The sequence below is a fragment of the Strigops habroptila genome, chromosome W (assembly GCF_004027225.2).
Source record: "Strigops habroptila isolate Jane chromosome W, bStrHab1.2.pri, whole genome shotgun sequence".
Lineage (NCBI taxonomy): Eukaryota > Metazoa > Chordata > Aves > Psittaciformes > Psittacidae > Strigops > Strigops habroptila.
In genome coordinates this window covers 20,298,387-20,360,149 of record NC_044301.2, presented here as the reverse complement: position 1 = coordinate 20,360,149, position 61,763 = coordinate 20,298,387, and the positions used below count along the sequence as shown (strand labels likewise).

Below are 61,763 nucleotides of genomic sequence, written 5' to 3'. Positions count from 1 at the left end.
GGGCAAAGATTTTAGGATGTCACCAGAAGAGGAGGTGATGTGTGCTGAAGAGGCCCCACCATATAATGAACTGTCAGAGAGTGAAAAGCAATATGCCTTGTTTACTGATGGGTCCTGCTGTATTGTGGGAAAGCATCAGAGATGGAAGGCAGCTGTGTGGAGTCCCCTGTGACAAGTTGCAGAAACTGCTGAAGGAGAGGGTGAATCAAGTCAGTTTGCAGAGGTGAAAGCCATCCAGCTGGCCTTGGACATTACTGAATGAGAAAAATGGCCAGTACTTTATCTCTCCACTGACTCATGGATGGTGGCAAATGCCCTGTGGGGGTGGTTGCAGCAATGGAAGCAGAGCAACTGGCAACGCAGAAGTAAACCCATGTGGGCTGCTGCATTGTGGCAAGATATCGCTGCCTGGGTGCAGAACCTGGTGGTGAAGGTATGCCACGTAGTTGCTCATGTACACAAGAGTCGGGCCACTGAGGAACACCAGAACAACCAGGAAGTGGATAAAGCTGCTAAGACTGAAGTGGCTCAGATGGACTTAGATTGGCAACATAAGGGTGAATTATTTTTAGCCCGGTGGGCCCATGACACCTCAGCCCATCAAGGCAGAGATAAAACATATAGATGGGCTTGTGATCAAGGGGTGGACTTAAGAATGGACACTCTTGCCCAGGTTATTCATGAATGTGAAACGTGCTACAATTAAACAATCCAAGCGATTAAAGCCTCTCTGGTATGGAGGATGATGGCTGAAGTACAAGTATGGGGAGGCCTGGCAGATTGACTATATCACACTCCCACCAACCCACCAAGGCAAGCGCCATGTGCTTACCATGGTGGAAGCAACCACCGGCTGGCTGGAAACATATGCTGTGCCCCACGCCACTGCCCAGAACACTATCCTGGGCCTTGGGAAACAAGTCTTGTGGTGACACAGCACCCCAGAGAGAATTGAGTCAGACAATGGGACTCATTTCCGGAACAACCTCATAGACACTTGGGCCAAAGAGCATGGCATTGAGTGGGTATATCACATCCCCTACCATGCACCAGCCTCTGGGAAAATCGAACGGTACAATGGGCTGTTAAAAACTACACTGAGGGCAATGGGTGGTGGGACTTTCAAACACTGGGATACACATTTACCAAAAGCTACCTGGTTGGTCAACACTAGGGGATCTGCCAACAGGGCTGGCCCAGCCCAATCAGAACTTTTACGTACTGTAGAGGGGGATAAAGTTCCTGTGGTGCACCTAAAGAATTTGTTGGGGAAGACAGTCTGGGTTATTCCTGCTTCAGGTAAAGGCAAACCCACTCGTGGGGTTGCTTTTGCTCAGGGACCTGGATATACTTGGTGGTAATGCGGGAAGATGGCAAAGTCCAGTGCATACCTCAAGGTGATTTAATCTTGGGGGAAAACAGCCAATGAACTCAATTATATGCTGCTGCCTGTTATATAACATTTCTCTAGCCCATTAGCTAGATGCCCATCTCTGCCATTCTGGGCTTTGAAAAGAAGATACGTGCTGTCATGATCATCAGCAGAGAATAAAGTCATGGGAAAAGCCGGCAGCAGCAGCGTGAGTCTCCCAGAACTGTCAGCCACCATTGGCTGACCCTGACTTCCATCCGATCATCACCCCAACAAAGAATGAACTTTGATGAGACCAGACGAGTTTGGCGGTGGCATCAGCAGGCAACAATCCAACACTACACACCGTCTCTCCTGCCCTGAAAGACTGTTGTGACAGATGAAGTCTGACATCATGGCCTGAAGGAACTCAGCAACCTTTATAGGGATGGTCCATGGACTAAACAATGATATCTGTCTGTGTATATATCTCAATAGACAAAAAGAGATTGTTTATTGAAAAATGTGGGACCTGAGCATAACATATATGCTATGGAATAAGGGGTGGATACTGTCCCGAGTTCAGCTATAACAGTTATTTTTCTCCTTCCTAGTAGCTGGTGCAGTGCTACATTTCAGCTTTAGCCTGAAAACAATGCTGATATCACACCAATGTTTTAGTTGTTGCTAAGTAATGCTTACTCTGATCAAGGACTTTTTAGTCTCATGCTCTGCCAGTGAGGAGGGGCACAAGAAGCCGGGAGGAAGCAGAGACAGGACACCTGACACAAACTAGCCAAAGGGGTATTCCATACCACAGCATGTCTGGGGGGAGTTACCTGGAAGGCCCAGATCGCTGCTTGGGTCAGGCTGGGTATCAGTCAGTGGGTGGTGAGCAATTGCATTGTGCATCACTTGTGTTTACTGGTTTCTTTTCCTTTTCCCCTTTTAGTTTCATATTCTCTCCTCTTATTATTTCCCTTTTCATTATTGGTGGTAGCAGTAGTGGTTTTGTATTATACCTTAGTTATTGGACTGTTCTTATCTCAACCTGTGGGGTTTATGGGGTTTACATTCTTTCAATTCTCCTCCTCATCCCGCCAGTAGTGGGGGGGGGGGGAAGAAGAGGGGGGCGCGAGCGAGTGGCTACCTAGTTCTGAGTTACTGACTGGGCTTAAATCATGACATCCACTCAGTTAAACTGCCCACCACATCAGACGGCACAGCAGTCTTTGGCCTAGGAAGTTTTAAGTAGTGCAATGGAACAAGTAAACGGAATATTTTCTTACAGTCACAACAGTACTGCAATCAAAGACATGCTTATCCATAGTTCATATTTTCTTTGATGTCCACCTCCCTATACTTTTTCAAACAAGAAAAAGGGATTCATGAACTAGACATTTCCATATGTCCTAAGACAGTCCTGAAAGCACTTATTAATATGCCAGCTGCACCACCAGTGGTTAGTTTGCTGCAAGGTGTCAATCTGTGCAATAAGGGGGGTGTGTGTGCATGAAAACACCGTTTTAGAGTTTACAGCAGCAGCATCTTAACTTTTGCCTTTACGCACAATCAAGATAGTTTAATGCCACAATCTACTTATACATAAAGGTGCTTGAATTTTCATTAATTCCATTTGTTTGATTACTTGTTTAATACTGGCAACATGCAAAAGTGTTTTTTCTTGACTATATGAAAAACAATAAGTCCTGTACCTAACACAATTCCTACATTAGTAAGGCAGTGGCATAGAACTACTAGAACACTGATGCTAGTTTCCATATACAGTCATAAAATAAAGATCCTGTACTATCAAACCCACAGAGCACTGGTTATCTGTCTCAGGTGCAATTGAAAGCCTTCTCAGAGGAACAGAAGATCAAGATACAGATCTATTTCCAACCTAGGGAAAAATTAATATGGAGCAACTGTTTTTTTCAGGCTGCAGAACTGAGTACGTAGCTTCTTTTTTAAAATGGGGAAAAAAAATACACTCCACAGCAAATCAAAGAACAAAAGTTTAACCCACTCCTTATTAATTTTCAGAGGTTTGGGTTTGTTTTTTTTTTTTTTTCAATTCACTCACTCTAAAATAGACAGAACCAAGCCTTGCAAACACTTCTCTCTGAGTGGAAATATTTCCATAGTCTATAAGTGTAGGAAGAACAGAAGATGTACGAGCAAGAGAAACAGATTCACCTGTATTCCTGCAGAGTACAAGCCCCTCTCTCAAAAAAATCTTTTTCCATTTGATTTCTTGGCTCGAGAAGCACTAAGCAAGTTTCCCAGAGCTGACTGATTCAACCTTGCACCTTCTCCTGCCTGCTCTCAGTTCTAACAGGAGTTTGTCTCAAGTCTCCAACATTTTATGTTTCACCTCCTTAAAAAAAACAATCACCTAGACACTTAAGTTTAGTGTGTTTGTTTTGGCCTAGGCTATGCCCTGGCAGCTAACAGATTTGCTTTCTGACCATTGTCTTACTCAGCAGTTTATCTGGGACTGGTCAAGATGTTTAAGACCAGCTGCTGTGCCAATGCCCTTGCAAATAAACACCCAGCTGGTCGAGACAGTACAACTGCTGCCCTGAAGCTCTTGGACCTTGAGCATACTCCAACTTTGCAGCCTCAGCTTTAGCATTTTAAAACTCTCATGGGTTGGAATAAGAAAACCAAGAGGAAAAACAGTTGGAAGAATGTACTGGAGTGACACAGGCAATGCACAACTAGACAGTGTCCTTGAAGGACCTGTGTGCCAACGACATTGAAGGCAGAAAGGTTTAGCGACAACTATAAAGGAAGGTAGTGTTGAACTGGAGTGAGTGGAGGCAGCTCAAGTTTTTAACTGGTGGACATACTGCTTAATGGAAGTTGTTTCCATTTTCTGAGGTGAGCATTCCTCTAATTTGGAGGAACAAGTTAACTGAAGACTGCCATCCTGCACTACATTTCCCCCCATCTATTCCATGTAGCAAAACCAAGACTGCATCTTACGCTGGATCTCTGATGTCTCTGGTGATGCAGTAATTCCAGTCGCGGAAGAACTCGTTTTCTTTGTCAAATTCACGCTCGTCTTCTCCAATAGTCACAGTGAACCTCTTTTCCTCAAAGTCAGGCTCCTGTTCTTTTCTCATAGTTGCCTTTTTTAATACCTGCCATAATATAAAAACATTGTAAAGAGAGAACATTTCCAAGACCCAGAGAAACTGCAGTCTTAAAAATCCTTCACTTGGGAGAAACCTGCCCTTCAACTAAAACACCCTTCTTTTGCCCAGGTCTCATGAATGCACAGGACACTGGACTTTCCTTGATGTACAAAGTAGAACTATTCCATCAGCTCAGAACAACAGCAGACAGGCAATAAGTTTCACACATGCTAACCCCATTTTCTACAATGATCAGACATGTGGATCCAATACGTGCTAGAGAAACAGGTACTGAAATAAGGGAAATTGGATCAGGTTAGAAAGGTTTGCTTTGTGGAGGGCTTGACTTCAGGGCCACAAACTCCCCCTAGCTCATGTTAATATAAAACCAAAAAACCAAAAAACCCAACCCAAAACAAAACAAAAAACCAAACCTGGGCATCAGCTCCTCTTGACTGTGCAACAACTGTGATATACAACAAGACACAGTTAATAGGTTAAAAGGCAAAAGGAAGGTTGCTCAGAAAGAGCAAGACACTACATGCTCCAAAGAGAGCTCCCTGCTCCCAGTGAAACAGGCCACCGGATTTTGGAGACATCAGCATGCTTCCTGAGGATGGCGCTTACCTCTTTAGCATGCCGGAGTCCTCTCTCCCAGGCACTTTCTGTTGGAGGGTCTGGAGGAGGCGGAGGTAAGATTTCATCAACGACTGGCCCTCCCTGTTGGAAAGGTGAGAAGAGGAAGGAGACGGACACTTGACATTAGTTTTAAGTAACAAACTCATGCTTTGTTACCCCAGAGTACCTCCAGACACTCTGGAGATATATCAGCAGGACATAAGCTGAGACACACAAGGAAAATTATTCCCCTCTACTAGCAACTACAAGACCACCCTTTAAAATATCACATATCCAAGTAATGAATTGGATAGTGACTAATGTTGCTAAAGTACTAAAAAACCCAAACCATCTTCACTTCTCTCAGAACAGGAGACAAAAGCTATGTGCAGAAGCCATAAATCCACAGAACAGATATCCATACCCAAGGGTTGGCCGGCATCAGTGGGTGAGGGCCAATGGGAGGAGCACCATTTGGGGAAAAGGGCTCAGGCTTGGAGATCAAGGAGTAGTTTCCTTTGTCATTCACACCAGGGTGAATAAATCGACAGTTCATGCCCCAGGTACAGTGACCTGTGGAAACACAGTTCTGTTAGACCCCTGTATGCCTACAGAAAACGTGTTCAGCCCTACAACTGTTTAAAACACAGCAAGGAACAACACTGTTTGAGACATGTGACTTTTCTTCTCTCCAACTCTGTTGAGATTTACCCGTTTTCATACACATGGAAAGACACTCACCACCTTCCCAGAGAGGACAAATAAATCCAGTCACAGATGGATGAATGTACAAGAACCTCATTATGGTGAGGAGAAGGGAGGGATGGATGCATACACACCATTAGGCAAATGCAGTAATAAGCCTATGAGCTCTTCGAGTCTTATTAATGACAAATACTCCAAGTTAGAAGCTTTACCTTTTACAGAAAACAATGAATGCATATAACCTGACAGTAAAGAAAGCATCACAGGGCATTCAAAATAAACAGTGCTCTGGTGAGGCATGAAGTACATCAAAGCTTTTTCCCTCCAGCTGAATCCACAAGCTTGCCAGCACAAAGCAGGAAAGGGGGCATCACTGTGGAGTGCGGCAGACAAGCCTGAAAGCTGCTCATTAGCTTCAGGTACCACTCCTAAGGAAATTGTAACACTCAGGGGTCTCTAACAGGATACGAAGCTAATTCTCAACTTTAATTTAGCTTGCCTCAGAAACAAACCCCTTTTTTTCTTTTTTTCCAGCAATCCACTCAACATCAGGCAAGAGATATTTTGCAGATCTCCCAGCAGGCAACTGCACCACAAGGTTATTGCTAATTCTGCAGTAGCTCAGGTGTTAGTGCACTGGCTGGAGGGGCAAGGGAACTGTTAACACTGCTGGGGCCCAGGGAAGAAACCTGGATCTTGGCTGGCAGGGCAACATGTCAGAAATTCACACCTCACCTGGGTCCCTGGAAATGCTCCTCATCAGTCTCAGATTAACCACAAGCTGGTGTCAGAGGTAACACTGGATGCTTTTGTACTGTCAATCATAACAAGAGCACAAATCCCTTTGCACAGCAGCTTATCCTTTCTCAGTGCCTGAGCACTGGGTGTAGGGGCTGCCAGACACCTATGCCAACGCTTACTATTCCTACTGAGGTGTCAAGGGGAATGGTCACCCTGACAAATAATGAGTCCTGCTATATATATCAAGGTGGCTATACAGCAAGTTTGCTGGAAGGCTTTGCAAGCTGGTCATTCACACCACTGGATAGATGCAGCCACATGAGTGCTCCTCTGACACAGCAAGGAGAAAAACCTGAATGTCTTGAAGGTCCCACATGAGCAGCGCCTGATCTTCTTGGTGGCAGTAAAGCCTTTATGAGGTAAGCAGGAACAAGTGTCAATGTTAACTGACACCAAATCAAAGAACAACTACTACAGCAGGAGATCCTGCAGTCTCAACTTTGACTCTGAAAAATATTTCCATGCTGCATGGAGGTGTGCGTCACGCTAAGGATTCAGGAACAAATAGCTCTCCTTGCTGAGGGACTTCCCTGTTCCACCATCATCATCACTAACACCTTTGTGTCTCAGCACATGAAGAAAATTTGATACCGGAAGACATTCAGGAAGCAGAATATGCAATACGTGATGGTCACGTCTCCGGAAACCTCCTAAGCAGCTCCCTACGTTGCATTACGCCACTGATGCAAGGAGTATCCACCCTGTTCTCCACCCTTCTTTTAATTTCAGATTTTCATAAACTGTTTCAAGGGTGATTGTAAATAAAACCAAATAAATGAGCAAACATTAAGTGAGATGAAGCTGAAGGAAGTGAAAGATTATATTATTAAGATATAATCAGTTTAAATAAGAAAACTTTTATAAAACCTAACTCTCTACACTAAAAAAAAAAAAATGGGATAGTCTAAGATAGCTGTTGTGGAGTTGCCCAAACTTTGGGGAATGTCCTATTAAGAATTACAACAAAAAATTTACAATAAGACAAAGCAGGTTTATTCCATGCTGTTTTAAAAACACTAGCAAGTCTGAGGCCCCCAACACAAGAAGGACGTGGAGCTGTTGGAGTCCAGAGGAGGCCATGAAGATGCTCCAAGGGCTGGAGGACCTCTGCTATGGAGACAGGCTGAGAGAGCTGGGCTTGTTCAACCTGGAGAAGTGAAGGCTCCAGGGAGACCTTAGAGCACCTTCCAGTGCCTAAAGGGGCTGACAAGAAAGCTAGAGAGGGGCTTTTGACAAGGGCCTGTAGGGACAGGACAAGGGGGGAAAGCTTTAAACTGACAGAGGGGAGCTGAGATGAGATCTTAGGCAGAAGTTCTTCCCTGTGAGGGTGGTGAGGCGCTGGTACAGGGTGCCCAGAGAAGCTGTGGCTGCCCCATCCCTGGCAGTGTTCAAGGCCAGGTTGGACGGGGCTTGGAGCAACCTGCTCTAGTGGAAATTGTCCCTGCCCATCGCAGGAGGTTGGAACTAAATGAGCTTTAAGGTCCCTTCCAACTCAAACCATTCTATGATTCTAAGTTTTCCCTTATTTGCTTCCACGGGCTCACCACACTTAGGGCAAAGCCACTTTTGCATATTGGCTCTATGTAAATTCAGCATCTGGCTGCCAAGGAACAGAAAGGTGATACTGGGGATGCCTAGGGTAGAGTTTATCATGCAGACAGCAGCTTAATGGGTACAAAATCAAGCAAGAAAAATTACAGTACCTTTGGTTTTCTTCTACCATTACAGTTTGTCATTACCTTTCATGAAGAATCGGCAGGTGGGACGTGGCCTCACTTTTCTGTCGCTGGGGTCTTTAACTTCTCCTTCTTCTAAGTCATCATCCTGGAACAGACAGACAAGCTGACATTTCATGTGGTGCATTTTCTGCAGCAACTTGACATTTCACAATATAGTCAAATATCAGTCACTGAAAACATACCCTGGAGCAAAACAGAAGAGAAAAACAATATAAAGTTACAATAAATACCCCACGGCATCTTTGCAATGTGCTGCTACAAACAGAAAGATGCATCAACCTCAGTGTTTCAAAAGTGATTGCCAAACCCTTCAGGTGTCATGGACATCTTGGTGCCACACCACAGGCCAAGGTTTCAAGCTTCATCATTTTACCCGATATATACTGGACTGTCCCCTGCTTGGCACTCATGTCATCCCTATTTAAGCTCAAGCCAATTCCTTCTATTTAAAATACACAGTGGTATTCCTGCATTAATGTAATAACCCAGCAGCATCTATCCAGTTCTGAAGGACAACTGCTATTACAATAACTATTTCCAACATGCTTCCCCACAGTGCTGAGTGACAACTTCACACACATCCATATTTCTTCCAGTCCTCCCTGGCAACAACTCGACACCTTCCCTTCTACTCCTCAGCTCCAGTCAAGAGTTCTGAATCAGCTCAAATAAGACTCTACATCACCCCCAGGCACTGCAGCCCCAGGAAGAAAGTCTGGGAGATGGAGGTTGTTTTGAAGATTAAGCACCACAGGGGATGAGCATGAAATAATAGTCATGAAGCACTTCAAGAAGTTGAAGGTTATTGTGCATTGAACAAAAATGTTGAAACTTTTGTTCAAAAGTGTTGAAACTTTTAAAGTACCAGCCTTTGCCTTTGTTCTCCAGGGAAAAAAAAAAAAAACAAACCCTCAACCTTCCCTGACTTCATGAGGCTGCAGCTGAAAAGTCAAAAGGAGGCAATGCAGAAGGCAAAGACATACGTGACCAGAGAGTTGTCAGAGGTATCTGGCAAGGAAATCAAGCTATTTAATCTAATAGGCACCCTGGCCTTCCCTCACTCTGCCTCCATTCGCCACCACAGAAGTTTTCAGCATCTGAAACATCTGAAGAGGGAGCATCTGGTGGAGGCCTTCCCTTTGTGTGGCAATTGCAACAACCTTGTTGCAGAGACAGCAGTTGTCTACATGGAGAAGGTTAGGAAAGTTATGTACTTTGATCAATTTAGCAGCTGAGAAGGAAGAAAAAAAAACCATTGCTTGGCTGTAAATAAACAGAGGATCTCTAGAGAGATGGGTTAACAGCTTCTGCTGCTACATTCCTCTGAGGGCAATACAAGGAGAGCTCTCCTGAACAAGAAGGGATTTTAAAGACCACATATATTCAAATTAAAATTTGCATTAATATTCTCCTCCAAGACAGAAGTCTGAAAGCAGAATGAAATGTAGAGGTTTAACAGTTTCCCCCAAAGCTAGGAATGGCATTCAGTGACGTGTGAATGGCATAACCAGCTCAGCTCTACTTCTTTCAAAGGAACTATGTGAAGTCTTTGCAAATGCTATACTTGAACAAAAGGAAAAGTGTTTATTTCTGTGAGGTCTCCTTGGAATTGGGCAGCTGGGAGCCCTGTTATGAGATGATGTATGAAAACCAGAGTACAGATTCATCTTGTGCTTTGTAAGGAGAGCACTTCCAAGAATGCCTTAGACCTTAAAGGAAAGCATTCATATTTTAAATCAAGAAGCAGGCATAGAGTCAGGACTCCAGGAATTTTTTTCTCCCCCTACCTGGACTCTCCCACAGCACACTGGAATTCCTTCCAAGCAAATCAGAAACACACAAAACTTTTGGAAAATACGCGTTTAACAAAATCACCTGCCAGAATAGGCATGAAGAAGAAAAATTATGTCACCTTTTTTAAGCAACAGAAGTTGTCAAAGCACCATTGAAGCAAAAACCACACAATATATGACTCTTCAGTGAAAAGGGAGGAAGGTCTCTTCAGCGAAAAGGGAGGAAGGTCTCTTCAGCGAAAAGGGAGGAAGGTCTCTTCAGCAAGGCTCCATGAGCTTCCCAAGCACATGGCCAGGGCAGCTACACAGCTACAGGGACTGGAAGGCAACACCACCTCTTCAGTCTGAACCCTCCCCTCCTCAGCTGAGGAGCCCCGCACCAGTGACCCCATCCACAGCCCATTGCTTCCTTGTCTGGTCACCAGGACACTCTCACAATGGTGCCCCAACCTAGCCTAGCTGTGCAGGACCCCTTCTGGCACGGAGAGCCAGAAGCAGAGCCAGTCAGGTGCTCTGGGCCAGCAACTTCTCTTTGCGGTGCTTTGCGCTCCCACTATTCAGATTCAAGCGAGGTGCCCACCAGACCAGGAACCCACAAGGAGGGTTTTTACTCTACTGCTAGAATTGCTTCGTCCTGTTCTTCTGCCTGCAAGAGGGAAACTGGTATTAAGCTGTATTAAACAACTGCTGTATCACAGTGCTTCCCACCTAAAGACAAATATGGATAAAGAGTGGTGATTAGGGCAAATAGGAATGCAATTAAAGCCAGTTTTTGATTTTTCTAAATAGCTGCATTTGTCCTCAGCTGTGAAACAGCAGCTACTGGGACTACACATCCCTGAACACATCAGCCAAACCACATGCAGGGGCTTCCTGGTTAGGCACTTTCCAGAAAGCCCAGCACTTTCTGCTCCTCTTCCATGCATCCAGATACTGCTAGAGCCCGAGAACCAGCTCAGGGGCACAAGCTTCCTGCACATGCCTGGTGCCTCAAGCACGGCAGCCACTCCCCAGGCACCAGCCTCTCAACCTCAACCAATGAGACATCTTATGAACACCTAATCCATAGTTAAGTAATTTGCTGTCAGCAGCACTCAAAAGTCCTCCAAGAGCTGAGGCAGCACTGGAGCCCTTCCGTGTTCAATGGGAACAAAGCTTATTTGTGATGGCTCTGACAATATTTGGCACAAAGCTTTTCTACAGTATGTAGCATTAGACATTCTAGCCACTGAGTTTAGGATTTGGTACACACTATGGTCTCACCTCCAAAGAGAAAGTGTGTTACTTGCACACTGGGGACTCAGCTAACAGCTAATTCATGTCAAAGAAGGGAGGCATGGCAGTCTAAGAGCCAAACAGTTTGGAAACACAAGGACAGGTCTCTCCCTGCAGGACTCTGCCCACCTCAGACCAGCTCCTACTTACATCAATTTCTCCATCATCAATTTCTCCATCATCATCATCTTTCTTCTTCTCCTTGAGGGGATCCTGGCTATCCTTTTCATCATCACTTTTGCTGCTGGATTTTTTCTCATCTTCACAGGCATCGTCTCCTTTCTCCTCTTCCTCGTCATCCTCGCCAGCAGCTTTCTCACCATCCTCCTCTGCAGCAGCAGCACTTGGTTCCTCAGGAACTTCCTCGTCATAGTCCAACTCATGCTCATCTAGTTCACGGGTGACAGAGGATGCTTCATCACCAAGGTCATTTGTCTGGTCTTCCTCCTCTCCTTTGCGAGGCAGAGGGCTCTTCAGCTCCCCACTCTGCTTGTTGTTGTCAGACTCGTGAGACTTAGGTTCACTTAAGCGGTCCTCTTCATCTGAGTGGTTCTCCTCTTCACCATGACTCACTCCCCTGGCTGCATCCTCCTCCACTCCCATAATGCTGCCTTGCCCACACTCTCCATCAAGTTCCTGGTCTGAACGACTCTCCTTCAGGACTTCATCATTGGAAAGCTGCTGGTCCTCTTCATCAGGAGAGCAGGGGTTTTGCTTAGAGCTGTCGGAAACATCCATCAGTACACCTGATAGTCTGCAGAGGGTAGAAAATGACACTTGTTATGGGGAGCAAGATGGGAGATCAAGGCTCACCTTGCAGAATTTGTACTCTTGTATTTCACCTCCTAAAGAAGAAAATGTTGCTCGAATTCATGAACATGGTTTATCATAGTACCTTCAAGAAGGAAATACAGAATTTAAGCTGCATAAGGAACTGATTCTGATACAGTCCCAGACTAGACAAGAGTGTGCTATCCTTCACACACAACAATGGAGCCTGAGGTTGGAATTTCATCTCCAAGCTCTAACACTCTCACCAAATCACTATTTGAAACACCAAGGTGTATTTTGTAACTATAAGCACATGGCCCTGCAGACTGCACAGACTCCTGAAGAAGCACAGGAGCATAACTTACAGTGATGCTGGAAAAACAGCCTGTATCTTTACAGGACCTTTTACACTGCACGCAGAATAGATATGAAAGCAAAGACAGTATGCATTCATGAAAACACTTGGATTTTTAATCAGGTTTAATTTAGGCAGTGCGTATATTGCCATCTAATCTCCAACTGCTTTACAGACTAAAGATTCAAAATTCCTTCAAAGAAGATCAACTTCATAACTGCCTGTACCATGCACTTTTGCTAGAAGCTCAGTATGAACATGTGTTCAATACAAATAAGTTAAAAATTAGATGTCTGCTTAGAATAAGCACAATAAATGCAACAGGAAGAGACAAGATGTAAAGCTGGAAAAAAAACCCCATAAGCTGCTTATTTTACTCCAGAAAACAAAAAATCCCATAAATTACAGAACTGCCTGACCCAAGGAACTGGTTGAGCTGTCTGTTACTAGGAAGATTACTGGTTTACATCTAGGCAAAAGCTCTTGGTGATTAAGAACTCTTACCCTTTGGCTGTGGTCTCTTGCTGCAGCATGTCTTTAGCCCTATAAACGACAGCAGCAACTCCTGCCTTGCCCCCCTCAACAATAACCAATAGTGCTTGGCTACCCCAGAAGAGCCCAAGCTGAGAAAGGTGCCCCAGCAGGTTTTCCAGCACCAAGGCAGCCAATGCTCAGAGAGATAAAAGCACCCACTGCAGCTCTCTGGTTGTACCAGTGGAACTGTTCAACAGAGGCATTGGCTCCTCTCAAGGTGGCACCTTTCCAGGGGACTAAATTCACTATTTCAGTATATGCCACCGCCTCCTCCAAACCCAAAGGTTTGTACAGGAACAAGCTTGGGCAGCCATCAGACAGAAATGAAAAGCTAAAGAAAAACCCCAAGGCTTACAGAAGCATATTTAGGGCTAAGAAAAAAAAAAGCCACAGGGTTACAAATCAATAGGACTTCATCTTAATATGTTTCACGTTTTACTTCAGCTGCTCCTAGCTACAACCTCCTTGCAAGCACATTTACTGCTGATGCAACAAAACCCATGGCATAAATTACCAGATTTTTACCTGTTATTGTCAAGACCCTTGGAGCAGAAAGGCTACAAGATTCTGGTAGCTCCTTTAAACACACCCAACAATCCTTTATGAAATAGAAGTTATTAACACCAGGCAGCTCTGTGCTACTTAACCTTTTCCTGACCCATGCTGTCACTTCTGACATGCTCCTCTGACTGGTTCTGCATAGTAAAGGTTGTTATTTACCATCAAAGAGTAAGAACAGACAGACAGAAGGCAGACGGAGCCACAGCATCCAAACAGACTGTCACGTGCTGTGACCACCACCAAAGCAAATCCAAGCCTTCACAGCGTATGAAGCCCAAAACATTTTGGTAGCAACAGAATTGGGGATCTCTGTGCTGAAATACAGCAGGAGGGTAAGCACGGGAAACATGCAGCATCTCTTCTGTGTGTCAAGAGCCCGTGCCTGGAAATCAGGAAGGCACAACTTTGTTACCCGTGCTACTCGGCTGCTTCTTCATGAACTTGCTAGGAGCAGGGCTGTTGTATTTATGTCCTGTACACTGCCAGATGTACTGTCATCACTGAGATAATATTTCTTGCCTTCACCCTCATGAAGACATGATGAGCTGGTATTTGCAGCAAACTCTTAAGATGAAAGTCACACCCAAGAAAATGCTGCTTGTTATACTGTGGGAGGTCTGCAGAGAAGGAGCTAAAAAAAAACAACAAACCAACAATTAAAAACACTCTCAGCAGCAGTAAGAAGTAGTAAGAAGTCTGTATGTCAGTACATGCTCTGCTTTATGTCTTCAAAGCCCCACACAGATATTAGATAATCAATAAAGGATGATCTAAACATTTGAGCAGAAGAGTAATATTTTGAGTTTCCTACCAGCTACTCCAGTTTCTCTGCACTTTTGAAGAAGTTGGTTCTTGCTTATAACCAAAGTTTTGATTTTACTGAAAAGTTAAAAGCTAAATTAAAAGACAGCAATTGCCTCCTGGTGATAACAGCTCTGGGCAGTTAAACAGGATGCAATCCAAAACAAATTATATTCTTACTGGGTATAAAAGAGTTGATGCTGAGTTCATAAATGCTTTCACAAATTATTACTGGCTTTAAGAGCAAGTTTATGGCAGCGATTTTAATTGCCTGAGAAGTTACACTTTGCGTGCATGTAGAACAACTTAGCATATTACATGTGAAAGGTCAGCCTTAAGAGGCCAGGAGAAATATAGAAGTTGTCAAGGGCAGATGTACTCAGGAAATCTGTTTTCTGATTTCTTGCAAATAAGCAGCACCAAAGAAAAAGCACTGAAGTGAACCAAATGCCTTCCTGCATTTGACACCAAGACTTTTAGAGGGATGAGGGGAAATAAATGAGTGAATTCTCACCACCAGCTAAGGTGATAAGTATAAAACATTCACCTCTACCAGCAGCTATTAAAGTTATTATAAAACCCCAGTGCATCTGTCAGTTACAATAACTTCCTATTAATTTCCACTAGCAGAAATTATAAGAAACACAATAAATGACAACCCAATTGAAAAGGGATCACAGGCAGGCTGGTTTTGGTGTGGATTTCCCCAGATTCAAGTAACAGCAAGTTTCCCTTCAGCAAGAGGTGCTACGTCCTCCCCGGTGCCTCTATCTGTGCCAGCAGTGATACAGTGCACAGAAGGAACTTCATCAAAAAGTCCTCATCAGAGAGTTCCTCTGCCACCTTTTATGCTGAATTATTTCTGTGAGAGACACAGTTCAGCCAGTCTTCAAGGGCTGTTGCTCCAAGTTTACCAGTAGCCAAGAGAACATACCCCAAAACCCAAAGAACCAGATTTTTGCTTCAATCTTAAGTGCAACCACATGGAAATGCCTCAGAGCAAACCCAGGATATGCAAAGGTGAAATCAGAAGCAGGAAAGAAATAGGGAGATGGAAATTTAAAGATAACTGTCAGGCTAATGATGGAACATGACTAGATAACATTTCTGCTGCACGATGGCAAGATACTGCTCTAGCAGCCATTCAAAAGTTCAGCTGGACTCTCACTAACTCACAGCCACAGTGGCTCTTCCTGTAAAAGGGGAGGTAAAGACAAAAAAGTGTCCTCCAGCCATTCCTTAGATCTGCACAGCCCAGAGGCTCTGAGCCCAGGAGGAGAGAGAGGGAAGAAGGCACAGCATTCTAACAAGCAGCTTATAGGTAACAGCAACATCGCAGAAGTGGGATCAGAGATGGGAGAATGACTTATTACTGAGCTAGCTAGTGTTACTTGTAGTCACCGGGGTTTGTAGAAAAAAGAATTGAATATTAGGAAAGGCAAGAGCACCACAGCAAGGTTTTTGTGAAGTGCTGGCATACTTGCTTGGCCACTTACGCTTCCTTTCAAGCCCCGATGGATTTATTCTTTGCATAGTAGCAAATTTCACTCCAGTTTAAAGTGCATGTTCCAAGCGCTGTCTCAGAATAATCTGCAAATCACAGTTTATACTAAATCTCTGGAAGCCTGCAGGGTTTTTTGATTTTCTTTAGAATGGGGGTGTGTGTTTGGGTTTTTTTGCTTTCTACTTTCATTCAATTACACATACAGACAAATACAAGAAAAACTTAAGAAAAATGACTACGTGGAAGTATTTCAAACTGACCAACACAGTGGAGCAGAAACATTAGAGCAGAAATGCACAGCTTTCATCCCTCATCATAAAGGTAGAATTTCTGTACCTTAAAAACAAGCAAGTTCCTTAGTGTGTTCAAAACCAGTTATAAAAATAAATAAATAAATAAAATTCTTTGACTTGTAGCTTAAGATAATGCGACAAGAACCAGGTATATAGCAATACTTTTTACTTCAGTGTTATATCTTCAGAAGTATCTTTAAAACTACAGACAGTTGAGGCAAAGCCATGCAACCCATTCTATTCCAAAACTGACTTAATTTGCTCAAAGGGTGTCAAGCGTTCATTTTCTGCATGTCGGAAGCAGACTAGTTCAGAACAGATACTAAACATTTCAGATAAGACTTAGAAAACCCTCCCTTTGCCAAGGTAAATAAGTTGGTACAGTCTTTCCACAAAGAGAATTTAGAGCAAATGCTATAACAGGGTGCACTTTAAGCCCAAAGTATGTTTTTGACTTTCTCTAGAATCACTTGTGCATTCCTCATCAAGTGGAAAGTCCCTTAAAAAAAACAGCTCACGTGTTCTCACTGAAGAAACTGAGGATTTGGAAGCTCAACTTTGGAACCATCTGGTTACTCCAGAAATGAGTCCCATTGTCTGACTCAACATTTCTGGGGTGCCATGTCGCCACAAGACTTGTTTCTCAAGGCCCAGGACAGTGTTCTGGGCAGTGGCATGGGGCACAGCGCATGTTTCCAGCCATCCGGTGGTTGCTTCCACCATGGTAAGCACATAGCGCTTGCCCTGGCGGGTTGGTGGGAGTGTGATATAGTCAATCTGCCAGGCCTCCCCATACTTGTACTTCAGCCATCGTCCTCCATACCAGAGAGGCTTTAACTGTTTGGCTTGCTTAAATGCAGCACGTTTCACATTCATGAATAACCTGGGCAAAAGTGTCCACTGTTAAGTACACCCCTTGATCAAGAGTCCATCTATATACTTGGATTATTTTCCTCCCTTTCTCAAAAACTTCTTCCACTGTATCACCCCACACAATAATGTCATTAATGTATTGCAGGTGTTCTGGAGCTTGCCCCTGTTCCAGTGCAGTCTGGATCAATCCATGGCAGATGGTAGGGCTGTGTTTCCACCCCTGGGGCAGTCAATTACAAGTGTACCAGACGCCCCTCCAAGTAAAAGCGAACTGTGGCCTGCATTCTGCTGCCAAAGGGATTGAGAAAAATGCATTGGCAACATCAATTGTGGCATCCTCCTTGGCTGCCTTTGACTCCAGTTCATATTGAAGTTCTAGCATGTCCGGTACGGCAGCACTCAATGGTGGTGTGACTTCACTCAGGCCATCATAGTCTCCCAGTTTGTCTCCCCTCTCCATTAGACTTTTGCACTGGCCATATGGGGCTATTAAAGGGTGAGCGGGTCCTGCTGATCACTCCTTGGCTCTCCAGTCCACGAATCAGCTTATGGATGGGAATCAGGGAGTCTTGGTTAGTGCGATATTGCTGCGATATTGCTGCCGGTGCACTGTTGTGGTCGCAATTGGCACTTGTTGTTCTTCGACCTCCAGCAACCCCACAACAAAAGGATCCTCTGAGAGACCAGGCAAAGTGGACAGCTGCTTAATTTCCTCTGTCTCCAAGGCAGCGATACCAAAAGCCCATCGATACCCTTTTGGGTCTTTGAAGTACCCTCTCCTGAGATAGTCTATGCCAAGGATACATGAAGCCCCTGGACCAGTCACAATGGGGTGCTTTTGCCACTTCCTCCCAGTCAGGCTGATTTCAGCTTCCAGTACAGTCAACTCTTGGGATCCTCCTGTCACTCCAGAAATACAAATGGGTTCCACCCCTTGATACCTTGATGGCATCAGGGTACACTGTGCACCGGTATCTACTAGAGCCTTATACTCCTGTGGGACTGATGTGCCAGGCCATCTGATCCACACAGTCCAGTAAACCCGATTATCCCTCTCCTCCACCTGGCTGGAGGCAGGGCCCCTCTAATAGTGATCATAAGATTCTCCACTTATGTCTTGTAGAAAGGGATTAGTATTCCTTATCACAGGAGCTGGAGTAAAATCAGCTCTTCCACTCCATCTGGGAAACTGCTCACCAGAGACTGGAGCAGCAACTTTCATGGGAGGATCATCCTTGACCATTGTTCTCCTCTTCAGTTCACACACCTGTTGCTCCAGATCTGAGGTAGGTTTTCCATCCCACTTTCTCATGTCCTCTCCGTGATCCCGCAGATAAAGCCATAAGGTGGCCTGTGGTGTGTACGTCTGTCATGGTTTAAGCCCAGCTAGTAACTCCGAACTAGGTAGCCGCTCACTCACTCCTCCCCTTCTTCCTCTATCCGCTCCTGGAGCGATCAGGAGGAGAATCAAAAGAATATAACTCCCACAGGTTGAGATAAGAGCAGTCCAGTAACTAAGGTCTAATACAAAACCACTACTGCTACCACCAATAATGATAATGATAAGGGAAATAACAAGGGGAGAGGATACAATTGCTCACCACTAGCCTGACCCAAGCAGCGATTTGGGCCTTCTGGGCAACTCCCCCCAGTTTCTATACTGGGCATGACATGCTGTGGGATGGAATACCCCTTTGGCCAGTTTCAGTCAGGTGTCCTGTCTCTGCTTCCTCCTGGCTTCTTGTGCCTCTCCTCACTGGCAGAGCATGAGACTGAAACATCCTTGATCAGAGTAAGCATTACTTAGCAACAACTAAAAACATCAGTGTGTTATCAGCACTGTTCTCAGACTGAAGTCAAAAACACAGCACTGCACCAGCTACTAAGAAGGAGAAAAATGACTGCTACAGCTGAACCCAGGACAACATCTTATATTTTTCTTCTTGGGCAATAAAGCACCTTCTCTTAATAGTAGAGACTGTGCTTGGTACACATGGGGAGCTGGTGTCCTGGGTTCAGTGCTCAAAACACGACAGCTGGATAGCTCATCTTTCAATTGTTTGATCTCCTTGGATAGTTTTTCCATAGCTCAAATGATGGAAGGGGTGAGATTGCCTTCAGACTCTTGGAGTTGATGATATAATGATGGCACACTCCATGCAAATTTCCGCCACATGGGTCATGTATGTTCAGCTTCATCTGGATCTATGGATGCATTCTTGGTATCCAGCCTATGATAGATCATATCTAGAATTGCTGATTGCCTCAGGGACTGGATGCCTCTCTCTATCATGGTCCACTTGGCTTGGCGACACATAACGTCTTCCTTTTAGGGAAACCTTTCCTTCACAGCTGCCAAGAGCTGCCTCCAGATGCTAAGGATTCTTTTCTCTCGCAATCGCTTTGTCAATTCCTCCTTCCCTAGCAAGTGATCCCAGCTGCTTGGCTTCCCTACTTTCTAGTTTGTGACCGTCAGCCCCATTGTCCCAGCATCGGAGCAACCAGGTGATGATGTACTCATTTGGGAGACAGCTGAAATCTTTTCGTATATTCCACAGCTCAGTCGAGGTCAGGGATCGAGAAGTTAGTTCTTCCTCTTCCTCTGATTCCTGTTCTAATTCCTCTCATTCAGATGTTGCCTCCTCTAGTACGCACATTGTGTCATCTTTCTTCTCTATAAAAGTTGCTCTTTGTGGCTCTTGTTTGCTCTTCCCATTGCTTATGGGGCAACTGATATTGGCACGGATTCGTCATTTGGTTTAGCTGCAGTGTCTGTCACTGGGGTTGAAGTATCTTCACTGTCTGTCACTGGGGTTGGGGGAGCTGCTGTGCTTGGTGGTTGAGTAGCTGTGTTGTCTGTTGCTTTGCCATCGGATCCAGAAACATCTTTTTCCTGCTCCTTACAGAGCAGGGCTCTGTAGGCATAAGCCAATCCCCAGCATGTTGCCATGATTTGTCCCTCTCTGGTATTGCATGGACGGCAGCACACCTCATTTAAGTGTTCTGGTAATTTTTCCGGATTTTGCACTTGTGAAGTTCCAAAGCACTGGAGGGGCCCACTGGCCAAGGAGCTTGCCCATACTATCCCACACACCCTGCCACTCACGACTGTCCAGCCTCGGGGAAGATCTCTTGCTAATATTCTTAGATTGTTGTTTAACCGTAGACAAGACCTGAGAATGACACTGAACTTTGGAGATCAGGCGAGAATGGGTGTTCTCCGGGTAGGATAGCCGCGGGTAAAGCAGGCAGGTTTCAAGGGTATCCAAAGAATACCCAAAAACTTTAGAATTCTCAAATGCTGCTGTAAATAGCCCACTGGGGGAGTGGAGGATGTGAGGCAATGTATCCTGCATAGCTTGAGCCTCTGAGGCAGAAAACAAAAAAAAGCCAAGATGTATAATTGCTACAAATTCCTATTATATGCCTCCCAAAGTAGAGGTGATGACCATGCTGAGAATCCAGACCACACCAGTACAAGTCATTAACATAAGGTATAGCAAAAAAAGAATCGTGGCCCAGGTCCCAAAGCCGATAAACGCAAAACGAGCAAATACTGGCTACAACCAAGTTCTGACATGCTAAAAATCTGAGACCAAGCGCAACAACTCTGAGAGCAAATAAATAAACATTGTGCCAAGCGATCAACTGAGACTCCCTGATTCCCATCCATAAGCTGATCCGTAGACTGGAGAGCCAAGGAGTGATCAGCAGGACCCGCTCACCCTTTAATAGCCCCATATGGCCAGTGCAAAAGTCTAATGGAGAGGGGAGACAAACTGGGAGACTATGATGGCCTGAACAAAGTCACACCACCATTGAGTGCTGCCGTACCGGACATGCTAGAACTTCAATATGAACTGGAGTCAAAGGCAGCCAAGGGGGATGCCACAAATGATATTGCCAACGCAGTTCTCTCAATGCCTTTGGCAGCAGAATGCAGGCCACAGTTTGCTTTCACTTGGAGGGGCGTCCAGTACACTTGGAACCAACTGCCCCAGGGGTGGAAACACAGCCCTACCATCTGCCCTGGACTGGTCCAGACTGCACTGGAACAGGGGCAAGCTCCAGAACACCTGCAATACATTGATGACATCATCGTGTGGGGTGATACAGCGGAAGAAGGTTTTGAGAAAGGGAGGAAGATAATCCAAATCCTTCTGAAGGCCGGTTTTGCCATAAAATGGAGTAAGGTCAAGGGACCTGCACAGGAGATTAAGTTTTTGGGAATAAAATGGCAAGATGGATGCCGCCAGATCCCCACAGACATGATCAACAAGATAACAGCAATGTCTCCTCCAACTAACAAGAAAGAAACACAAGCTTTCTTAGGTGTTGTGGGGTTCTGGAGAATGCACATCCCAAATTACAGTTTGATTGTAAGGCCTCTCTATCACATGACCCGGAAGAAAAATGATTTCAAATGGGGCCCTGAGCAACAACAAGCCTTTGATAAAGTTAAATGCGAGACAGTTCATGCAGTAGCCCTTGGACCAGTCCAAATGTGAAAAATGTGCTCTATACCGCAGCCGGGGAGAATGGCCCTACCTGGAGCCTCTGGCAGAAAGCTCCAGGGGAGACTCGAGGTCAACCCCTTGGCTTTTGGAGTTGGGGATATAAAGGATCCGAGGCCAGCTACACTCCCACTGAAAAAGAGATACTGGCAGCCTATGAAGGGGTTCGAGCTGCTTCAGAAGTGATTGGCAATGAAGCACAGCTCCTCCTGGCACCCCGGTTGCCTGTGCTGGGCTGGATGTTCAAAGGCAGGGTCTCCTCTACACATCATGCAACTGATGCTACATGGAGTAAGTGGGCCGCACTAATTACACAACGAGCTCGAATACGAAATCCCAGTCGTCCAGGAATTCTAGAAGTCATCATGAACTGGCCAGAGGGCAAAGATTTTGGGATGTCACCAGAAAAGGAGGTGATGCGTGCTGAAGAGGCCCCACCATGTTTACTGATGGGTCCTGCCATATTGTAGGAAAGCATCAGAGATGGAAGGCAGCTGTGTGGAGTCCCCTGTGACAAGTTGCAGAAACTGCTGAAGGAGAGGGTGAATGGAGTCAGTTTGCAGATGTGAAAGCCATCCAGCTGGCCTTGGACATTGCTGAACAAGAAAAATGGCCAGTACTTTATCTCTCTACTGACTCATGGATGGTGGCAAATGCCCTGTGGGGGTGGTTGCAGCAATGGAAGCAGAGCAACTGGCAACGCAGAAGTAAACCCATCTGGGCTGCTGCATTGTGGCAAGATATCGCTGCCTGGGTGCAGAACCTGGTGGTGAAGGTACGCCACATAGATGCCCATGTACCCAAGAGTCGGGCCACTGAGGAACACCAGAACAACCAGCAAGTGGATAAAGCTGCTAAGACTGAAGTGGCTCAGATGGACTTAGATTGGCAACATAAGGGTGAATTATTTTTAGCCCGGTGGGCCCATGACACCTCAGCCCATCAAGGCAGAGATGCAACATATAGATGGGCTTGTGATCGAGGGGTGGACTTAACAGTGGACACTATTGACCAGATTATTCATCAATGTGAAACATGTGCTGCAAATAACCAAGCCAAGCAGTTAAAGCCACTCTGCTATGGAGGACGATGGCTGAAGTACAAGTATGGGGAGGCCTGGCAGATTGACTATATCACACTCCCACCAACCCGCCAAGGCAAGCGCCATGTACTTACCATGGTGGAAGCAACCACTGGATGGCTGGAAACATACGCTGTGCAACAGTACAATGGGCTGTTAAAATCTACCCTGAGAGCAATGGGTGGTGGGACTTTCAAACACTGGGATACACATTTACCAAAAGCCACCTGGTCGGTCAACACTAGGGGATCTGCCAACAGGGCTGGCCCAGCCCAATCAGAACTTTTACGTACTGTAGAGGGGGATAAAGTTCCTGTGGTGCACATAAAGAATTTGTTGGGGAAGACAGTCTGGGTTATTCCTGCTTCAGGTAAAGGCAAACCCACTCGTGGGATTGCTTTTGCTCAGGGACCTGGATATACTTGGTGGGTAATGCCAGAAGATGGGGAAGTCCGATGTGTACCTCAAGGGGATTTAATTTTGGGGGAAAACAGTCTATCAACTCACCTCTATGCCGTTGCCTTCTATATAACACTTCTCTAGCCCATCAGCTAGATGCCCGTCTCTGCCATTCCGGGCTTTGAAAAGTAGCTATGTGCTGACATGATCATCAGCGGAGAACAAAGTCATGAGAAAGCCAACAGCAGCTGTCTCCCAGAACTGTCCTCAGGTCACCATCAACTGACCCTGACTTCCCTCCGATCATCACCTCAACAAAGAATGAATTTTGAGGAAACCAGACGAGCTCAGCAGTGACCAGACGAGTTTGGTGGTGTCATCAGCAGGCAACAACCCAACACTACACACCGTCCCTCCTGCCCTGAAAGACTATTACAAGAGATGGAGCCTGACATCATGGACTGGATGAATTCAGCAACTTTATAGGGATTGGTCCATGGTCTAAGGAATGATATCTCTTTCTGTGTGTTTGTGTGTGTGTCTATATATATATGAGAGACAAAAAGTGACAGTATTTTGCAAAGTATGGGATCCGAGCATGACATGAACAGTATGGAATAAGGGGTGGATACTGACCTGGGTTCAGCTGTAGCAGTTATTTTTCTCCTTCCTAGTAGCTGGTCCAGTGCTGATTTTTCCACTTCAGTCTGAGAACAATGCTGATAACGCACTCATGTTTTTAGTTGTTGTTAAGTAATGCTTACCCCGATCAAGGACTTTTCAGTCTCTCATGCTCTGCCAGGGAGGAGGGGCAGGAGAAGTCACGAAGAAGCAGAGACAGGACACCTGACCCAAACTAGCCAAAGGGGTATTCCATACCACAGCATGTCATGCCCAGTATAGAAACTGGGGGGAGTTACCCAGAAGGCCCAGATCGCTGCTCGGGTCAGGCTAGGTATCATCTGTCAGCAGGTGGTGAGCAACTGTATTGTGCATCACTTGTGTTTATTGTTTTCCTTTTCCCCTTTTAGTTTCATATTCTCTCCCCTTATTATTAATAGTGGCAGTATTAGTCATTTTGTATGGTACCTTAGTTATTGGTCTGTTATTATCTTAACCCTTGTGGTTTAGATTCTTTCAATTCTCCTCCCCATCCTCCTGAGAGCAGAGGGGAGGGAAGAAGCAGGGGAGTGAGTTGCTGCGTGGTTCTCAGTTACCAGCTGGGCTTAATACCCCTTTGGCTAGTTTGGGTCAGGTGTCCTGTCTCTGTTTCCTCCCAGCTTCTTGTGCCCTTCCTCACTGGCAGAGTATGAGATACTGAAAAGTCCTTGATCAGGGTAAACATTACTTAGCAAGAACTAATAACACCCATGTGTTATCAGCTTACTTCTCAGACTGAAGTCAAGACCAGCACTGCACCAGCTACTAGGAAGGAATAAAATAACTCCTACAGCTGAACCCAGGACATCCCACCTGCAGTAAAAGCACATGCCATCCTCCCAGGCATGAGCCAGATAGCACTTGCTGTCCACACAGATATCAGCTGAACTAAGCAAGACTTTCCCTCCAGTTGTTCCTTCTGGATCTTCATGTCCCCAGCCAGTCCCTGTCAGCGCTGTGAGCCAGTGGTATTAGAGACAGTCTACTAAAAATGTAAAGTGAAGAAATCCCCTGAACAAGAGACTTGGGGCTTTGTCATCTCATTTTCAGTAGTAGTGCCTTTCCATCATGCTCCACAGCCCAAGCAGAACTCCACTGCACCCAACTACAGCTGAGAACACCTGGCAGTTTTTGCATACTTAAGTTTGGCCCTTTGGTCACTGTGTATCTAGAAATGATGGGAAGCACTCTGCAGAGACATGCCTAGCATCAGCTAGGAGCAGGATGAAAAGGGCTATAACAGCCTTGTTTCCCAGGGGGCATTCAGCAGCAATTAGCTTCTGCAAACCTGCCCTCTCCCTGTTCATGCACAGCAGTTCCACAAAGAGTCAGGTCTGGCAGAAAATGGAAGCTTTTAGTTACACAGTATATATGCAACAGGAGGCAGTGCTGAACTTTCACAGCTCTGGAATTTTTCAAATTAGGGAATGAAGCATTAACTACTCCTTAACTTTGTCAGTGTTTCACTGCATACTGTGGAACAGAGATGCTCCTTCTAAGCTAGGCATTCACACAGCCATCCTCACCTGCAAGGACTTGGATGCAACAATGAAGGGGTTCATCTTGTTTCCACTTAAGTCTCATAGTCTTACTCGAAGAAAAATTAAAATTACAGAGATTTCCCCCCTCACACAGGTAAAATGGCTCCGTACATTGAGGAGGTGTTACAGAAATTTAAATTCATCTGCTTCAGCCATGTTATATTTTTGCCAAAGCTTAATGATATCCAAGACGCTTTTAAACTTAAAATACAGCATTGAGATTAAGAAGCCCTGACACAGCACTAAAGGCAGTAAAAGAAAAGCCCTTTTCTACTTAAGTTGCTTTTTAAAACTCAACTTCAGATATGTTTTAAACAATATTTTTAACCTTACACTTGTGTTAGGCGATTTGCCCAAGGCAAGAGGCAGATGAGTCAGAGCACTGGAATTCTTAGCAGCAGGTCTGTTTTCAAAAATCAAACCCAATTTCTACTCTCTCAAATCAAAAGGTACAAAACTAGATGGAAAAAATGCCAAAAAGGTTTTAGTCTGTGGTCACACATGTACCTTGGACACTACTCCAAGGCAGTACAGTCTGTCACTGACACCCATTTTGGATCTGTGGCTCTCAACACTGCCTATTGCTGGCAGGAGGCTCAAATTCTGTTTCTTATGGCTCTGTGATGTTTTCAATTAGAACTCATGAAAGGTTTGAGCAGCATCCTCACTTAAGCTTTGTGTACAACTGACTTGCAGCTGCAGATAGTGTCTTGGGAGCACATGAACTGGAACCAGTATAGAGAGGATGGCAGCTTACTCTAACCCACTGCAGCATCTATAGGATAAAGCTGTGAGTTAAGATGGGATTTGCAACAGCCACCAAGGAAAAAATACTCCTGGCAGGCATTATTTCCATTCATTAAATTCCTCCCTCGAAGGATGAGCTGTCATATGGTGCCACAAAACGCATTTTCCAAGTGAAAAAGGAATACACCTTGGAAATAGTATGGGAACCAACAGCTCAGATGGTTCCAGCACCTCCAGTAGCAGGAAGGCACAGAGTACCCTACAGAAAACTGGAGCTTGACAGAGCCATCAGCTTCAGTCTTGACATCCTACAAATCATCAGTCAGATAACAAGAACCAAACACAGACCCAACTTCTGTAGCCCCCCCCCAGCAGAGACCTCCCAGCTCCTGGGGTGGTCACGGGACAGACACAAAGGAAAGCAGCAAGGAATCTCTTTGCTTCAGGCAGAAATCTTTGTGATAGAAAGGCTAAAACCCACTTTTTAACAGCCAAACAGCTTGATGCAAAAATCAAAACATTTCCATTATTTAGATATATGAAAATCAGGGGTTAATGCAGAACAGAAAAGTTCTGGAGCACGGTCTAAATCCAGCCACAAGGATCAAGGACACGAGTTGAGTTGAGGAGAATGAATGGGAAATAGTGCTGACAGGACAGGTGAGAAAAGAAACACAGCACAAAAAGACTTAGGGAACAAAGACCTGGAAAATAGAAGCAAAACAAATGAAGGACAGGAGCCACAATGTGGAAAACACATATGAGTAGCAACAACAGGAGGAAAAGGAAATAAAACACCTCATGATGCAGAAAATGGGCATCATATAAAACCAAAAAGACCCTAGAACAAAAGCAAAGCACCCAGCCGTTTGCTTTGAACGAAACTACAAGTGTTAACAGGATTAATTAACCAAACACACACTTATCTGAGATCCTTAGGGAAGGACTGACTTCTAAGACACATTGCAAACTTCAATTACCTAGCAGCCATCAGGGCTGCTTTTAAAACAGAAAACTGAGCTGCCTTTTGGTATTAATTTAAGAGAACTGCCTGGTGACAGCTGCTTTCAGCAAGCTGATTTTAAAGAAGAGCTCAGAGAGCTCCAATCTGGAATGTTAACCACTGCTGTGCGTCAGGCAGGCTTTGGGACTGGCACCTGAAGAGAAAACAGTGCCATAAGCAGCTGGAGTTTGTTTTCACAGTGTAACTGATTCTCCTCTTGCTGGAGCACACACAGTTCTTCCTGCAGCTCTCTGAAGGCAAATGCTAATTTTGAATTACCAGTGCCTCAGTCCCATGACAGAAAATAAGTACAATTATACTGGTGTTCTGTAGGATTTGTGGATAATCACACTCAATAGGCTAGCTGTACTCTCAGAACAGCAGATCAGCAGTCTTGCAAAGAGTTGTCTTGATTAGACTACCCTTTTCCTTAATCTAGGCAAACCTTAGGAAGGCCAGAAGAAAGAATTCACACCTTGAAGGTGCTGCTCTTGCTACAGCCAAAGCAGCACTGTTAACAGCTCTTTCAGAAGAGCTATTTATGGCAGTAAAACATTGTTAGCATAGAGGTTCAGCTCTGAGACAACCCTACTGAGACAACTCAGAGTAAATTTAAACCACCTGCAGTAGCAACATATCAGAGTGCTCACAAAGACAACAGCAGCTCTGGGCAGCAAGCACCTCACAGCTCCTGCTGCACCAGGCGGACAACACAAACCAGTGTTACATGGGCAATGCACCCACCCACGGCAGAACAGACCCCCAGGTGCAGCTGTAGTGTCCCAACCCTTCTCTCCCCTTACCTTACAGAGCCTCTTGCCAGGCAGAGACTGCTGGAGCTCTCCCTGTTCCCACCTGCCTGGGGAGAGGGCACAGTCAGATCTGCCTGTACCCTCCCACATACTTCCTCCAAAAATTACCCCCCCCCCCCCCCGAGACTAACCCCTTCCATAACACCCACCCCAAACTAAAGCTCCCCCAAGCTGCTGCTGCCCCTTTCCAATCCACAGCATCCCCCCCATCTAACTGGGGTCCCCTCCCCAAAGTAAAGCCACATCCCAGGCAGATGAGGCAGCCCCCACCAGATCCTCCATAAACTAAGGGCTCCCCACCTCAAGTTCCACACCCCGCCCCCCCATCCCAACACCCCCCCCCCCACCGCGCTGGGCCCGCTCCTCCCTTCTCAGCACCCCCACCGGGGGCTATCCTATCCCCTCCACATCCTCCTGGGGGCCGGCCCCGCACCCCAGCATCTCCTCACCGGGCCCCCGCCGCGGCCGCTCCCCCCGGCGCTCGGGCCCGCCCCCCCAGCGCTAGGCCGCAGCCGGCGCCCGCCGAGCGCGGCCTTACGGGCAGCAGCTCACCTGGGCTGGACGGGCCGGGCCGGGCCGGGCTGGGCTGGGTCGGGTCAAGCCAGGAGGGAGGCGGTACTACGAACCGGGTGGAGAAGGGAAGAAGCGGCGGCTGCGGCACGGGACTGGACTGGACTGGACGGGACCTCTACTCGCGGCAGCGCAGGGCGGCCATAGCGTGACGTCATCTAGGCACGACAGCCCTCACGCTAGAAGGAAGGGAGAGGACGGGAGGGGTTAGTGTAGACACCCTTCTACACTCCCCTTCCCGCGCACGCATGCGGCCTGGCCCAACCCGACCGCGTCTTAAAGGGGACGCGCACAGATATGCAGGGAGGAGTGCACACGTGTGTGTGCACAGCCGTACATGGTTGCACACACGTGCATACACAGATGTGTATGGGTGCACACACTACATGTACACAGGGAGGGATGTTTAAGCGTGTGCACGGACATGCAGGGGTGCACACATGCGGGGCACAGGCATGCGTGCACACAGGGGAAGGTACATGTATGCACACGCATGGAGGAGTATATGTGCACATGACCCGATCTGCTGCTCCTGCAGGACCCCCATGGCCGGGGCTGTCCTTGTCCAGCTCAGGATGTGGCCCCAAACCTGGGACTGCTCAGCACTTTGTGCTGCTCTGCATCATCTGCAGCAGCACCAAGGTCCAGGCCCCCCAGATCCCCACGGCTGCCCCCTGGGAGCTCGCCCGGGAGCCATGGCTGCTCCATCCCCTCCATCCATCTGGGCTCCAACCCCACTTTGGCAACCCCAAGACTGTCGCAACAGCTCCATGAGCCTCTCGCCCTTCCCAGCTCTCCAAGCCAGGGCCAAATTCTCCCAGGGGAGACATCCCAGAGGTGCAAAATGCCCAGGGGGCTGCTGCTGGGGGCACTGAGAGGGGCTTGCTGGGGGCAACCTGAGGAGCTGAGGGATGCTGGTGGGTCTGGGCTGGAGGATGCTCCTGAATCCTTGATCAGCATGGAGAAAAGAAGGTTCTGGGGAGATCTTAGAGCAGCCAAGGCTTTCAATGCAGTTTCCCACAGCTTCCTCCTAGAGAAATGGATGTGTTATGGTCTGGGCAAGTGGTCTGTGCGGTGGTGGGGGAACTGGCTGACCAGCACCACCCCGAGGGTGGTGGCAAACAACTTCTCAAACTGGGGACCCGTCACCAGTGGGGTCCCCCAGGGACTGATATTGGCCCCAACGCTGTTCAATGTCTTTATGAGTGATCTGGATGATGGTGTTACTGCAAAAGATGGTCAAAGAAACTCTCTAAGACTCGATTTGGAGTTTTAGAAAACAGACATTCTTTATCGCAGTGCCGGGCACACACATGAATCATTTTGCAAAGGTAAGTGTGCCTGGAGTCTACAAGCAGCATCCATATATCCAACGAACTTATGCATATTTACAACCTTTCCAGGAAATGTTTTACATTAGATTTCCTGGAACTAATTGTAATATTTTCATTTTAATTATGCATGCACTTTTCTTGCTGAGTGGTGGTCTCTGATGGTTGTCGATAGTCTTCCACTGATTGATCTCTGTGCTTGCACATGTGAAAAGACTCTTGTGAATTACTTAACAATTGTGTCTGTGTTTTAAGTTAGTTCTGATTTGTTCCTCATCTTGAAGAACCTGCCCGTCTGTCTTGGTCATTCTTTTCTTATCTTCACACCCGGAGGGGTGAACCGTCCTGTCTGTCTTGGTCATTTCTTTATCTTCACAGGCTACCCTTGTTTTATACATACCCCAAGGGCCCACTGGCCCATCTTGCTCTCAACAAAGCGGTCACAATTTACAACCTAACATCTTGGTCTCAACCCAATTTACAACTCAGCATTTTAGCTTACAGGTGCAAGATTTTTGTCAGTTTCCAAATTTCAGCCAAATCTGTAGATATTCTGCCACTCTGATCTATGTACGTGCAGCAGCTTGTATTTATAATTGTACAAACGCCTCCTTGGGAAGCTAATAGCAAGTAAGGGCCATACGGTTTTGCAATGTCACCTGGGATAGGCTGGATATCTCAATCTGTAACACTCCACATACATGTTCCAGTCCATCCTGGGGGAAGGGCTTTTCTAGCAGTATTAATACACAGCCAATACCACCTTTTCCCTTCTGGAGCATTCCAATAGCCAGTTTGGGGTCTCTTAGTCTGGAGTTGCATTGCCCAGCTGCAATTTGGGTAATGTCCTACTGATACATTACCACGGTTAAGGGTTTTATTCGTAGTCACACATTTGGTATCTGAAATATCTGGGGTTTGAATTTTCAAAACCTGAAGATTTGTATGGTCTCGGTGAGTATAATTGGAGTTTGTCCATAGCGTATTCCAATTTGTCCTGAAAGGAATGGGGATTCCTATTAATGGCATAGCCTTATCTGAGTGTTTCGGGAGGCGTGTATGAATCCAACAGACTTATTAAGTACTTGAGTAAGATTTTGGACTAACATCAAATGTAAATTTTTGTCCCAGGCTAATCCAGATCAACTCATGGCTACCATAATGGTAATGGTCAAGGTGTAGAACCTAATCATGGTTTTCTTCTAACTCAGGGGTGTTTGGTAAATTTTAGAGTAAGTGGCGATTTCCGTTCTACTGTCCATGGAGCTGCAGCTCTTTTAACTCTAGCATAATGCACCCAAGGTCCTTTTACAGCCACCTTCAGAGCAGTGTAAGTGGTTGGTAAGTAAAGCTTGGAAAGGTCCTCACCACTTAGCTCTCAAAGGCTCATCCTTCCATGTTTTAATGTAGATCCAGTCTCTCAGTTGATACGGATGGGCTGGAGTGTCAAATCTACTTGGGTGATGTAAGACTACCTGGTTATGAAGTTTCTGGGGAGTTTTACCCAATATCAGCAAGTGTCATCTGAGATCTTGACTTCCCTGTAAAAACAAATCGCCAGGAACGAAAGGCAATTGATAAGGCCACCCGTACATTAGCTCATATGGACTCGCATGATTCCTTGCTGGCTGTATTCATATCCTTAACAAAGCAACTGGTAGAGCTTGTAACCAGGTTAAAGATGTTTCCTGACACATTTTGCTCAATTGTAACTTAAGAGTTTGGTTCATGCGTTCTATCTTTCCACTGGCCTGAGGCCTCTACGGGATATGTAAATCCCACTTGATTCCTAAATATTCTCCTACCTTCCTAACTACTTCTGGAACAAAATGCGGACCTCTATCAAAGGACATAGCTGCTGCTGTGTCAAATCGAGGTATTATCTGATTCAATAGCTATTTCACTACTTCACAAGTGTCCTGGGTTCAGCTATAGCAGTCATTTTTCTCCTTCTTAATAGCTGGTGCAGTGCTGTGTTTTTGACTTAAAGCCAGGGAACAACGCTGATAACACCGATGTTTTTAGTTGTTGCTAAGTAATGTTTACTCTGACTGTGGCGTATGAAAGGCACGGACTCAAAGAATATTCATGCAGCGAATCACTTTATTGCCTATTGCTCTAGCTTTTATACCAAGCTAGTTTTAGCACATCATGTTTAGTTCCTTGTTTACAGTTTTGTTTTTTCCACATTCTTCTTCATTTCACAAACAGTCCCAAAATAACCAATTCCTTATCTTTCTGTTCTCCTGCTCCAGTCCAGCTGGGTTGCTCTGCTTAATCACACAGTGTACTTTGCTTCTTCTTTAACTCTTTCTTCTCAGCCAAGCAGTTATTTCTCTTTGGCAATAATCAAATAGTTTCCATCCTCTCCTACACTGTGAGCAAGGACTTTCTCAGTCTCATGCTCTGCCAGGGAGGAGGGGAAGCCGGGAGGAAGCAGAGACAGGACACCTGACCCAAACTAGCCAAAGGGGTATTCCATACCACAGAAGGTCATGCCCAGTATATAAACTGGGGGGAGTTACCTGGAAGGCCCAGATCACTGCTCGGGTCGGGCTGGGTATTGGTCGGCGGCTGGTGAGCAATTGTATCCTCTCCCCTTGTTATTTCCCTCATCATTATTATTATTGGTGGTAGCAGTAGTGGTTTTGTATTATACCTTAGTTACTGGACTGCTCTTATCTCAACCCGAGGGAGTTACATTCTTCTGATTCTCCTCCCCATCCCTCCAGGAGCGGCGGGAAGAAGAAGGGGGGGAGTGAGCGAGCGGCTGCGTGGTTCTGAGTTACCGGCTGGGCTCAAACCACGACAGTTCTTTGTGGTGCCCAGCGTGGGGCACGAAAGGTTGAGATAACGACAGATCTGACCAGAGTGTGTCTAATCATATTTGTGATAAGCATTCGTTGTTACTACTCGTCACAATGTTGATTTATTGGCTCTCAGAGTTGTTGCGCTCCATCTCAGAGTTTCAGCATGTCGTACCTTACTTACAGCCAGTATTTGCTGTTTTAGTGTTTATCAGCTGGGGGGCCTGGGCTAAGGTTCTTGTTTCACTGTACTTCATGGTAATGACTTGTAATACAATAGACTCATTGATCATGAAACTGGTCTGGTTTGCGCTTCCAATGTGGCCATCACCGCTATACTTTGGGAGGTATATAAAGAAATTTTTTAGCAATTACGTATCTTATTTTTTCTCGTTGGGGGGTCAACCTATGAAGGAGGCATTCCCTTACACCCCCTGCTCCCCCACCAGCCTATTTGCAACAGCATTTGAGAGTTCTGAAGGTTTTGGATGGCCTTTGAATACCCTTGAGACCTGCCTGCTGATTGTGCTGGGGATCAGCATGTTGGCACACATACGGAGTGTGTTTTACCCACGGCCATCCCGCCCTGGGAACACCCTATTTCATCTGATCTTGAAAGTTAAGCAATATCAGGTTCAAATCTGGTCTAGGATTAGATGACAATATAGGAGGACCACCAAGAGATTTTCCCTGAGGCTGGACAGTCATGAGTGGCAGGGTGTGTGGGATAGTATGGGCAAGTATCTAGGCCAGTGGGCCCCTCCAGTGCTTTGGAACTTCACCCCTGAACAAGTGCAACATCCGGAAAAACTACTAAAAAACATTTAAACGAGGTGTGCTGTCGTCCTGGTTATACCAGAGAGGGACAAATCATGGCAACGTGCTGGGGCTTGGCCTACGCCTACAGAGCCCTGCTCAACACTAACCTTCAAAGGGACAAAAATGTCTCTGGATCTGATGGCAAAGCAACAGACAACGCACCTACGCCAACTACAAGCACAGCAGCTACTCAAACCCTGGCAACAGACACTGCAGACACTCCAACCCTAGTGGCAGACACTGCAGCCACTCCAATCACAGTGAAAAACACTGCAGCTAAACCAAATGGCCAATTTCTGACAATATCTATTGCCCCTGTAAGCAAAAGCAAACGAGAGGCACAAAGAGCAACCCCTGCAGTGAAGAAAGATGAAGTCCCAATGCCATTAATACACGGAACAGGATCTGAACAAGAGTTACTACTACATGGATCAGAGGAAGAGGAAGAAGAAGAAGAGGTGACTTCTCGACCCCAGACCTCAACCGAGCTGCGGAATATGCGAAAAGATATCACCCGTCTTCCAGGGGAGCACATTGTTACCTGGTTGCTACGATGCTGGGACAATGGGGCCGACGGCCAGGAGCTAGAAGGTAGGGAAGCCAAGCATCTGGGATCACTTGCTAGGGAAGGAGGAATTGACAAAGCGATTGCAAGAGAGAAGCGAGTCCTCAGCCTTTGGAGGTGGCTCCTGGCAGCTGTGAAGGAAAGGTTTCCCTACAAAGACGATATTATGAGTCGCTCAGCCAACTGGACCACGATAGAGAAAGGCATCCAGTCCCTGAGGGAATCAGCCATTTTAGAGATGATCTATCATAGGCCGGATGCCAGGAACACATCCGTAGATCCAGATGAAGTCGAATGTACACGACCCATGTGGTGGAAACTTACACGGAGTGCACCATCATCATACGCCCACTCATTGGCATCAATGACCTGGAATGACGGAGCATGACCAGCAGTGGATTACCTGATTCGTCAACCCCGAGAGTTCGAAGACAATCTCACCCCTTCCATCATTTCAGCTGTGGAAAAACTGTCCCAGGAGTTCAAACAATTGAGAGACGATTTATCCAACCTATCCAGCTCCCCACGCGTATCAACCCATGTCTCAACTATTAACAGAAGGCGCCCTACTGCTCAAGAAAGAAAATATAGGAGGTACATGCCACGGGCCACCCTATGGTTTTACCTGTGGGATCACGGAGAAGACATGAGAAAATGGGATGGAAAACCTACCTCAGTTCTGGAGCAACGGGTACGTGAACTGAAGAGGAGAACAATGGTCAAGGATGATCCTCCCATGAAAGCTGCTGCTCCAGTCTCTGGTGAACAGTTTCCCAGATGGAGTGGAAGAGCTGATTTAACTCTACCTCCTGTGATAAGGAATACTAATCCCTTTCTACAAGACATAAGTGGAGAATTTTATGATCACTATTAGAGGGGCCCTGCCTCCAGCCAGGTGGAGGAGAAGGATAATCGGGTTTACTGGACTGTGTGGATCAGACGGCCTGGCACATCAGTCCCACAGAAGTATAAGGCTCTAGTAGATACCGGTGCACAGCACAACCTGATGCCATCAAAGTATCAAGGGGTGGAACCCATTTATATTTCTGGAGTGACAGGAGGATCCCAAGAGTTAACTGTACTGGAGGCTCCATGCATCCTTGGCATAGACTATCTCAGGAGAGGGTACTTCAAAGACCCAAAAGGGTATCGATGGGCTTTTGGTATCGCTGCCTTTGAAACAGAGGAAATTAAGCAGCTGTCCACCTTGCCCGGTCTCTTAGAGGATCCTTCTGTTGTGGGGTTGCTGAAGGTCAAAGAACAACAAGTGCCAATTGCGACCACAACAGTGCACTGGTGGCATTATCGCACCAACCGAGACTCCTTGATTCCCATCCATAAGCTGATCCGCAGACTGGAGAGCCAAGGAGTGATCAGCAGGACCCGCTCACCCTTTAATAGCCCCATATGGCCAGTGCAAAAGTGTAATGGAGAGTGGAGACTAACAGTAGACTATCGTGACCTGAACGAAGTCACACCACCATTGAGTGCTGCCATACCGGACATGCTAGAACTTCAGTATGAGCTGGAGTCAAAGGCAGCCAAGGGGGATGCCATAATTGATATTGCCAATGCATTTTTCTCAATCCCTTTGGCAGCAGAATGCAGGCCACAGTTTGCTTTCACTTGGAGGGGCATCCAGTACACTTGGAACCGACTGCCCCAGGGGTGGAAACACAGCCCTACCATCTGCCATGGAGTGATCCAGACTGCACTGGAACAGGGGCAAGCTCCAGAACACCTGCAATACATTGATGACATCATCGTGTGGGGTGATACAGCGGAAGAAGGTTTTGAGAAAGGGAAGAAGATAATCCAAATCCTGCTCAAGGCTAGTTTTGCCATAAGACGGAGTAAGGTCAAGGGACCTGCACAGGAGATTCAGTTTTTGGGAATAAAATGGCAGGATGGAACTTGTCAGATTCCCACAGATGTGATCAACAAGCTAACAGCAATGTCTCCACCAACTAACAAGAAAGAAACACAAGCTTTCTTAGGTGTTGTGGGGTTCTGGAGAATGCACATCCCAAATTACAGTTTGATTGTAAGCCCTCTCTATCACATGACGCGGAAGAAGAATGATTTCAAATGGGGCCCTGAGCAACAACAAGCCTTTGAACAAATTAAACGAGAAATAGTTCATGCAGCAGCCCTTGGACCAGTCCGGGCCGGGCCAGATGTGAAAAATGTGCTCTATACCACAGCTGGGGAGAATGGCCCTACCTGGAGCCTCTGGCAGAAAGCTCCAGGGGAGACTCGAGGTCGACCCCTTGGCTTTTGGAGTCGGGCATATAAAGGATCCGAGGCCAGCTATACTCCCACTGAAAAAGAGATACTGGCAGCCTATGAAGGGGTTCCAGTGGCTTCAGAAGTGATTGGCACTGAAGCGCAGCTCCTCCTGGCACCCCGGTTGCCTGTGCTGGGCTGGATGTTCAAAGGCAGGGTCTCCTCTACACATCATGCAACTGATGCTACATGGAGTAAGTGGGCCACACTAATTACACAACGAGCTCGAATAGGAAATCCCAGTCATCCAGGAATTCTAGAAGTCATCATGGACTGGCCAGAGGGCAAAGATTTTGGGATGTCACCAGAAGAGGAGGTGATGCGTGCTGAAGAGGCCCCACCATATAATGAACTGTCAGAGAGTGAAAAGCAATATGCCTTGTTTACTGATGGGTCCTGCTGTATTGTGGGAAAAGCATCAGATATGGAAAGCAGCTGTGTGGAGACCCCTATGGCAAGCTGCAGAAACTGCTGAAAGAGAGGGTGAAGAGTGCCATTTTGCAGAGGTGAAAGCCATCCAGCTGGCCTTGGACATTGCTGAATGAGAAAAATGGCCAGTACTTTATCTCTCTACTGACTCATGGATGGTGGCAAATGCCCTGTGGGGGTGGTTGCAGCAATGGAAGCAGAGCAACTGGCAACACAGAAGTAAACCCATCTGGGCTGCTGCACTGTGGCAAGATATCGCTGCTCGGGTGCAGAACCTGGTGGTGAAGGTATGCCACGTAGATGCTCATGTACCCAAGAGTTGGGCCACTGAGGAACACCAGAACAACCAGCAAGTGGATAAAGCTGCTAAGATTGAAGTGGCTCAGATGGACTTAGATTGGCAACATAAGGGTGAATTATTTTTAGCCCGGTGGGCCCATGACGCCTCAGGCCATCAAGGCAGAGATGCAACATATAGATGGACTTGTGATCGAGGGCTGTGGACTGAACAATGGACACACTTGCCCAGGTTATTCACGAATGTGAAACGTGCTGCAATTAAGCAAGCCAAGTGGTTAAAGCCTCTCTGGTATGGAGGACGATGGCTGAAGTACAAGTATGGGGAGGCCTGGCAGATTGACTATATCACACTCCCACCAACCCGCCAAGGCAAGCGCTATGTGCTTACCATGGTGGAAGCAACCACCGGATGGCTGGAAGCATACGCTGTGCCACATGCCGCTGCCCGGAATACTGTCCTGGGCCTTGAGAAACAAGTCTTGTGGTGACACAGCACCCCAGAGAGAACTGAGTCAGACAATGGGACTCATTTCCAGATCAACCTTATAGACACTTGGGCCAAAGAGCATGGCATTGAGTGGGTATATCACATCCCCTATCATGCACCAGCCTCTGGGAAAATCGAACGGTACAATGGGCTGTTAAAAACTACCCTGAGAGCAATGGGTGGTAGGACTTTCAAACAGTGGGATACACATTTAGCAAAAGCCACCTGGTTGGTCAACAGTAGGGGATCTGCCAACAGGGCTGGCCCAGCCCAATCAGAACTTTTACGTACTGTAGAGGGGGGTAAAGTTCCTCTGGTGCACATAAAGAATTTGTTGGGGAAGACAGTCTGGGTTATTTCTGCTTCAGGTAAAGGCAAACCCACTCGTGGGGTTGCTTTTGCTCAGGGACCTGGATATGCTTGGTGGGTAATGCGGGAAGTTGGGGAAGTCCAATGTGTACCTCAAAGGGATTTGATTTTGGGGGAAAACAGCCAATGAACTCAATTGTATGCTGTTGCCTGCTATATAACACTGTCGTGGTTTGGATTATCCTCCTCCCTTTCTCAAAATCTTCTTCCACTGTATCACCCTACACGATGATGTCATCAATGTATTGAATTACTCCGTCATTCCAGGTCATTGATGCCAATGTGTAGGCATATGATGATGGCGCACTTCGTGTAAGTTTCCACCACATGGGTCGTGTACATTCGACTTCATCTGGATCTACGGATGTGTTCCTGGCATCCGGCCTATGATAGATCATCTCTATAATGGCTGATTCCCTCAGGGACTGGATGCCTTTCTCTATCGTGGTCCAGTTGGCTGAGCGACTCGTAATATCGTCTTTGTAGGGAAAAATTTCCTTCACAGCTGCCAGGAGCCGCCTCCAAAGGCTGAGGACTCGCTTCTCTCTTGCAATCGCTTTGTCATTTCCTCCTTCCCTAGCAAGTGATCCCAGATGCTTGGCTTCCCTACCTTCTAGTTCGTGACCATCAGCCCCATTGTCCCAGCATCGGAGCAACCAGGTGACAATGTGCTCCCCTGGAAGACGGGTGAAATCTTTTCGCATATTCCGCAGCTCGGTTGAGGTAAGGGGTCGAGAAGTCACCTCTTCTTCTTCTTCCTCTTCCTCTGATCCACATAGTAGTAACTCTTGTTCAGATCCTGTTCCGTGTATTAATGGCATTGGGACTTCATCTTTCTTCACTGCAGGGGTTGCTCTTTGTGCCTCTCGTTTGCTTTTGTTTACAGGGGCAATAGATATTGTCAGAAATTGGCCATTTGGTTTAGCTGCAGTGTTTGTCACTGTGGTTGGAGTGGCTGCAGTGTCTTTTGCCGGGCTTTGAGTAGCTGCTGTGCTTGTAGTTGGCGTAGGTGCGTTGTCTGTTGCTTTGCCATCAGATCCAGAGACATTTTTGTCCCTTTGAAGGTTAGTGTTGAGCAGGGCTCTGTAGGCGTAGGCCAAGCCCCAGCACGTTGCCATGATTTGTCCCTCTCTGGTATAACCAGGACGACAGCACACCTCGTTTAAGTGTTTTAGTAGTTTTTCTGGATGTTGCACTTGTTCAGGGGTGAAGTTCCAAAGCACTGGAGGGGCCCACTGGCCTAGATACTTGCCCATACTATCCCACACACCCTGCCACTCATGACTGTCCAGCCTCAGGGAAAATCTCTTGGTGGTCCTCCTATATTGTCATCTAACCCTAGACCAGATTTGAACCTGATACTGCTTAACTTTCAAGATCAGGTGAAATAGGGTGTTCCCAGGGCGGGATGGCCGTGGGTAAAACACACTCCGTATGTGTGCCAACATGCTGATCCCCAGCACAATCAGCAGGCAGGTCTCAAGGGTATTCAAAGGCCATCCAAAACCTTCAGAACTCTCAAATGCTGTTGCAAATAGGCTGGTGGGGGAGCAGGGGGTGTAAGGGAATGCCTCCTTCATAGGTTGACCCCCCAACGAGAAAAAATAAGATACGTAATTGCTAAAAAATTTCTTTATATACCTCCCAAAGTATAGCGGTGATGGCCACATTGGAAGCGCAAACCAGACCAGTTTCATGATCAATGAGTCTATTGTATTACAAGTCATTACCATGAAGTACAGTGAAACAAGAACCTTAGCCCAGGCCCCCCAGCTGATAAACACTAAAACAGCAAATACTGGCTGTAAGTAAGGTACGACATGCTGAAACTCTGAGATGGAGCACAACAACTCTGAGAGCCAATAAATCAACATTGTGACGAGTAGTAACAACGAATACTTATCACAAATATGATTAGACACACTCTGGTCAGATCTGTCGTTATCTCAACCCTTCGTGCCCCACGCTGGGCACCACAAAGAACTGTCGTGGTTTGAGCCCAGCCGGTAACTCAGAACCACGCAGCCGCTCGCTCACTCCCCCCCTTCTTCCTCCCGCCGCTCCTGGAGGGATGGGGAGGAGAATCGGAAGAATGTAACTCCCTCGGGTTGAGATAAGAGCAGTCCCGCAACTAAGGTATAATACAAAACCACTACTGCTACCACCAATGATAATAATGATTAGTGAAATAACAAGGGGAGAGGATACAATTGCTCACCACCCACCAACCGATACCCAGCCCGACCCGAGCAGTGATCTGGGCCTTCCGGGTAACTCCCCCCAGTTTAGATACTGGGCATGACGTGCCATGATGTGGATTAGCCCTTTGGCTAGTTTGGGTCAGGTGTCCTGTCTCTGCTTCCTTCCGGCTTCCCCTCCTCCCTGGCAAAGCATGAGACTGAGAATGTCCTTGGTCAGAGTAAACATTACTTAGCAAGAACTAAAAACATCGGTGTTATCAGCGTTTTTCCCAGGCTGAAAGTTAAAAAACACAGCACTGCACCAGCTACTAAGAAGGAAGAAAATGACTGCTATAGCTCAACCCAGGACAAACATTTTTGTAGCCCACTTGCTAGATATCCTCTGGTCACCAGCAACTGACCCTGACTTCCCTCCGATCATCACCCCAACAAAGAATGAATTTTGAGGAAACCAGACGAGCTCAGCAGTGACCAGACGAGTTTGGCGGTGTCATCAGCAGGCAACAACCCAACACTACACACCGTCCCTCCTGCCCTGAAAGACTATTACAAGAGATGGAGCCTGACATCATGGACTGGATGAATTCAGCAACTTTATAGGGATTGGTCCATGGACTAATGTCCTGGGTTCAGCTACGGCAGTCATTTTTTCTCCTTCTTAGTAGCTGGTGCAGTGCTGTGTTTTTGACTTGCAGCTTGGGAATAACGCTGATAACACCGCTATTTTTAGTGCTTGCTAAGTAATATTTACTCTCGACCAAGGACTTTCTCAGTCTCATGCTCTGCCAGGGAGGAGGGGAAGCCAGGAGGAAGCAGAGACAGGACACCTGACCCAAACTGGCCAAAGGGGTATTCCATACCGCAGCACGTCATGACCAGTATAGAAACTGGGGGGAGTTACCTGGAAGGCCCAGATCGCTGCTCGGCTCGGGCCGGGTATCGGTCGGCGGGTGGTGAGCAATTGTATCCTCTCCCCTTGTTATTTCCCTTATCGTTATTATCATTGGTGGTAGCAGTAGTGGTTTTGTATTATACCTTAGTTACTGGACTGCTCTTATCTCAACCCGTGGGAGTTACATTCTTTCGATTCTCCTCCCCATCCTTCCGGGAGGGGGGGTGAGGAAGAAGCGGGGGGGGCAGGAGTGAGCGAGCGGCTGTGTGGTTCGGAGTTACTGGCTGGGTTTAAACCACAACAAACCACCTCGTTGTTTTTCATGTGCCTTAGCATGCTTTCCAGGATAATCTGCTCCAAGATTTTGCCAGGCACAGAGGTGAGAATGACTTGTCTCACTGAATATTTAGGTTTTTCTTTTGGTAGAGCTGTGTTTTTATTAGGGATTAATGCCATTTGGAAGGCATCTCTTTTTGCAATCCTCCTTGCTGTTCTGTCTGCTAATTTGTTTCCTGTAATTTCTTTTGCATTTCCTGACTGATGTGCTTTACAGTGCACGATTGCCACCTTAATTGGCTTCTGGACTGCTTATATTAATTTTAAGATTTCTTTTTGTATTTAATACTTGTTCCCTGGGAGGATAATAGTCCCCTTTTCTTTCACAGGACTCCATGAACATGTACCACCCGTATTATGGATCAGTCCAAATATTCACTTTCTTTCCTTCACTCAGTTCTAATGCTCTCATCAAGGCTATCAGTTCTGCTTTTTGAGGTGAAGTAGTGCAAGGTAAAGACTTTGCTTCTATAACCAAATTCTCAGTAGTCACCACATATCCTGCATATCGAATTCAGTCCTCCACAAAACTGCTACCATCCATATATAATTCCCAAACAGGATCATCCAGTGGTCTATCCTTTAAGTCTTCTCAACTGGAATAGACATGTTCAATGGTCACCAAACAGTCATGTTCTAATTGTCCTTCTACCTGCACGGAGTTCAAAAAGACTGCAGGGTTAATCAGGTTAGTTGTTACTTGAAAAGGTTCTTTCCAGCATTCTTGAAGGGGTTCAGAAGTCCATGTCTTCACGTAGGCATAATCTCCCTGTTGGAAATCATGTACTGGGTTCTCCAAAGATAGGGGCCTGTTCCAAGCAACCACACTCTGAAGTGCAGTTAAAGTTTTTCCTAGGGAAAGTAGAGCATGAGACTGAAAAGTCCTTGATCAGAGTAAGCATAACTTAGCAACAACTAAAACATCGGTGTGTTATTGGCATTGTTCTCAGACTAAAGCCAAAACAGAGCATTGCACCACATACTAGGAAGGAGAAAAATAACTGTTACAGCTGAACCCAGGATAGTATCCACTCCTTATTCCACACCATTCACGCCATGCTCAGGTCCCACATTTTTCAATATACCATTGCTTCTTGAGTCTTGATACATATATATACAAAAACATAGAGAGACAGATATCATTCCTTAGTCCATGGACCATCCTTATAAAGTTCACTGAGTTCATTGAGTCCATGATGTCGGGCTTCATCTGTCGTAACAGTCTGTCCTGGGTTCAGCAGTAGCAGTCATTTTTCTCCTTCTTAGTAGCTGGTGCAGTGCTGTGATTTCGACTGTCAGCCTGGGAACAGTGCTGATAACACACCAATGTTTTTAGTTCTTGCTAGGTAATGTTTACTCCAATCAAGGACTTTCTCAGCCTCATGCTCTGCCAGGAAGGAGGGGAAGCCAGGAGGAAGCAGAGACAGGACACCTGACCCAAAGCAGCCAAAGGGGTATTCCATACCACAGCATGTCATGCCCAGTATAGAAACTGGGGGGAGTTACCTGGAAGGCCCAGATCACTGCTCAGGTTGGACTGGGTATCGGTTGGCAGGTGGTGAGCAATTGTATTCTCTCCCCTTGTTATTTCCCTTATCATTATTATTATTGGTGGTAGCAGTAGTAGTTTTGTATTATACCTTAGTTACCAGACAGTTCTTATCTCAACTCGTGGGTTTTACATTCTTTTGATTCTCCTTCCCATCCCTCCGGGAGCAGGGGAAAGAAGAAGTGGGGGAGTGAGCGAGCGGCTTCAGCCATTGTTCTCCTTACCAGAGAGGCTTTAACTGCTTGGCTTGCTTAATTGCAGCACGTTTAACATTCCTGAATAACCTCGGCAATATTGTCCATGATCAAGTCCACACTCCTCAATCACAAGGCATATTGCTTCTCGGTTTCTGACAGCTTATTATATGGTGGGGCTTCTTCAGCACGCATCGCCTCCTCCTCTGGTGACATCCCAAAATCTTTGCCCTCTGGCCAGTCCATGATGACTTCTAGAATTCCTGGACAACTGGGATTTCCTATTCGAGCTTGTTGTGTAATTAATGAGGCCTACTTACTTCATGTAGCATCAGTTGCATGATGGGTAGAGGAGACCCGCCTTTGGACACCCAGTCCAGTCACCAGCAACTGGGGTGCCAGAAGCTGTGCTTCAGTTCCAATCACTTCTGAAGCAGCTCGAACCCCTTCATAGGCTGCCAGTATCTCTTTTTCAGTGGGAGTATACCTGGCCTCAGATCCTCTGTATCCCCAATTCTAAAAGCTGGGGGGTCGACCTCGAATCTCCCCTGGAGCTTTCTGCCAGAGGCTCCAGGTAGGACCATTCTCCCTGGCTGCGGTGCTGTTTTTCACCAGGAGGTATTGGTTGGTCCATTATGATCCCAGAAAGGCATTCAGACTCTGTAAAGTATAATTAAAAAAGCTAATTATTAAACACTATAAAGAAGGAGAGAATAGTATAGACAATCTTGCATCCCTTTAGATGCTGGGAACCTCAAGTTGTGCAGGATCAAATAGGCCTCCAATCAGGGCTCAACAAATCATGCACATCCCATCCATGGCAGGTTTACCCCATTGTGGTCATTCAAGACTTTCTTACAAGGAAACGACTCTTTTTATCATTTCTACTGTTAAATAGAAAGCATGTTCACATGAGAACTTCTTCCTGCACTTTTAGATAAAAGCAAGGACACACAGGTGGCATAATCACTGGTACCAAGTGCGAGCTGCCTGCAGACTGTTCTGGTACAATGAGCTGGCTGAGTTTATGCTGAGGTCGAGGACTTTGAACAGCAGAACACAAGCCTGAAGGCCAAGCTGTATGTGCAGTATGGTAGATCAGAGGCTTAGGCCTACTCAGGTGCTGTGGTTTAAACCTGGTAGACAGTTAAGCATCACACACCTGCTTGCTCACTCTCCCCACAGTGGGATGGGGCAGGGGATAATTGTAAGGGTAAAAGTGTAAAAACTCGTGGGTTGAAATCAAGACAGTTTAATAAGAAATAAAAAGAACACCGCCCGCCCCAATAAAACCAAAACCAAGAAAAATAAGTGATGCAAAAAAACCCCATTTGCTCACCGCCAGCTGACTGATGCCCAGCCTGTACCCAAGCAATGGCAGCCCCAACAAAACTCCCCCCCCCCCCCCCCCCCAGTTTTTATTGCTGAGCGTGATGTCATATGGCATGGAATATCCTGTGGGTCAGTTGGGGTCAGCTGTCCCAGCTGTGTCCCCTCCCAACTTCTCATGCACCCTTGGCCTACTTGCTGACAGGGCAGTATGACAATCAAAAAAGGCCTTGATGTCTTGAAGCATTGTTCAACAATAACTAAAACATCAGTGTGTTATCAACACTGTTTTCATCACAAATCAAAAACATAGCACCATACAAGCTACTATTAAGAACTATTACTATTAACTCTAGCCCAGCTAAAACCAGTACACCAGGTTACTTGTTATGTGAATGACTAACAAACAACATTTTTTCAGTAAGGATCACTACAGGGGTCATCTTTGATTTTTTCTTCTGAAGCTGTTTTACTTCATAAAAATAACTGAATATTTACTGGAGTAGAACTTAAATCTGATATTCCCGCAGTCAGTGTGAACATTCTAATCAGCAGAATTTAATTTTGATCTTGCACTTTATCTCTCTGGAGCAATGAATGTTAAATGACATATAAAGTTGAACTCCAACTCTGAAACTCAACCCCATGTATTCAGTAACTAGAAGATATACAGTGAGAGTACTTAAGACATATTTCACTTGCATTTGGAGAAGAGAGTCCCCTATTTCAACTCTAAATCATGCCTCACAAGAATTTAAAAACAGTTTAATACCTGGATGACTGCATACAATGGACATAGAGTCAAAAGTTTTGATATGTTGGGGAACATGGACTGTGCCTTGCAGGTATGACAGAGAGAATTCTCTTATGTGTGAGTACCTGGCTAAATATCTGAAAATTAGCTATGTAATCTGAGCACCCCTCAGCACAAAGCTGAGATGAGCGGGGCTCGCGCATGCGTTTACAGTACCTCTAGTGAAGTATCTGTGTGAACGCGGACACCACCTCGGCTCACTGGTGTCACGACTGGGACCAGGCCCAGGCCCCACAGCAGTGCCGGGCCGTCATGCCCCTTGACAATCGTTGCCAGGCAGCAAACACACAAATGCGCGCGGCAGAGGTGGGGAGCGCCTCCTTCTTCGCTGAACACCACGTCTATAAAACTATGGAGGCTCACCCGGAAACGCTTCTATGAGGGCGGTACTAGGCGCCGTGGTTGCTCTCGGGTGTGTAGTGCGCTTCCTCGGTTAGGTTTCTTCATTGTTATCGGTTGGTGCCGCAGGCATCTTCCTTCGGGTTCTGTATCTGCTGGTCTCCAACGCGGGGCTGCCTTCTTTCTGCCCTGCTCACTCTCGGTTACCGTTAGTCCATTTTGCACGCTGAGTGATGCTGTTACAGGGCTCCGGAACCGTGGGACTGTGGGGGTGGCTGACGCTGCTGCTGCTGGTGGCCTGCGCTGCACGGGCCTCTGAGATCACTTTCGAGCTGCCTGACAACGCCAGGCAATGTTTCTACGAGGAGATTATCCAGGGCACTAAGTGCACTCTCGAGTTTCAGGTACTTCTCGCTTCCCTCGGCCCCCAGGGAATCTCTTGTTTTTTCATTTTACCGTTAACATTAGGGTTTTAATAACTTAATACCTATATAAATTGGAGGGCACTCATATTATGCAGACTATCATCTGAAGTGTTGCTTCTGGTGCTTGGCACTTCTGAATAAAAATTTACAACATTATAAGTTTGAATAGATATTTAAATATTTCAAATAAAATGTCTACTATTTTAGAAAGATTCTGTATGCATATAAAAGGGCTATGCCTTTGGATAGAAGTCTCTTCGTCCTTCAGGATGCTTTATCTTAAAGGCAAGAAGTTTGGAACAAGGATTAAATTTAACTACTAGCCTCAGAGTCATCAGAATAGTAAGCTATGAATACCTAAACTGCCAGTTGCTCTCGCTGTGGAGGTAGGATAGCTAGTCTGATTCTACAGAACAATGTGCTATGTATAGATATCCTGGGTTCAGCTGTAACAGTTATTTTTCTCCTTAGTAGCTGGTGCAGTGCTGTGTTTTTGACTGTAGTCTGACAACAATGCTGATAACGCACCAGTGTTTTAGTTGTTGTTAAGTAATGCTTACCCCGATCAAGGACTTTTCAGTCTCATGCTCTGCCAGTGAGGAGGGGCACGGGAAGCCAGGAGGAAGCAGAGACAGGACACCTGACCCAAACTAGCCAAAGGGGTATTCTATCCCACAGCATGTCATACCCAGTATAGAAACTGGGGGGAGTCACCCAGGAGGCCCAGATCGCTGCTTGGGTCAGGCTGGGCATCGTTCGGTGGGTGGTGAGCAATTGTATTGGGCATCACTTGTATTTATTGGTTTTTTTCCCTTTCCCCTTTTAGTTTTATATTCTTTCCCCTTGTTATTTCCTTTATCATTATTATTATTGGTGGTAGCAGTAGTGGTTTTGTATTATACCTTAGTTATTGGATTGTTCTTATCTCAACCCGTGGGAGTTACATTCTTTCGATTCTCTTCCCCATCCCTCCAGGAGCAGGGGGGAAGAAGGGGGGGAGCGAGCGAGCAGCTGTGTGGTTTTGAGTTACCGGCTGAGCTTAAACTATAACAATAAACCAACAGTAAACAAAAGCTGGAAATACTTGAGACAATCATATGAAATTTTGAGTTGCTTGTAGGAATAATCAGAATGTGCTGGTTTTGGAAAAAATACTGTCATTAATTGTGCAGGAGTGAGGCAGCAGAATCTCTAGAACATTGCTCTGTTGACATGCACATATGAAAACGAGCCAGGCTGTAATACCTGTTCTACTGGACATATGCCATTCTTGCAACATAAAGCAGCTCGACCTAATAGGCTAGTTAGACAGTTTAGGCCATACACATAGGAGCTGTTTTTTTGCATTTTGGCAATCTCAACTTGCTGAATAAATTGTGTGTCTGGGCTTACGGATATAGTAAATTACTGATTTATTAAAGTAATGTCTTTGCCCCATCAAATTTCATCTAGTCTAACCTTTGTTATAGTACCAGTATCTTAAAATGAAGTAACTAAAACTTTCTTCGTAAACTGTTAGAAGTCATAGTTGACATTAAGATCTTTTAAATTGAGGATATGTATTTTGAATTGTTCTGTGAGTCTTCCATAAGATGAGGATTTTTGCAAATTTGTATTGAAAGATTTTTAAATTAATGCATTTCATTTTAAAACATTTGTTAGATCAAACAATTTGCAATGCTAGTTGGATGTCTGTTTTGCTCAAGACAATTTCTTGTTGTTTTCAGGTGATCACTGGAGGTCATTATGATGTTGACTGTCAGTTGGAAGGTCCTGATGGTGCAGTATTATACAAAGAGATGAAGAAACAATATGATAGTTTCACATTTATTGCATCTAGAAATGGAACATACAAATTCTGCTTCAGCAATGAGTTCTCTACTTTCACACACAAAACTGTGTACTTTGATTTCCAGGTTGGAGAAGATCCACCACTGTTTCCTAGTGAGAACAGAGCAACAGCACTTACTCAGGTAAAATATTGTCGTGTTTGACAGCAACTGTTAGGCGGAGGGTATGTTTATAAAATTCATGAGGAATTACTAACTATTTACGTGGAAATTAGGGAAAATATACAGTGGCCTAGAGTTTAAGGGAACTTTTTAATGTCATGGTTCTATATCTGTGGAAGTATGGATTTTATAAAGTGTAAAATATCAATGGATCAGGGTTTTCAAGTTCCTGCACTTTGGAGAAGCTTTGAGAACAATTTGTTGTTATATTAAAATAATTTAGAGCCTTCTTCAGAGGGGAAGACTTGAATGGTTTATCTCTTATGTAACTGGGAAAAGAATTCTAGCGAAATAAAAAAAAAAACCACAACAAAATCAGTCATACTTAACTGGTTTCTAGATATGTCATAAGAAACTTAAGTGGCAAAGCAGTATTCTTACTCGAGAATTATTTTCCTAACGTTCCCTTCTTTCTTCAGAATTTTAGTAATACACCACTTCTGCCCAAACTAAATCAGCCAACTTAACCTGGAACAGAAACCACGAATTCTCACTAACATTCTGTCATGGTTTAAGCCCAGCTGGTAACTCAGAACCATGCAACCTCTTGCTCACTCCCCCACTTCTTCTCTCCCTGCACCCGGAGGGATGGGGAGGAGAATCGAAAGAATGTAACTCCCACGGGTTGAGATAAGAACAATCCAATAACTAAGGTATAATACAAAACTACTACTGCTACCACCAATAATAATAATGATAAGGGAAATAACAAGGGGAGAGAATATAAAACTAAAAGAGGAAAGGGAAAAAACCAATAAACACAAGTGATGCCCAATACAATTAATCACCACCTGCCGACCGATACCCAGCTCGACCCGAGCAGTGATCTGGGCCTTCCGGGTAACTCCCCCCGGTTTCTATACTGGGCATGACGTGCTGTGGTATGGAATACCCCTTTGGCTATTGGGGTCAGGTGTCCTGTCTCTGCTTCTTCATGGGTTCCCGTGCCCCTCCTCACTGGCAGAGCATGAGACTGAAAAGTTCTTCATCGGGGTAAGCATTACTTAACAACAACTAAAACACTGGTGTGTTATCAGCATTGTTGTCAGACTAAAGTCAAAAACACAGCACTGCACCAGCTACAAAAAGGGAGAAAACTGTTACAACTGAACCCAGGACACATTCCTACACTATAGTGTACTGTTACCAAACTTCAATTTAAACAACCATTTTAAAATCTTGGACATGACCACTGTTTTACTAGTTTGAACACAATGCCACTTCCCAAATACCATCTTGCTCACTTGAATTTGCTCCATGTAAGTTTGCAGTGGCTGAAGATTTGTAGCGAGTAGGTGACTTACTGCAAATTCAGTTATAATTTCTTATTTTGCCAACCGTATCCTGTGCTGCATCAAAAGAAGCGTGACCAGCAGGTCGAAGGAGGTGATCCTGCCCCTCTACTCTGCTCTCGTGAGACCCCACTTGGAGTATTGTGTACAGTTCTGGTGTCCTCAACATAAAAAGGACATGGAGCTGTTGGAGCAAGTCCAGAGGAGGGCCACGAGGATGATAAGGGGGCTGGAGCACCTCCTGTGTGGAGACAGGCTGAGAACATCGGGGCTGTTCAGCCTGGAGAAGAGAAGGCTGCGTGGAGACCTCATAGCAGCCTTCCAGTATCTGAAGGGGGCCTATAAGGATGCTGGGGAGGGACTTTTCATTAGGGACTGTAGTGGTAGGACGAGGGGTAATGGCTTCAAATTTAAACAGGGGAAGTTTAGATTAGGTATAAGGAAGAAGTTCTTTACAGTGAGGGTGGTGAGTCACTGGAATGGGTTGCCCAAGGAAGTGGTGAATGCTCCATCCCTGGTGGTGTTCAAGGCCAGGTTGGACAGAGCCTTGAGTGACATGTTTTAGTGCAAGGTGTCCCTGCCCATGGCAGGGGGGTTGGAACTAGATGATCTTAAGGTCCTTTCCAACCCTAACTATTCTATGATTAATACGTTTGATTTATAGTATTTCAGTCTGACAGTGGACTGAGATAATCTTTCATCTGTAAAGCTATGTGAATCCTATTTCTAAATATCAAGCCATAAAACTTCACAGAACAAGCATTAGAAGGGTTTTTTAACTGAGCTATTTTTTTGCTTCTCTAGATGGAGTCTGCATGTGTTTCAATTCATGAAGCTTTAAAGTCTGTCATTGATTATCAGACTCATTTCCGGTTGAGAGAAGCACAAGGCCGCAGCAGAGCAGAGGATTTAAACACAAGAGTCACCTATTGGTCAATAGGGGAAGCAATCATTCTTCTTGTAATTAGTATTGGACAGGTATTTCTCCTCAAAAGCTTCTTCTCAGATAAAAGAATCATAACAACCCATTTTGGATCATAACTGGTAGTTATGCTTCAGGTCATTGTGCTATTTGCTTGTGAAATTACTGTTCTCCAATTAATCGAAGGTAAAAAAAGGAACTAAATATGTGAGACATCTAAATGTCTACCCCTCCTCATTGATTAAAATCAAAAAGCATACCCCAAAAATTATGAAAGGGACACCCAATTTGAAATATAAACAATGTTTTCTGATACTTGTATTAAATATCTGGCAATGACCAGCCTCTCTTTTATTTTGCTGATTTTAATCCAAATTGAGTTTGACTTTACTGATACGATTATCTATCTGTGGTATAATGCTTTAAAAGAACCCAGCAATCTAGTGTCTGATGTGAAAGACAATACTCATGAAAATTTGATTTTACTTTAATTTTCAGGCTGAATGTATTGAATTATAAACAAGCTAGTATGATGAACTGTAGTTGCAAGGTGTATTGCACTGTTTTGATTTGCTGTAACAAAAAATAAATATCCAGTCGTATCCTTTGCTTATTTGTAAAACTGTTGCAAGCTTGATACTACATGATGATGCAGATTCTCCACCTGCCTGGTAAATCTTCACCTTCAAAACCTGCTAAATTTGATACTTTAGTGTATTTGCTTAAACACACTTCTGCATTACAATATAATGCATTTCCTCTTTCACAAAGTTTTACTAAACAACTTCTAAACTGAGACTACTCAGGAAATGTGATTTCTTTATTCAAAAACTTAAATCTCCATGTTGTTTTTAAAAATACAATAAAATAGGGAATCTTGTAACTTTGTCACTGAAGCTGTGCAATCTCTGTACTTGTGCTGCTGCTGCTTGTCAGATTTAAGACCAGAGATAGTTTAATTTTTATCAAGAAATACAGCACCAGCACTGGACAGTTATACTGCATCCATTAGGCACATGCAAAGCTTTTTATTAAATTGGTTTCCTATTAAGAAGCCTATTTGATACTAATACTGCATTGTGCGAGTGCTGTGAACTTTATTTCCCTGTTTGGTGCATTTGATACAGTATGACCTTGTGCATTTAATTGCCACTCTCTTCTGTTAGTGGTCATGAAATATTTTAAATATTTTGGGGTATCTTTTTGGTAGATTTGTAGCTGCGTTGCTGCCACTGCTCATGTCTTTAGTTTATGTATTATAATAAAATCTTGGATGTGGAAGATGATAGTAAATGTATGTGCGTACAAGTAGCTTGAATTGAGCTAGTCAAAATAAGGTTAAACTTCTTCAGGTGTTTTGGGAGGAATAAAAGAACTCTGACCAGTTTAAGTGCACACAGACAAAACTAAGATGAAAATAAATTGTTGAGTTACTAACTCTAATTCAAAAGACTCCACTTAAACTGGTTTTCAGCAAGCAGAGAAAGAATGCTAAATCCTCATTAACTGCCTGTATTATTTCCAGTAAAAAATCGTCAAGTTTTACACATGCACATGTCCATGTTTTACACAGACACATGGCACTTGGATACTCTGAATAATTGGTCTAAGATGACCTCACTTTAAAATGGTGTTGTAGTTAAAAAAAAAAATAAATTCTTGTCTGTGTTGTAAACTGATAAACTACTTTTTCAGGATGGAAGAAAAAAAAACCAACTTAGCACTTCAAAAATTAGTTAAAAGGTCACAGGGTTATTAAAAAGCTTAATGTATATTGTATTCAGAATTATGTATAATGTCCTTCTATCTTGTATTGAACTTGCAATATCACAGTCCCATTTTTTGAGGTACAAGCTTCCCTTAAATTGTAACAGAATCTCAAAGATCAGAAAACAGAAAAAGCTAGTGCTTTCTTTTTATACCTGCACACAATATTCTTGATTGTACCTATACGCTTTATCCTTATGTTTCAGCAACTGATCTTCAGTACTTTTTTTATTCATTACACAAATAATGCAGTTTAGGTGCAAGAGTTGGATAAAAACATAATTTGATTTTCATAGTGTCCACTATGGTCTTCTGAAGCTTGAATATCACTTGTTGAGTAGCTTTAATCACAACAAAAACATTTGTTTCAAAAAATGAAACTTTCTTTTTTCCCATTAAGTCAGTTTTGTGTACTGTCATAATTGGTAAACAATGGGGTAAACAAAGTATTACCTGGCTGTCACATATATGTGTCTAACTTTTCTTAACATTTGAATGTGTTGAATGGTACTGTTGAGCTCAGTATTATTCTTACTGAGGTTTTAGTGCACTTAAATTTTGCATTGAAGTTAGGTATCTGAACCAAACCTCTATGCAGCAGTAGCTTAAAGATGCCTTTATTTTGGGGTTATGAAAAACATGATACACATTTAAAAATTTTATGTATTTTTTAAAATAAGCAGTTGGATAGAATCTAATAAAACACATGCTACCACTTCAACACTGGGTGAAGAAATGCTTTGTGGTTTTTACTTTTTTTTTTTTGTTGTTATAGCTGCATATATGAAAATTATAGTTAAATCAGTGGTGTGATACGCAACTAAATCACCCTGTGTTAAATGAGGTACAACTGTGTTTGAAGTTGTGAAAGGTTTCAACTATTCCTTGGATGTTTTACATTTACATAATTTCTTTTCATGTCCTGAAATGTTAGTTCTTGTTTTAGTTTAAAGGGGAGAAAAAGTTTGAATAAGACAAAAAGACTCTGTGAATATTGTATGGGGAAAATATAAATTAATATATGAATGTGATCTGATTTATTCAAAGTTTTTTTGAAGAATAATGCTACCCTACCAAATGAAAACAAAACAATTTGAGAAGTCAGCAAGTATTTTAACACATTACCTTCAAGTGTTAATCCATTTGACATTTGATTGTTACTTCTATTACTGTACACCGAGAATTGTACAAGTTGACTGCTGTTCATAATTAGACATGCTTTAAGGTTGTTGGAAAAACTTAAGTTAGAGCAAGATGGTGTGGTTGCTGGCTCTTTGCTCAGCACATTATCAGTTCATGCAATAGTAATTATAAACCTGTTCCTGTTGGAGTGGAATTCTAATTATTTGACCTCTGATGCCTGGGATGACCTATTGCATCTGTCCCTGTTAATACAGTATGACCTAGAAAGATTTATCTAGTGATGTCTAATGGTGTGATACAATCTTTAAGTAATTCTTATACAGTATCTAGATGCATGGTTGGAGGTATCTTTCAAGAATATTTACACTAAGTGGATTAAAGAAAAGTGTTAAAGCTAGGAATATGGGTAAATTTTACTCTTTGTGATATGTTACAGTTATAGTCAAGTAGCAATGTGGGGTATTTCTAGGTGCTTGGCACCCCAGGATTGGAAGATAGCTTAAGATTGTGGAGGTGTGCTGCACTGGGGGTGAGAAGGAAATGAGAGAGATGGTGCAGTGTTCTTCCTGGATCTCAATAAGAAAGGTCTGAGAACAGATGGCTTAATAAAATAGCTGTTTTAATGTGATAGAATAAGAGGAGGAATATAGATAGTAAAACTTATGTCCCTTCAGATGCTGAGAACCCCATGTTTGTGAAGCACTAGATGGATTTTCCTGCAGCACACTGCACAGATTCCATCCATGGAAGGGTTCTTCCTCCCACCCATGCCATGGTGCCTCTTATTTTGTGTAACAAACAGAATCCTATATCATCTCCTGACAGGCTGGAATGTTAACTGTCTCATAACGCCTGTCAGTGGCACAGTACAGGTTGGCATGGGGCATTCCAGCAGGTTCCTCTACAGTGGCTGCTCAAGCTAACATATGGATGTCTCAGGCCTCAAGTATAAGGCCAAACAGAACACACATGGCTTGTTCAAGATCACTAAATTGTCAAATAAAATGTCTTTCACAAGGTTCTCAATAGGGATGGGTGTCCTGGGACCAGAGAGAAGACATGAAGAAGTGGAACAGAAAACCTACCTTAATTCTGGAGGAATGGCTATGTGAACTACAAGGAAAAATGCAAATGGGGGTTCTTCCAGGAGAGTTGTTGCTCCAGTCTCCAGTGGGCAGCTTCCCAGACAGAGTGGGAGAGCTGATCTTACTCCTGATCCTACAGTAATGACTTCTAACCCATTTTTACAAGAAGTGAATAATCTTATGACAAGGACTGGACCAGAGGGGCCCTGCCTCCAGCCAGGTGGAGGAGAGGGACAATCAGGTTTACTAGACTGTGTGGATCAGATGGCCTGGCACATCAGTCCAACAGGAGTATAAGGCTCTAGTAGACATTGGTGCATAGTGTACCCTAATGCCATCAAGCCATCAAGGGGCAGAACACATTTGTATTTCTGGAGTGACAGAGGGATCTCAAGAGCTGGCTGTACTGGAGGCTGAAATCAGCCTGACTGGGAAGGAGTGGAAAAAGACCCCTATTGTGACAGCAATGTCTCCACCAACTAATCTGAAAGAAACACAAGCTTTCTTAAGTGTTGTGGGGTCTTGGAGAATGCACACCTGTCCTGGGTTCAGCTATAGCAGCTAAAGCATTTTTCTCCATCTTAGTAGTTGGTGCAGTGCTGTGTTTTTGACTTTCAGCCTGGGAACAATGCTGATAACACCGATGTTTTTAGTTGTTGCTAAGTAATATTTACTCTGACAAAGAACTTTCTCAGTCTCATGCTCTGCCAGGGAGGAGGGGAAGTTGGGAGGAAGCAGAGACAGGACACCTGATCCAAACTAGCCAAAGGGGCATTCCATACCACAGCATGTCATGACCAGTATATAAACCAGAGGGAGTTACCCGGAAGGCCCAGATCAATGCTCGGGTCAGTCTGGGTATTGGTCGGCAGGTGCTGAGCAATTGTATTCTCTCCCCTTTTTATTTCCCTTATCATTATTATTATAGGTGGTAGCAGTAATGGTTTTGTATTATACCTTAGTTACTGGACTGCTCTTATCTCAACCCGTGGGATTTACATTCTTTCCATTCTCAACCCCATCCCTCCGGGAGCGGGTGGAGGGAAGAAGGGGAGGAGTGAGTGAGCGGCTGCGTGGTTCAGAGTTACCAGCTGGGCTTAAACCACGACAGTTCTTTGTGGGGCACGAAGGGTTGAGATAATGACAGATATGACCGGAGGGTGTCTAATCATATTTATGATAAGCATTCATTGTTTTGGATTAATAGTCACTCGTCACAATGTTGATTTATTGGCGCTCAGAGTTCTTGCGCTTGATCTCAGAGTTTCAGCATGTCGTACCTTACTTATAGCCAGTATTTGCTGTTTTAGTGTTTGTTAGCTGTGGGACCTGGGCTAAGGTTCTTGTTTCACTGTACTTCATGGTAATGACTTCTAATACAATAGACTCATGAATCATGAAACTGGTCTGGATTGCGTTCCCAGCGTGATCATCACCTCTATACTTTGGGAGGTATATAATGACATTTTTTAGCAATTACATATTTTTTTTTCTCGTCGGGGGGTCAACCTACGAAGGAGGCATTTCCTTACACCCCCTGCTCCCCCACCAGCCTATTTACAACAGCATTTGAGAGTTCTGAAGGTTTTGGATGGCTTTTTAATACCCTTGAGACCTGCCTGCTGATTGTGCTGGGGATCAGCATGTTGGCACACATACGGAGTGTGTTTTACCCACGGCCATCCCACACTGGGAACACCCTATTTCGTCTAATCTCGAAAATTAAGCAGTGTTGGGTTCGAGTCTGGTCTACGCTTAGACGACGATATAGGAGGTACACGCCACAGGCCACCCTATGGTTTTACCTGCGGGATCACAGAAAAGACATGAGAAAGTGGGATGGAAAACCTACCTCAGTTCTGGAGCAACGGGTACGTGAACTGAAGAGGAGAACAATGATCAAGGACGATCCTCCCATGAAAACTGCTGATCCAGTCTCTGGTGAGCAGTTTCCCAGATGGAGTGGAAGAGATGATTTTACTCCAGCTCCTGTGATAAGGAATTCTAATCCCTTTCTACAAGACCTAAGTGGACAATCTTGTGATCGCTATTAGAGGAGCCCTGCCTCCAGCCAGGTGGAGGAGAGGGACAATCGCGTTTACTGGACTGTGTGGATCAGATGGCCAGGCACATTAGTCCCACAGAAGTATAAGGCTCTAGTAGATACCGGTGCACAGTGTACCCTGATGCCATCAAGGTATCAAGGGGTGGAACCCATTTATATTTCTGGAGCGACAGGAGGATCCCAAGAGTTGACTGTACTGGAGGCTGAAATCAGCCTGACTGGGAGGAAGTGGCAAAAGCACCCCATTTTGACTGGTCCAGGGGCTCCATGCATCCTTGGCATAGACTATCTCAGGAGAGGGTACTTCAAAGACCCAAAAGGGTATAGATGGGCTTTTGGTATCGCTGCCTTGGAGACAGAGGAAATTAAGCAGCTGTCCACCTTGCCCGGTCTCTCAGAGGATCCTTCTGTTGGGGGTTGCTGAAGGTCGAAGAACAACAAGTGCCAATTGCGACCACAACAGTGCACCGGCGGCAATATCGCACCAACCGAGACTCCTTGATTCCCATCCATAAGCTGATCCGCAGACTGGAGAGCCAAGGAGTGATCAGCAGGACCCGCTCACCCTTTAATAGCCCCATATGGCCAGTGCAAATGTCTAACGGAGAGTGGAGACTAACAGTAGACTATCATGGCCTGAACGAAGTCACACCACCATTGAGTGCTGCCGTACTGGACATGCTAGAACTTCAATATGAACTGGAGTCAAAGGCAGCCAAGTGGTATGTCACAAATGATATTGCCAATGCATTTTTCTCAATCCCTTTGGCAGCAGAATGCAGGCCACAGTTTGCTTTCACTTGGAGGGGCGTCCAGTACACTTGGAACCGACTGCCCCAGGGGTGGAAACACAGCCCTACCATCTGCCATGGAGTGATCCAGACTGCACTGGAACAGGGGCAAGCTCCAGAACACCTGCAATACATTGATGACATCATCGTGTAGGGTGATACAGCTGAAGAAGTTTTTGAGAAAGGGAAGAAGATAATCCAAATCCTGCTGAAGGCTGGTTTTGCCAGAAAATGGAGTAAGGTCGAGGGACCTGCACAGGAGATTCAATTTTTGGGAATAAAATGGCAAGATGGACATCGCCACATCCCCACAGACGTGATCAACAAGATAACAGCAATGTCTCCACCAACTAACAAGAAAGAAACACAAGCTTTCTTAGGTGTTGTGGGGTTCTGGAGAATGCACATTCCAAACTACAGTCTGATTGTAAGCCCTCTCTATCACGTGACCCGGAAGAAGAATGATTTCAAATGGGGCCCTGAGCGACAACAAGCCTTTGAACAAATTAAACGAGAAATAGTTCATGCAGTAGCCCTTGGACCAGTCCGGGCCAGGCCAGATGTGAAAAATGTGCTCTATACTGCAGCCGGGGAGAATGGTCCTACCTGGAGCCTCTGGCAGAAAGCTCCAGGGGAGACTCGAGGTCGACCCCTCGGCTTTTGGAGTCGGGGATATAAAGGATCCGAGGCCAGCTATACTCCCACTGAAAAAGAGATACTGGCAGCCTATGAAGGGGTTCGAGCTGCCTCAGAAGGGATTGGAACTGAAGCGCAGCTCCTCCTGGCACCCTGGTTGCCTGTGCTGGGCTGGATGTTCAAAAGCATGGTCTCCTCTACACATCATGCAACTGATGCTACATGGAGTAAGTGGGCCACACTAATTACACAATGAGCTCGAATAGGAAATCCCAGTCGTCCAGGAATTCTAGAAGTCATCATGGACTGGCCAGAGGGCAAAGATTTTGGGATGTCACCAGAAGAGGAGGTGATGTGTGCTGAAGAGGCCCCACCATATAATGAACTGTCAGAGAGTGAAAAGCAATATGCCTTGTTTACTGATGGGTCCTGCTGTATTGTGGGAAAACATTGGAGATGGAAGGCAGCTGTGTGGAGTCCCCTGTGACAAGTTGCAGAAACTGCTGAAGGAGAGGGTGAATGGAGTCAGTTTGCAGAGGTGAAAGCCACCCAGCTGGCCTTGGACATTGCTGAACGAGTAAAATGGCCAGTACTTTATCTCTCTACTGACTCATGGATGGTGGCAAATGCCCTGTGGGGGTGGTTACAGCAATGGAAGCAGAGCAACTGGCAACGCAGAGATAAACCCATCTGGGCTGCTGCACTGTGGCAAGATATCGCTGCTCGGGTGCAGAACCTGGTGGTGAAGGTACGCCACGTAGTTGCTCATGTACACAAGAGTCAGGCCACCGAGGAACACCAGGATAACCAGCAAGTGGATCAAGCTGCTAAGACTGAAGTGGCTCAGATGGACTTAGATTGGCAACATAAGGGTGAATTATTTTTAGCCCGGTGGGCCCATAACACCTCAGGCCATCAAGGCAGAGATGCAACATATAGATGGGCTCGTGATCGAGGGGTGGACTTAACGATGGACACTATTGCCCAGGTTATTCACGAATGTGAAACGTGCTGCAATTAAGCAAGCCAAACGGTTAATGCCTCTCTGGTATGGAGGACGATGGCTGAAGTACAAGTATGGGGAGGCCTGGCAGATTGACTATATCACACTCCCACCAACCCGCCAAGGCAAGCGCCATGTGCTTACCATGGTGGAAGCAACCACCGGATGGCTGGAAGCATACGCTGTGTCCCACGCCACTGCCCGGAACACTATCCGGGGCCTTGAGAAACTAGTCTTGTGGCGACACGGCACCCCAGAGAGAATTGAGTCAGACAATGGGACTCATTTCCGGAACAACCTTTTAGACACTTGGGCCAAAGAACATGGCATTGAGTGGGTATATCACATCCCCTACCATGCACCAGCCTCTGGTAAAATCCGATGGTACAATGGGCTGTTAAAAACTACACTGAGGGCAATGGGTGGTGGGACTTTCAAACACTGGGATACACATTTACCAAAAGCCACCTGGTTGGTCAACACTAGGGGATCTGCCAACAGGGCTGGCCCAGCCCAATCAGAACTTTTACGTACTGTAGAGGGGGATAAAGTTCCTGTGGTGCACCTAAAGATTTTCTCGGGGAAGACAGTACCAGGGCCGTATCCACCCATTATTCCATACCATTTATGTCATGCCAGGTCCCACACTTCCCACCATCACCTTTTCTGTATTTTGATATATTGAGACACACACACACACACAGGTACATCATGCCCTTAGTCTGTGGACCATCCCTGCAAAAGTTTGTTGAGTTAATTCAGTCCATGACTTGGGGATCCATCTGTCATAACAGTCTCTCAAAGTAGGAAAGATGTTGTGTGGAGGTGGATTGTTGCATGCTGAAGCTCATTTCGATTCCATCACCACTGCCCTTCTCCAGTTTTATCAAAGTTCATTTTTCATTAAAGTGGTGATCAAAAGGGAGTCAGGTTTGGATCCTGAAATCTAGAATGCTGGGGACAGGTGCCACAAGGTGTCCAGTGGAGTGATGGGTGTATAGCTACCATGAAAGCGATAATATCCAGTGTTATACAGAATCATACAGTTTAATTCACTGTCTATTTTCACCTAAAATCAAATTGCCTTGAGATATACACCACACTTCCCAAACATCCCACATTACCCACCAAGTGCACCCAGGTCCTTCAGCAAAAGCAATACCATAAATGGGTTTGCCTTTTCCTGAAGCAGGAATAACCTAGACTCTTCCCCAGCAAATTCTTTACGTGCACCACAGGAAGTTTATCCGCCTCTACGATATGCAAAAGTTCTAATTGGGTTGGGCCAGCCCTATTGGCAGATCCCCTCGTGTTGACCAACCAGGTGGCTTTTGGTAAATGTGTATGCCAGTGTTTGAAAGTCCCACTACTCACTGCTCTCAGTGTAGACTTTAAAAGTCCATTGCATAATTCAATTTTAGCAGACTGGTGAATGATGGGGGATGTGATATACTCACTCAATGCCATGCTCTTTGGCCCAAGTGTCTATGAGGTTGTTCTGAAATGAGTCCTGTTCTCTGACGCAATTCATTCTGGGGTGCCGTGTAACTATAAGATTTGTTTCTCAAGGCCCAAGATAGTGTTCTGGGCAGTGGCGTGGGGCACAGCATATGTTTCCAGCCATCCAGTGGTTGCTTCCACCATGGTAAGCACATGGCGCTTGCCTTGGCAGGTCGGTGAGAGTGTGATATAGTCAATCCAACAGGCCTTCCCATATTTGTACTTCAGCCATTGTCCTCCATACCAGAGAGGCTTTAACTGCTTGTCTTGCTTAACTGCAGCACGTTTCACATTCATGAATAACCTGGGCAAGAGTGTCCATTGTTCAGTCCACAGCCCTCGATCACGAGTCCATCTATATGTTGCATCTCTGCCTTGATGGCCTGAGGTGTCATGGGCCCACAGGGCCAATCTAAGTCCATCTGGGCCACTTCAGTCTTAGCAGCTTTATCCACTTGCTGGTTGTTCTGGTGTTCCTCAGTGGCCAGACACTTGGGTACATGAGCATCTACGTGGCATACCTTCACCACCAGGTTCTGCACCCAGGCAGCGATATCTTGCCACAATGCAGCAGCCCAGATGGGTTTACCTCTGTGTTGCCAGTTGCTCTGCTTCCATTGCTGCAACCACCCTCACAGGGCATTTGCCACCATCCATGAGTCAGTAGAGAGATAAAGTACTGGCCATTTTTCTTGTTCAGCAATGTCCAAGGCCAGCTGGATGGCTTTCACCTCTGCAAAGTGACTCCATTCACCCTCTCCTTCAGCAGTTTCTGCAACTTGTCTCAGGGGACTCCACACAGCTGCCTTCCATCTCTGATGCTTTCCCACAATACAGCAGGACCCATCAGTAAACAAGGCATATTGCTCCTCACTTTCTGACAGTTTATTATATGGTGGGGCCTCTTCAGCATGCATCACCTCCTCTTCTGGTGACATCCCAAAATCTTTGCCCTCTGGCCAGTCCATGATGACTTCTAGAATTCCTGGACGACTGGGATTTCCTATTCGAGCTCGTTGTGTAATTAGTGTGGCCCACTTACTCCATGTAGCATCGGTTGCATGATATGTAGAGTAGACCCTGCCTTTGAACATCCAGCCCAGCACAGGCAACCGGGGTGCCAGGAGGAGCTGTGCTTCATTGCCAATCACTTCTGAAGCAGCTCGAACCCCTTCATAGGCTACCAATATCTCTTTTTCAGTGGGAGTGTAGCTGGCCTCTGATCCTCTGTATCCCCAACTCCAAAAGCTGAGGGGTTGACCTCGAGTCTCCCCTGGAGCTTTCTGACAGAGGCTCCAGGTAGGACCATTCTCCCTGGCTACGGTATAGAGCACATTTTTCACATCTGGCCCTGTCCAGACAGGTCCAAGGGCTACTGCTTGAACTCTCTCTTGTTTAATTTCATAGAATCATAGAATAGTTAGGGTCAGAAAGGACCTTAAGGTCATCTAGATCCAACCCCCCTGCCATGGGTAGGGACACCTTGCACTGAACGATGTCACCCAAGACTCTGTCCAACCTGGCCTTGAACACTGCCAGGGATGGTGCATTCACAACTTCCTTGGGCAACCTGTTCCAGTGCCTCACCACCCTCACAGGGAAGAACTTCTTCCTTATATCTAACCTAATCT

At 45.4% G+C, this 61,763-nt stretch overlaps 2 protein-coding genes and 1 long non-coding RNA gene across 3 annotated transcripts; 2 read left to right on the top strand and 1 right to left on the bottom strand.

Moving 5' to 3' along the window:
- Positions 1 to 4,055: 4,055 nt before the first annotated feature.
- Positions 4,056 to 28,443, bottom strand: LOC115619161 (zinc finger CCCH domain-containing protein 18-like). Its single transcript, XM_030511210.1, has 6 exons — positions 28,427 to 28,443; positions 11,576 to 12,179; positions 8,358 to 8,442; positions 5,537 to 5,685; positions 5,122 to 5,214; positions 4,056 to 4,500 (listed from the first exon to the last, which is right to left on the bottom strand). Exons 2-6 carry the CDS (start codon positions 12,161 to 12,163, stop codon positions 4,339 to 4,341), a joined length of 1,077 nt encoding a protein of 358 aa, XP_030367070.1. The 5' UTR covers positions 12,164 to 12,179; positions 28,427 to 28,443; the 3' UTR covers positions 4,056 to 4,338.
- Positions 18,383 to 20,974, top strand: LOC115619162. Its single transcript, XR_003994939.1, has 3 exons — positions 18,383 to 18,477; positions 19,750 to 19,751; positions 20,964 to 20,974. It is a non-coding gene; the product is annotated as an uncharacterized LOC115619162 (long non-coding RNA).
- Positions 28,444 to 45,165: 16,722 nt separating the features above from the next.
- Positions 45,166 to 50,261, top strand: LOC115619272 (transmembrane emp24 domain-containing protein 7-like). Its single transcript, XM_030511315.1, has 4 exons — positions 45,166 to 45,183; positions 45,737 to 45,895; positions 47,644 to 47,889; positions 50,025 to 50,261. Exons 1-4 carry the CDS (start codon positions 45,166 to 45,168, stop codon positions 50,259 to 50,261), a joined length of 660 nt encoding a protein of 219 aa, XP_030367175.1.
- Positions 50,262 to 61,763: the final 11,502 nt, after the last annotated feature.

Bases quoted from the DNA above. Each gene is read 5' to 3' on its own strand.
- LOC115619272 (XM_030511315.1), top strand. The intron at 45,896-47,643 runs GTACTTCTCGCT...TGTTGTTTTCAG, and splicing joins AGTGCACTCTCGAGTTTCAG to GTGATCACTGGAGGTCATTA. The intron at 47,890-50,024 runs GTAAAATATTGT...TTGCTTCTCTAG, and splicing joins GAGCAACAGCACTTACTCAG to ATGGAGTCTGCATGTGTTTC.
- LOC115619161 (XM_030511210.1), bottom strand. From the start codon at position 12,163: ATGGATGTTTCCGACAGCTCTAAGCAAAACCCCTGCTCTCCTGATGAA. The intron at 5,215-5,536 runs GTATGGATATCT...CCTTTCCAACAG, and splicing joins TGATGCCGGCCAACCCTTGG to GGAGGGCCAGTCGTTGATGA. The intron at 4,501-5,121 runs GTAAGCGCCATC...ATATTATGGCAG, and splicing joins GACTCCGGCATGCTAAAGAG to GTATTAAAAAAGGCAACTAT.